Source organism: Carya illinoinensis, chromosome 10 (assembly GCF_018687715.1).
Source record: "Carya illinoinensis cultivar Pawnee chromosome 10, C.illinoinensisPawnee_v1, whole genome shotgun sequence".
NCBI classification, from domain to species: domain Eukaryota; kingdom Viridiplantae; phylum Streptophyta; class Magnoliopsida; order Fagales; family Juglandaceae; genus Carya; species Carya illinoinensis.
This window is the reverse complement of record NC_056761.1, coordinates 5,595,273-5,667,361: the sequence shown is the minus strand read 5'-3', so window position 1 is coordinate 5,667,361 and position 72,089 is coordinate 5,595,273. Positions and strand designations below refer to the sequence as shown.

Here is a 72,089-nt window from a genome sequence, read left to right as displayed (position 1 = left end):
TGGCACAAGTATGACTGGCCATATGCTATAAGGTTTGCTCATATTATTGAACAAGTTAAACCCATTACTAGCTAGCCCCAGTCTAACATTGTGAGAATCCTAGGCGAACCAAGTGTGGTGTTTATCAAATTGTCTCCACATCTTAGAATCAGCAGGATGCCTTAAGGTACTATGGTCATCAACTCATTCTTCTTTATGCCATTTCATGGACTTTGCTATATTCTTAGACATAAAAAGTCTTTGTAACCTCGGCTTAAGAGGAAAGTATCGCAAAACCTTCTTAGGAATCTTCCCTTTTTTTCCTCTAGTTGACACCCACCTTGGCACCTCGCATTTAGAACAAACCTCTTTATCTGCATCATGTTTCCAAAATAGCATGCAGTCATTTGGGCAGGCATCTATCTTCATATAACTAAAACCCAAATCACGCTCTAAGTGTTGAGCCTCGTGGTATCAGTTAGGTATTTGGATGTCTGGAAATGCAGCTTTTAACAATTCTAAAACCATGTTAAATGACTTGATAGTCCACCCACCAACAGTTTTGATATGAAGCAACTTGACTATAAATGAGAGCTTAGAAAACTTCTCACAATTTGGATAAAGAGGAAGTCTCGCATCCTCAAACAACTGGTCAAATGTTTTCGATTATCAATCACTCATGGGTGGCTCTGAAGCAATACCCCTTTCACCGAACGCAAGGTCAATGAATGATGCAGCCCGGGTGTCCTCTATCATCTCATCCATATCATCAATAAAATTATGAGATTGAACATCTGTATCATCATCAGACGATGACAAATTGACACTCCAATTTTCACCCTCCCATGAAATATCAAATATGTATAACTTGGATCAATACCTATCATAAATAGATGATCTTCGACTTTATTGAATGGTAGGAATAGGTTATTACGACATCTCCTACATGGACACCTTATGGTAGTTCTTCCAGGTGCATGGGCTTTTGCCATGGTGAGGAGATTATTAATCCCTTCGCCATATTCACGTGAAGTAAACCTGTTTGGCACGTGCATCCAATTCTTTTCCATTTCTTAGGACAATCCCAATTAAGTGAAATCAATAAAACCTTGCACATATCGATAAAATAATTTAGATAGGTTGGTAAAAATGACTAATTAAACAAGGATGTCAATGGTTCCAAACACCTTAACTCATTGGCATTTGGTCATACGTCACTAATAATTTGGTATATTACTAACAAGCAAAAAACATATAAGAAGCATAGAACTTGAGAGGAATTTGTAGCACATCACATAAGACACTTTATGTTAAGAGGATATAAACAATGAACAAATCTCTTGAATGAATCAGACAAGAGAAGTCCTTTTATCTTCATAAGTCACGTGTTAAAATCATGAAATCAGCATCAAAGAAATGACAAATCAAATAGGGATATATATTATATTTTGATATAATGTCATTGCTGGAGTATAGATCTACCATACAATCAATATGCCTCATAAAAAAATATTAATATAACAAATTTCTAAATTATCTAGAATAATGGTTTCTTGGGTGATATGTAATATTTTAGCTAGTTTGATTAGAGCCCTAGGTCACCCAACAAATCATTCAATGTGCTCTAATTAAGCTTTCTACCAATCTTAATCACCAATCTAGATATCAAATATGCATGGATCTCTTTTAGGCAATACAAATGGTGTACTTTAGGTATTATTTACAAGAAAGAGATAATTGCTATAAAAGAGATATATCTACATTCTAATTATGTTATTAGAATATGATTCATTCCATGGCAAAAATGGAACCACCACTAACTGTGTTTGTGAATCGAAATGGCAGAAGCAATATTCTAGATTAAACACAACATTTGCCAACAGTACTATACGATGGGCTGCCGAATCATGGTGGGGCTGCTGAATCACGGTGGGGTGTCGAATCACGGTGGGCAAAATGGATCAGAGGATTAACCCCCCCCCCCCCCCCCCGGACTCAGAGTAGTAGATAGAACTTGATCAATGACCATCAATCACCAGATCAAAGAGGAGAGAAAGGGTCGGAGAGTTAATTAACAAATAGGAGACGAAGACTTTCGCAGAGGCTAACAGGATCAGGACCGGCGGCTGCCTACAGTCTTCAATATGCCCTGTTTCGTCGTCGAAATAGAGTAGTGAAATATTGGGAAAAATAGAATGCAGAGATGCCTTCTTCGTTGAAAGCCTGGGAATTAAAAAAGAAAGTCGCTGCATATAAAAACTGATTTGTTGAAGCGAATGAAAGTGAGAAAGTGACGCAACAACCAGTGATTTTGTTGCGATATTAGTTGCTGCGCCCATTTGCTGCTGTTAAATCTTTTGCTATGCGGAGAACAAGTAATCCGTGGCATATTTTTTCAATTGTTGTAAAAATGCGGTGAACTTCATCTGCCTTAAAAAAAAAAAAAAAAAAAAAAACCACAACAAAAGGCATTATATGTTTAGTGATGATGGGGAAGTTTGATCAGGTTTTATTATTATTATTATTCTTTTTTTAACTTTTGAGGTTCAGAGTAGTTGAATTGTCTTTATGGTTGGATGAATTAGGCTGGATGAACATATGTCATTGAAAGACAGCTACAGCCCACATGATACTTTGTGTCTTTCATTGTATGTTTATAACCAGTAATTGTTAAGATTGCCCCTTCCCCTTGAGTTTGTGATGGTTTGCCGGATTTTAATTACATAAGTTGTTGGTAATTTTTTTATTTATTCATGAATCTGAAAGGGGGTAGAATATTTTTCAACTTTGGCTGCCATGTTGCTTAATATCCCAATAATTCTATTTAAAATGATATTTTGGGCATTTACAGTAAATATTTTGAAATACAAAGTTTTCACTAGTCAACATGTCTTCCTGGTGGATGAGATCAGCGTATTTTTGGTCATGAGTGCTAAACATACCTATGTTGGAAAAAAAGAAAACTTATAGCATGTTTTTTTCTTGTCATGCAGATAACAAATGCTGTTTCACAATCCCTGCATCCTGTTCATCGAATTAGGTTCAATGTCGGTTAATATCCAATCAACAATGAGTGTTGAGAGAAGTGAATATGTGAAGCTGTCCTAAGGCGTTCACGCATGCTACCCCGGGTGTATTGAGATTTTGTATTTGTTGTTTGGTGTTATTTATTGACTTGGTAGTGGTTTATGTTACATCTTAGTTTAATTTGTAGTTTAAGTGTTATAAGTTATTTAGTTATTAGATTTGCATAATTAAGTGTTATAAATTATTTAGAGAATTGATTTATAGTTTAGTCTGTATGAGTAGTGGTTTATGTTACATCTTAGACATATTTGTATAATTAAAATGTTTGTAGAACCAATTTCCAAAGAAATGATGAAATGGGTAGCAAGAATTTCCAAACCCAGTTTTGCACTTTGATATTTAATGGTGACAAAAGGAGAATACACCATGAGAAGACCTTGTTTTTATCTTCAACCCAGCTTGCCATTTTCTTCCTTCTCTATGGTTGTATTGGAGCGATTTGAAGGGCACGTAAATAAACCATGTTATACTCCTGGCAATGCATAAGCATCCTAACTCAAACTGATTCCTCAATACTCCTGCATAATTGCATATACTTTTCATACACATACCACAAAATTGAACCATTTTCCTGCACATACTATGCATATACTTTTCATACACATACCACAAAATTCAACCATAAGTTATAAAGTTTCAACAAATATATTTGCAAAAAATATAACCACCATATCATTGCATCAATTGCAATCCATCCAACCCAGGTTGTACAACTTGTGATCCATCCAACCCAAGTTGCATCTGTAAATAATAAATACGAAATATTAATGTGACATCAATATGACTATTAAAATATCAAAAGTTTAGAATATTACACTTTCTTGACTTTCAACCATATTTTGGGTTCCACTAATGTCAAAAGTTGAGTTGACTGGAACAGTCTAGTGATACATAGAGAACAAAAATATGAGAAACATAAGTCTAACATATTTAAAAATTACTTTTCCAAATAAGTCAGCAATTCAAAAGTAAAACATGTATACCTGCTTGTTTCCAACATTGGAAATATCTATTCTTGATGGCTCAAATAAATTCCTACACATATCCTGGGCTGGCGAATATCCTTTATCTCGCTAATAATCAAGTAACAAGAACAAACTCTATGTCATCACAATATTTACATAAATAAATCAACCAAAATAAACATGTATATGGAAAATATTCTTGTCATTAAAAATATTGAACCTCTTTACGTTTTCCTTTTACATTTGTTTTCTTCATCTTCACTTTAACTTTCTGATGTCTTGCTCCATCTTGGATGCTCTCCTCAGAGATAGGGGTCTGCCTTTTCCTCACACAACTCGTGGACTGAGTACTTGCTACAAACTACCATCTTTGGTTGTGTTATTTGTCGTACAACCAACATTGGAACCCGTTTTGGTCATTGAAGGGGGTTCCTGGGTGTCACCATGTAACTCAATCATTGCATATAACTTTGTAGTTACATCCTGCTCTTTTAAACCTGTTGTACGAGTAATCATCCGATAACAGATATTCAATAGAGTTGAATATTTGTTAGTATCTTCCTATTGAAACACTATGTCATAGGTACTGTGGATTAACATATATCTTAGTTTGATGTCCTTTCTCCGCTGATCTAAAATGTACCTATCTGGCAAAGATTTTATCCCATTACATTTGAATATGGCCAAGACATGCCTACACAGTATCCCTCTCATCTAAAATAACCCACATGAATACTTAACATCGCAATCTTCTTCATTAAAGTCCACATAATATGTAACATGTTTAGTAAACTCCTCAACACAAACTTCATCTTCTACTAGATAGGTCTTCTTCACACCATCCCGTCTAAGTAAAGATGGATCCATATCTACTAGACCCATAACTTGCTTCTGAACTTCCCTGAATTTTGCATTCATGTACAAGTCTTGGAATTTCTTTTCAACTGGGGATCTAGATATGTATGAAATTGTAACGCTAAATGAGTGAAAGTCAGCGCTGATTTCATTCTCAAATTTCTTTCTCAAGGCACTGTCAAACTAGTCGACAAACTCCTTCAAGTTTGTCTTCGCATTAACATATTCGTAAAAAATGCATTCATGCTCTTACTCCGTTGGGTTGCACTCATGTCAGCCCAAAAATACTCATTTAGGAATACCGGTACCCAATGCGTGCGCTCAGCATACAAACTTTGCAATCAGACATTCTCTTGCAAGGTGTACACGCTAATTAACTCTTCCTATGATTTCTCAAACTCTTCAATAGTTTGAGTGTCATACACAGATTTCATCAACTGAGTTTTTAGGCCACTTTTGTAGGTATGATGGGAGTCAAGCTTCTCAGGGACTTTTTAAGTATATGCCAAAGGTAAAATCTATGTTAGCTTTTTGAAAATACAATAGCGATTGCATTTTTCATTGCTCTGTCTTGGTCAGTAATAATAGCTGGCAGGGCTATGCCATCCATACATTGCAGCCAAGTCTGAAATAACCATATAAAAGTGTATGTGTCCTTACTGGAAATTAACCATGCTCCCAAGAGAATTGACTGGTCATGATAGTTTACACCAACAAATGGTGGAAAGGGCATCCCATACCTATTCGTTAGATACGTGGTGTTCAATATTATCACATCACCAAAATCTTGATAAGTTGCCCTACTACGTGTATCTGCCCAAAAGACATTTTTTAACCTCTCATCATCATCTAAATTCATCAAATAAAAGAATCCAAGATTCTTGTAATGCATCCTAGAAAAATAGTCTCGCAGCGCTCCAGCACCACATGCTCTAAGTCGTAGATGTCTTGCCTTATCTATGTAATTGCAACAATAATTTTTCAAAAATGTGAGGTTCTTAAATCCTCTCGCGCCAACAACAAGAGATTCGAAACTCTTGTTTATTCGGATGTCAGCCTAGTCGTTAGTATCTAGTACTTTTTTAACGATCTCACTAACTTTGCAATTACATAGGAACAAGAGAGATTTCCGTAGACTCAGTCCGTGATTATGGGTATTATGAACTGTGGTCAACCGCATATTTCCCTCAACTTTTAAGGCATTAATCATTGCCTTATAGTCAGTCTTTCCTGTCTGGCGTGGTTTGGCAATATGTTAAGGACCCCGGTCTTGTCCCTAACACTAAGGACCACGAGCTCGCCTTGGTGATGTTAATGACCGAGTGATCTTGCCAACTTGCTTGGTGTTCAACAAAGGGTAGGTGTTTGGGTGGAGGAATGATAGTGGTGATGGTGGAATTGGGTAGGCTAAGTGTTGATTTAGTGTGTTTGATGCAATGTGGAACAACTTGATGGTTACCCTAGATGTTGGCGCCACTTGGATGATGCTTAGGGTGGGTGGGTATGGTGAAGTGTAGCTAGGGTTTTGGGTGGTGGCTAAGAGGGATTACGAAATTGGGAAGTAATGGATTAGGGTTGGAGTGTAGGATAGATTGCTCCTTAACTTTAGGGATTGGCTAAGGTAAGATGAGAAATGTAGGATTTGGATAAGGTAAAAGGATGAGGATCTTTGATAGGATTTGAAAAGATAGAGATGATTGAAGGAGAATTCCTTAGTTGTAGGAATCTATCAAGGAAAGAAAGGGTTTTGGTTTTGGCAAGTGGAGAGAGTTTTGCTTGACTAGAGAAATTCTAGGAATGGAATGATTTTGGGGATCGAGTGGTTTGAGGGATTGAGTGATTTGAGTGGATGGAGGATAGGGTTTTGGGTGGATTCCTAAGTGGTAAGAATCCTTGAGAATTTGGTGGGGCTAGTTTGGTAAGTCAAAGTGGACTTGAGAGATTTAAAAGATGAGAAATTTAAAAAATTGAAGATGATTGACAATTCCTTAAATTAAGGGATTGGAATTGGAGGAAGCCAACGCTCCTATAAGAAATGAGTTTCCTTATGGAGCATTGGGGGTGGACTAGGGCAAACACTATAGTGGGCAGCACTAACTGTTTGGATGGATCAAATGAGGCAAATGAAGAATGAACACCAAGAACAAAATAATGAACACTCAAGAACAAAATGGTGGACGCTCAAGAACAAAGTAAAATGCTTAAGAACTTGAATGAACAAAAGGTAACAAATCAACTAATGATTCACAGATTGCACAATAGTTGAAATAAACCTCATGAATTGGTAACTTGATAAAAACAAGGATAACAACAACTTGGATTCATGAATTGCACCAAGTTGCAAGAATAAGATAAATGAATCACACCTATTCACGAATCGCAAGGTGTGATCCTCTCTTTGGGATTCACGAATTGCACCTAAAAAGTCCAAGTGCATAGCACCTATTGTTGATCTCCTAAACAAAATAATCCTCCTCTAGGGAATTTGTCAAAAGATGTAAATGCAAAGACTAAAGATCCTATTTATAAGGATTATAACTTGAAAACCCCCAATAGGTCTCTTAAAAAAGAAATAATTAAATTAAAATAACTAATAAGCAATAACATAGTTGGCATGGGCCAAGTTGACCCATGGCATGCATGAGCCCATGGGTGGGCTAGGTTGGCCCTTCTCTTCATGGGGTCCTACCATTCCCCCCCTCTTCAAGAACATCCTTGCTCTTAAGGATTAAATTTGAAAATGCCCATGATCTCTCCTCATTCTCTTCCTTAGCCATCTCCATGGCAAAACAATGTGCCCCTCCTTTGCCCAACTTTTCTAATATTGAGACATCACCCGACTTGGCCTCCTTGGATGCTAAAGTTACCCATACATTCTTCTTAGACCCTAGCTTGAATTCCATGGTCCTTTTGTTGTAGTCAAGCACTACCCTTCCAAGGCCCTTGAGCCATGGATTGCCCAATACAACATCAAGCTCTACCAAATGAAATATATGTAAATCCGCCACTACTCTCACTCCTTGCACATTCATTTTTACTTCTTTCACTAGCCTTTCACATTTCATCTTGTCCCCACTAGCCATCTTTACCTCAAATAACTCTATAGCAATCGGATTCAACCCAACCTTAGTAACAAGGGTGGAGTTGATGAAGTTGTGTGTGGAGCCACTATCTACCAACAAAGGGACTTCAATTGTTCCTATCCATGCCATTACCCTTATAGAAGTATGTTTTTGAGTCCCCACCAAGGTATTAAGTGACAACTCGGCCTCCTCATAATTTTTATTCACTTTGGTCTCCTCTTGGTTGTACTCTTGGCTAGAGAATTCCACAAAATAACCATCATCCTCTTTCTCGCTTCTATCATCAACCAACATGTACACTTGTCCCGATCTACATTTGTGCCCTATACCCCATTTTTCTCCACACTTAAAACAAATGCCCTTTTTTATTCTATCTTGGACCTCTTCTCTTGAAAGTTTCTTCACTTTAAGTGGCTTAGATTTATAAGCACTCCCCCTTTCCTCCTTGCCTTTCCAAGGAACATTGGTTTGCAAGGGTGTAGTAACATCAATCCCCATTTCCTTAGATTGACGTTTCTCCATATTAGTGCTCTCTTCTAGGATCTCCGCCATCCTCATAGCTTCTTGAATCTTATAGGGTTGCTTCAACTTAATTTCCTTGGCTATCCAAGGCTTCAACTCATCCACAAACGTGCCCACAAGGGTCTCCTCGGACCACCCTCTCACAAGAGTTTGTAGTTGCCTACACTCTTCAATGTAACTATGCACTTTGCCTTTTTGCCTCAACTTGGCAAGTTGGCGACGGTGGTTAATGGTAGGGGATGGCCCAAATTGCATGAGGAACTCTTTTTCAAAAGCTTTCCAACCCAATCTTCTCATCTCCTTCTCATATTGGTCTCGGATCCATCTCCACCACTTACTTGCTTTCCCCTCCAAACAAAAACACGCCATTGACACCCTCTCATGTCTAGGCACCTCATACACATGGAAGTAGTGGTCAACCTTGTCAAGCCATTCATATGGATCTCCCCCATTAAACTTGAGAAAATCCACCTTTGGCCTCTTAGGTCCCCGGTCATAAGCCTGGTTTCCTCTTCTATCTTCATGGTGGTCAACATCATACCCTCTCTCATGATGGTCTCTTCTTCTCTCATAATGGCCTCCACAGCCATAAGGCCTCTCATAACCATGCTCATACTCAAATCCCCCCCTTAAAAACTTCTTCTCTTGGTGGCCTCTCAAGCCTTACATCTTGATACTCTTCTCTCACACTATGGGTTCTAGTGGGTTGGTCAATATTGGGGATCCATCTCTCAACAACAACTCGATTGTTTTCAATTCTATCACCCCTTCTAAACTCATTTTGTGGTAGCTCACGTAAGGATCCCGTGACACTTGTCTCAGCCCCATCCACAAGGACCTCATGCCCTTGCCTATTCGGATTTGGTGGTGGCCTTTCCCCATTAGTTTCCACCATTCTCCTCTCAAGCCTCTCAAGGCTTGCATTAGTCTCCCTCTTTAAGGTCTCCATGTCCCTTCTACTCTCCTCAACCGCACAGTTGGTAGCATTCAAGGACATTTTAAATTCGGCCAAGGTAGTCTTGACCTCATTGAGGAGGTTGTCAAGCCTTAAGCCTTGCCTTTCTACGGCCTCTATGTGTTTCCAGTTGGAACCACCTTGTTCCTCCTCTTGAACCACATGACTCATGCCTAGTAATTTGGTGGGTGGGGCTTGCTCTTAGTTCACAAGTCCAACCTTAGGTCCCCCACCTTCAAAGGTGGTCGACCCCTCTTGCACAAAAGGTCCAACGTTGGGTCTTCCACCAACTTGTGTGGTTGACCCCTACAATCACACTATTCATTTCTCCTCCACAACCCCCAAACTTCGTGCAATCAATAATTCAATCAACAAAAATTTTGGTATCCACAAAGGTCTCCCACAACCAATTCACAAAGTTTGGGTTAACGTGTCGTTTACCTCTTTAGAGAAATGTGAGCTTCTCAAAATTGCCAAGCAAGGTAGAAAGCACTAATTAATGTTAGGGACCCCAGTCTTGTCCCTAACACTAAGGACCACGAGCTCACCTTGGTGGTGTTGGTGACTGAGTGATCTTGCCAACTTGCTTGGTCTTCAACAAAGGGTAGGTGTTTGGGTGGAGGAATGATAGTGGTGATGGTGGAATTGGGTAGGCTAAGTGTTGATTCGGTGTGTTTGATGCAATGTGGAACAACTTGATGGTTACCCTAGATGTTGGTGCCACTTGGATGATGCTTAAGGTGGGTATGGTGAAGTGTAGCTAGGGTTTTGGATGGTGGCTAAGAGGGATTACGAAATTGGGAAGTAATGGATTAGGGTTGGAGTATAGGATAGATTGCTCCTTGACTTTAGGGATTGGCTAAGGTAAGATGAGGAATGTAGGATTTGGATAAGGTAAAAGGATGAGAATCTTTGGTAGGATTTGAAAATATGGAGATGATTAAGGGAGAATTCCGTAGTTGTAGGAATCTATCAAGGAAAGAAAGGGTTTCGGTTTTGGCAAGTGGAGAGGGTTTTGCTTGACTTGAGGAATTCTAGGAATGGAGTGATTTTAGGGATCGGGTGGTTTGAGGGATTGAGTGATTTGAGTGGATGGAGGATAGGGTTTTGAGTGGATTCCTAAGTGGTAGGAATCCTTGAGGATTTGGTGGGGTTAGTTTGATAAGTCAAAGTGGACTTGAGAGATTTAAAGAATTGAAGATAATTGAAAATTCCTTAAATTAAGGGATGAGGGATTTAAGGAATTGGAGAGGATTATCAATTCCTTAAATTAAGGAATTAGAATTGGAGGAAGTCAAGGTTCCTATAAGGAATAAGTTTCCTTATGGAGCATTGGGGGTGGACTAGGGCAAACACTATAGTGGGCGGCACTAAGTGCTTGGATGGATCAAATGAGGTAAATGAAGAATGAACACCAAGAACAAAATGATGAACACTCAAGAAAAAAAATGGTAAACACTCAAGAAGAAACTAAAATGCTTAAGAACTTGAATGAACAAAAGGTAACAAATCAACTAATGATTCACGAATTGCATAATAGTTTAAATAAACCTCATAAATTGGTAACTTGATAAAAACAAGGATAACAACAACTTGGATTCACAAATTGCACCAAGTTGCAAGAACAAGATAAATGAATCACACCTATTCACGAATTGCAATGTGTGATCCTCTCTTTGAGATTCACGAATTGCACCCAAAAAGTCCAAGTGCCTAGCACCGATTATTGATCTCCTAAACAAAATAATCCTCCTCTATGAAATTTGTCAAAAGATATAAATGCAAAGACTAAAGATCCTATTTATAAGGATTACAACTTGGAAACCCCCAATAGGTCCCTTGAAAAATAAATAATTAAATTAAAATAAACAATAAGCAATAACATAGTTGGCATGGGCCAAGTTGACCCATGGCATGCATGAGCTCATGAGTGGGCTAGGTTGGCCCTTCTCTTCATGGGGTCCTACCACAATATTCATCATCTTATTCCAAGCATTTCCCGCTGGCAAAACTAAAGGTGACATATCTGACACTCACATCGTCATCCGTCTCACTCATTTGTGTCATGAATCCAAACCCGCATTTCTTAGCATATAGTTTATAATAGCTCATTAATTCTTCAAATGAATCAAACTTCATCCCAATTTTTGGCTCCTCAATCATATCACCACCATCCATTTGGTCTAACTGAGGTGTCCCAACAGTGTCATCATTGGTTTCCCATGAATCTGGTCTATCATCTTCACCTTGTTCATGAACTCTAGATGAGGAACATGGCGCGTCACCATCCCTACACCCCGGTGTATCCTCTTTACCAAATCTTTCAGTTGTTCCGGAGCTTGTAGCCATGAGAGGAGTCAGAGGTCTCATCCCATAGTGAAATTGGTAACCAGCATTCTGCTAAAAATGACGGCAATTAAACTTCCAATAAAAGGGGAAGAAAATAAAATCAAGTTTCTATCCATTTGAATGTTGCTTTGATATTGGTATGCATCTGGATATGGCATAAAAGCCAGTGAAAATGCAGGCTGTGGTCCATAGTAATCATGCATATAATTTGAAAAGTTTGGAGCAGTTGTTGGGATGTCCTAACATAACAAAAATAATGATAATTAGCAAGTACGAGACTAATGTAACAGCTTTTAAAAATCTAATAACATACCGCAATTAGGAGATTTACACTAGATGGTATTGAGAGAGATGGGTTTTCTTTCCCTTTTTCGATGCTGACAAACTGCATCAAAAGAAATTGTAAGACCATTTTTTGTATGTGCAAAATAGTCCATACATGTTTGAAAAATATGAGCTTTTTAAAACTATATGCAATCATTCAAACATTTAACTTACTTATATACTAATTATTTCATCTAAACAATTCAAACATGGTTGAAAAACAATTGAGCCTAAGACTAGATGGGGAGGCAATAAAACTCTAGTGATAGATAGTTTGTCAAAAGATGTCATGTTTTTTTCCCCCCTTTTCGCTCTTGGAGTACTACAAACTAACGCCTTGTTAAATGATTTTTGACACCTGAAGATTCAAACAAAAGGAAATAGTTTTATGCACAATACAAAATCTTCCTAGTGCAGTCCATAAATGAATACATATTCTATGGAAAGAAACCTCTTGAGATTTGTAGTCCGTTAAGTCCAATGAACTTCATTTATTTATTATTACTTAAAGCATTAATGGAATGTCAACTCTGTCTTAACGCCTAAGTACCAGAAAGATTACATGATCATGGGGATTTAAAGATAGTGCTTTATTTCTCTTTCCAATTCAATTATTTTTATGGGTACGTATTCTCATTATTGACATATCATGTTGGACATCTTTTCTAATAACCCTCACATTTGTATTGATTGACATGTCATGGAGTTCTGCATCTCAAGTAGGCTACCTAATATGTCGCTTAGAACTTATTGTCTAAACTAGGATCAAAATTTTGGCTGAATGAGTTTTAACTTTTATATCCAAATTTTCAGAATGATGGTGGGATGGCTTTTGTGTTTATAGAGATATGGAAGAATCCGAACGTGTGTATGTATTCTTTTAGCATGGAAAGCACATTATGGTGCTTTAGGCAAGTTTGTCATTTACAGATTTTCATTGACAAATATTAATTTAGATACATTTTTTTATTTTATTTTTTGGAAAAATGTAGAAGCCAAGTTTTTTACCATTTGTTTTTACTCTAATTGTATTAGGTACAAGCTTATCTTGCTAAACTTAGGAGACAAATAAGCATGATAGATGAGCAGCATCAACAATTGAAAACAATCTTTGACTCATGAATATTACCTTATTCATGCAGATACTTCAAATTGGTTTTTGCATCATATATGCATGTTGCCCTATTTGCAACAGTGATGTGCATCTCCTTAGCTGTGGAGAATATTTTGACTATCTCACAAATAGATATTTAAAAGAAAAACTATAAATAAATCAGGAGGAAAACATATAAAAACTGTAACTACATTTATGATAAAATCAAGCATTTATCATAAATGCATGAAATAAAAGCATGTGGTCTAGTTGATATTTTTCTCTCTCCAATATAGCATTTGTTATAAGTCATGTTGAGCGAGGCAAATGAAAATGAATGCATTTCCCATATTATTAAGGGGAAATTTATAAAACATAACAAGTATGTTCATGCACAAAAAGTCAAGTATAATTATAGAAAATATAATCTCCTAGTGAAGGAGCCCATCTTCTATATGAGGTTATTCCAAAAGGTACTTTTTCATAATTTGTTGGGCTCAAAGATGCTTGCAAGGAATTTAGCCTTTTCTGTTTAACAAATTAGTCAAGAAGACCAATGTCTAGTTAACCCTGTTTGAATGACTTTGTTTAATAAGGCTTGTCTGCAAGATGGGGCCTGGTGAATGGAAAGGCTGGAAACTGCTTCTTAAAACTCTATATGTTGCTAATATCTTCTTCTAAAGTGTGTATCATTTTTAATATTGTAGCTCTGTAATAATTATGTAATCTATGCTTATTTAAATAAGGTAGGGGCTGGCCTCAAAGCATGGATGTAATTAAAATATGATGTGAAGTATGAGACAATTTTTGCATCATACATAAGCAAATCAATTTTTCAAATACCATGGGGAGCTCAATATATATTCATAAATAAGATATCATCCATCAAATGCATCTCATATCCATTTGCATAAATTTAAAATAAAATAAAATTCTCAAATTGGTATAGGTTCCAATTTTTTTATATTCATCAAATGCATCTCATTTCTCATTCACACAAATTTAAACTAAAATAAAATGTTCAAGCTAGTATAGATTCCAAAGTTATTAGTAAAAAATAATTATTCATTACCAAAACGTTCAAGATTCTAGGAGTTATAACACAATAGGCAGCAGCTCTATACAGTTAAGAAAACTCAAACCCCACCATTCCCCTCAACAAACCAAAGTAAACAGTAAAGTAAGTGCATGTGTAATATCTAGAAAAACTCTTAATGATATATACTCATCAAGGAAAAACAATATTTTCTTCATTTATTTTCTTCTCCCCTTCAAAGAGTCAGGCTGATTAAAGATAATTAAAATGAAATGATCTTCAAACCCAGAGTTGTGATTTTGTAAGTGCCTCACGACAGGCACAAACCTCAAAAATTGGAGCATCAAAGATTAGAAGCTATAGATAAGAAACCAAATCATGATTCCCTTCAAACTCAAAGTCATTCACAACTTTTATTAATATTGTTTTCATCACTATTATTATTAGTAATATTATTTTTCATTTGAATACAGAAAAGAAGATGAGAAAGCTACTGGAACTTGAATTTTTTTTTAACCCAAAACCCATACTTCGATAATATCTTGAATCGTACTATCATTTTAATGGAATAGTTTTGTTAATTCGGATACTCTATTTTTTATGGCTTTGGGTGTAAATTTGTAATGCATTTATCGTGTACATGATTGAGGTACTCAAAACGAATGCTAGAGAAGTGAGACATCTCAAAGTTCTAGTAATTTATATATATATGCAAAGATCCAATGAAATAAAAGAAAACAATTAGAGTTTTCAGTCAAATGATACGCATGCGTACAAGACTAGAGAAATCACAAACACCCACATGCTAGAGAAGAACCACACACTAGAGAAGAACACCCACACGAAGAAGAAGAAGAAGCATGAAGCTCTTACCAGGTTGCTTACAAACGACGACGCCAAAGATTGTGATGCAAACGCATCGTTTTTCCCACTTTGTTTCAAAGCACAATGTGAATCAACTACATGATCTCAGACAACCACGAACACTGTGAACAAAAGCCAAAGTTCGCTTCAAATGCAAGAAGCAACTCAGAAACAGAAAGTGTTTCTCTGAAACTTGAAGAAGAAGCTTTCACAATTTCATCTTTCCCACTTTTTGGTTTTTTATTTTTTAATATAACGGCTGAGGTGGCATAATGCCACATCAGCCGACTGTCCTCCGTTTGCAAGCAACGACTATCCCTAAAAGCAGTGAAATAAAAAAATAGCGAAAGAAAAGTTTGCTTTAAGGTGCATTACAATGTCGCTTTCTTAAGACAATATTCATTACTACTAATAATGGTTTGCACACGATTATAAGTAAATTTACCTCCAAAATACGATGAAACTAAGAATAAGTCTATTTGTTTAATTGCGTTATGTACAAACGAAATTAGACCATGAATACCCTAAGATTTTGCTATTCAATTAAGAAATTAAAAATCTGTTCTCTGTAGAATAAACAAATCCTAATAATAAGTTTTTGAAGAAATGAAATATTTGAGAAAGAGAGAATTTCGAAATTGAATTATGAGATTCTATGATACTACAATTCGTAGGCTAATGGGTCTATTTATAGAGGGTCAAAGAATGTGAATGAAAAGTTGGAACTTTTCATTTTTCTATAATCTAATCTGAATGGGTATATTTATTATGCATGTTACCAAATGACACAAAGGTTGGACCTAATTTAACAGTCATGTTGCTTCCTCTCCAAACGACTTCCCATGCGTAAACCTAGAAACTCAATACCATTAAGCCAAGTAATAACTTATGTCATATAAAATTATAAATAGACCCAAAATTTTATATGCCTCGTAAACTTTCCATAACATCTCTCTTTCCAAAATAAGTCACAATTTCTAAAATCAACCCTAAAATATTATTACTACTAAATATAATATATAATTAATTATTTTGAAAATATTTCCAACTACCTCATCCTTCTCCCTCTCTTTCCCTCCTTTCTCCATCTACCCACTTTATCTATCAAGGTATTTTCTTAGCTTTTTTTTTTTTTTTTCAAGGTCTAAACAGACAAATCTACAATTTTTTGTCAACTCTCATGAAACACGCACAACACAAGAAGATTCTTAGGCCGTAAATCTTTCAAATGATAGTGGCTATTTTGTGAAAATCAACACGCATAATCCTCACGTATTTCTCACAACTACGCGTAGTCCTCATGTGCTACTCCTTCTTACAACGTTTCTCGCGATATGCGCTGGATCGTTGGAATAGCCACCTTTAGATCTTTAGATCTAGCTTTTGTAGTTAAAAATAGACAAGCAATGGTGCCTTCACGCACCGTCATAGATTCTGAAGTCTACCGAAATTGATACAAACTACAATATGTCCTTTCTCGCATCTATCTTACTACCTTCCTTCTTCTTTTCTTATTTGTTTAGAAAAAAAAAAAAAAAAAAAAAAAAAAAAAAAGAGTTCGTCTCTTGTACGTTTATCTGTAGAGGTTAAATCATTTCTTTCTATGAAGGGGAAGGTTGAGTCTCTGTTTAAGCAACTCAAATTTAAGTTTACTTATTTCTACCAACTCAAATTTTTTAGACAAATAATAATTACATATAGTATTATAACAAATGTTTTAAGTTTAAATTTTGACGATACACTTGTTAGACTCATTTAATAAAAATGAGTCTGGTCCACACATAAAATGAGTATTCATATATAAATTAATAAATTAAATAATAAATTTATATCTTTCCATGAAGTAATTTTTGTTTTGTATTTGTCACCGGGTTTTTGGTCAGGAAAAATAATAAATTAACACCAACTTGTCTACAATTTTTCTACAATCACTTAATAACAAATAATTATTTTTTAAATTCTCTTTACTTCTCTTTAATTTTATAAGATTAAATTTTAAATAAATAATATTATATTGAGAAGTGATTGAGGTGTAGATGAGATGGCGGACTATCACTTCGATCTCATTGTTCAATACTCCCATTCCCTCTTTTGTTAAAATTAAAAAAAAAAAAATTAAAAATATAAAAAAAATTAATAAAAAGATGATAAGAAGGTAATAAACATATTATTATTTTTTCACCATGCTTTTGAAAAATAGATGCTTTCCAAAATTTTGATAAACTAAGCATGACGTAAGGCTAGTTATGACAACCATAGTACAAAGTGTCAAACCATGCATGCAACTCGTGACGATCCATTATCACTGGCATCCATTATAACGGGCTTTGACCAAATATTCAAATGGGGACATTGCCTTTTCACTAGAAAATTAAATGTGGATTTCTTTCTTTCTTCTTGAAAATGGGAGGCAGGGGCAGAGGCAACCAGCGTACTAATTTTCTTTAAGTGTAATTATGAAAGCTTTATTAACACAATTAGTTTTAACTTATGTTCTCTCAAATTTTTAATATCAAAATCATAAATATCAGTTCGTACTTATTGGACTACCATTTGAATGGTAGATTTGATCTATATCATATCAAATTTTTAGTATAAGAAAATATTTATCCTAAAAACTTAAATTTAAAAAAATATTTAATTATTTATATTATATCTTGAATAATATTATATCGTTTTAAACGGTCACTTAAAACTCCACTGCAGAAATCATCCTAAGAAGTTGGGCCATGAATAATAATTTTGAATTCCGTTAATTTGATGTTAAGAATATCTCGTATCATACGTAAATAGTAGTAAAATAATTTATAAATAATAATGATTATATAAAGTGGTAGTGAAGTTTGTTTGAGAATATTGAAAAATATTTGTGTTCCCAAACACAGCTTAAAACTATCAATTTTGAACTCTTTGAAGAGAAAGTGATAGAATTATTCAATTTTAAGCATCACAAGAAGCACAGTTCAACACATCTAGAAAAAGTCTCCAGAAACTATCGGTTGTTCCACCAAACAAGAGCTCAGTTAGAAAACACAAATTAGAAACTGGGTTGATTTAAATTAACAACCTCGTGAGAATCATGCTAAAAGTCGTCTACACAAGAAAAAACAAAGAAGTTTGGACATGCAAGATGTAGTAGTCTCCCATTTGATAAAGAAAAACTCATAACGGGTCGGGTGAAAACTACATTTTAACACTAGCAAATAAAAAGTGGCCACATAGGATGTGCAAGAAATTAAAATTTACACCCATATGTAACAAATTATTTTATTTTATTTTCTCTTTCTTCCATCTCTTTTCTCTCTCCCTCCCCCACCTCCCGTCGCCGGCAAGTCCCCTCCTCCCCCCCCCCCCCCTTTTCTGTCTCTATTTTTTTTTACTTGCAACACAAATTTGCAACCAAAATTATCTACCATTGCAAAAGAAATAGACAGTCACAAAGCTCTGCTTCCTAGGCACCACCCACCATTTTGTTCCCTCACCTTTTGTTGAACTTATCAAAAAGAGCCAAAATTCACTTCCCAATTCTAGCAGTGATCAATTGATCAACCTACAATGCAAATCACACGATCACTACATAAAATTATTGAAGAATTCACAAAAAGATGGCGCATCTTCACTTCGAATGCAGGAAAATGTAGATCAAACAAAGAAAATATAACACCAAAACCATAAATTGATTTATTTATCAACAATGCAACTCAAGTTTTACGAAATTTTAATTCCAATAAAATCTTGAAGCTAAATTAATCACTCTAGAACTAAAATAACTAACTCGCTCTCAATTTTTTGCTAATTTTCAACAATCCAAGCTTAATGTACAGAATTTACACTTATAAAACTAAAGCACGACACAACTAAAATCAACCACAAAATTCCTGTAATAGCCACACAAAAATGGCCGCAACTGTCATTTGGATACCATTGAAAACCAATCTTGTTGTAGTGGCTACGCATAGTTAATTTCATTTTGGTCACTCTGCTGCAACAAAAGAAAAGTTATAGGACAAAAACTCAAATGGCAGAAAAGTAATCGCAAAGCGACGGGGTAGGGAGAGAGAGGGGAAGAAGAAAGAAAATAATGTAATCAGCTGAATGTAGGTGTATTGTCTATTTTCTTACAACCCATATGTCGCATCTCCTCATTTACAAGTATAAAAACAATTATTACACCTGACCAGCTGTTTGCATCTCCCTTTTAGTAATTATAAACTGGTAACCACTAAAACTTATAAGGTGACAATAGCATGTCTATCAATACGTAATGTGAATGATATTACCTAAAATTCCTATGCAACTTGTCGAATCATAAAATTTTATATAAAACTAATTTTTATTTGCAAATTTGTATTGAGGATGTGTCATACTATATATTCAAGTAACAGGATTTAAATATTTATTTAAAATTCTCTTATAAACCAATTAATACCAGAACACATTTTCGATCCATACAATATTAACAATATCTAATTAAATTTGGAGAAATGATATTACTGCAACGCATTCTTTTTAAAAATAATGAGTAAATTATATAAGACACATATAAAAAATAATAATTTTTAATTTTAGATCCTACTCTTTTTCCAAATGAGTACTTGGAGGAAACTTATACAATTCATGACTGTATCTAGTGTTATTCTTAAATATTTTTATAAATCAAATATCTCACCAATCAAACCATATCATAATGAGTCCAGAGACTCTGGACAATGTGTCCTACACACTTGCTAACAAATTAACGTCGGACAAAATAACGATTATTCTATAAATTATTTTTAACAAATAATTCACAGTGAAGAGCACAAGCGAATCACCTAAAAAAGTAGAAAAACACTTCTGATGTTCAATTCAAAATTATAAAATCAAAAAATGTTGAAAACCAGCCTACAAGCCGAGTTTTATAGCTTAAAATTGTCCTTATAAGAATTTTATCAAAAATAGTAAAATCTCAATAATCATGTCAAAATTAAATACGTAATAAAAAAAGTAATTTCTCGAAAATCTAACCCAAATTGAGTTCAAAATAACTTTCTAAACAATAAATGAAATGTTACCATAAAAGAAAAAAAAAAAACTAAAAATGGATATTTGAAAAGAAAAATAGTAGATTTTGACCTCGAAAAAGATGTACGTGCACTGAATAAAGCTCGACAGCCATGACGTGCACACTGAAAAGAGTTTTCTGAATGGGAATCATATATGCAGTTCTAATACTTATAACTAAAGTTATGGCCAAAATACCAATCCAAAATTATTCCAATTAAAAAAAAATCACAATTATTTATTATCTTTACGCCGATCTACCTACTCAAGATATCTCAACACCATCAACATACTATCTGACACCTCAATATTATCTAACTAAAATCCTCCTCATCACAAATTAATTTTTCAATCCACGTAAACAAAAAAGAAAAGAGTGAAATAAAAGATTGTCATTAAGTTTTCAATCACATGTACAGTAGGACTACAAACCTGATGGGCTGCGTGGGGCACATGCATTAATGCATACACTTTTGAGGGCTGGTCAGCTTAATTTCGAGATTTCAAACACTAATGTGTACTAATAACGGTGCAATATTGGATAGTTCAACAGAATCGATTTCAAGTTTGAGAGAATGAAGGGGTCCCAACTCCATTAAACCATTTGCCTGGCTGCCAGGGAACTTCAAGTGAGATATAATTAAGACCATAAATGTTTGAGTTTTGACACCCAAAAACGCTACACACAAGATCATTTCCTTTCCTATCAGAGTATGGGCCATGGTTTCTGCCTGCAGGTTGGTCAGGGGTTGCAGTGAAGGCCGTGCTGATCATCTTGGAATCATGTCAATAAGAACACACATCCACAGAGAGAGAGAGAGAGAGAGAGAGAGAGAGAGAGAGAGAAGGTAGGTTTGGAAAATATAAATGTATGGTCCATTGTGCGTGACTCTCCGACCGAAAGACTCGAGAAACGAAGCGTGCATTAAATGGTATTATAGAGAGTCTGAAGGGTGAAGCTGTCGATTGCCTGTGAAGATGACATCTCAACATGTTCTCCCAGAGAGAGAGAGACATGTATAACGAGAAAACAGCTCAGAAACTCAACACACTTGTTTACCAGGAAGGTTCGGGCCAGGACCCGCTCTAAGGTTTAGGCACGCCTCAAACCTAAAATAATAAAAATATATATATATCCACAAATACATCTAATAAAAAAAAATTATAAATTGATATAATTGTGGACAATAAATTATGAAATTATTTTTATTATGAACTACATCTAATATATTATATAAAATGATATTAATTTATAAGTTTATTTTTATAAAATTTTTTTATACGAAAATAAAATATGCAATTCAAAATAAAATAAAATACGCAATTTAAAATTTTATCTTCTTACCTACTAAGTTTGATATAGTATTATATTAATTAATCTATAAATATAGAATTATCAATATAGAAATAATTTTTAATCATTCAATTATGATTGATCTACACCAATTCACTATGTATACGAGTGCTCATAGCTATAACATTTCTCTAATATAAAAAAATCAAAAAAATTTAGTTGTGAGCATAGTTGCGCATAATATATACATCAATCTAATGTGATTAGTCAAAAAATAGATTTTATAAAAAATAATATTAATTTAAATTTTGAATATCAAAAAATTAGTATTGATATGCAGATTAGTACGTAACTTTATTTATACGTAGCAAAACTCAAAAACACCAGTCATATAAAAAAATACCATTAATTTTAACGATGGAATTGATTTTATGATGAGTGGTATTTAACAAATAGTATAACCCTATTCCAACATTAGGAAATAAATTTAGGTGGTAATATATTTGTGACTGTTAAATAAGTTTGACAATGTTTTTCAGAAACTATTTTTGATATTTCATTCTTGATATAAGATTTATTTTATTTTTACATATGATTTTAAATATGCCTTATTTTTTAAAATTTTGCCAACCCTCAATTAATTCAAAGAGGCAAGTAAGGTGGGCCAACACGGCAACCTGCTCAGGCTTCTTTAGAGCAATGGGTGTGAGGCTGTGAGCCACTGGATTGGGCCACTAATTTGATGTGGCCGCAGATTTTCTTTTAAGATTAGTTTTACACCAGGTTATAGAAGTTTTTACTTTTTACAGCGAGCAAAGTCGAAATCGCAGCAATGGGAAAGTTGCATAAAGAGAACTAAACCCAAGTAAGAAGCATTCCCTTGGGGCTTCCCACTTCCCACTTACTACATTATTTATACCAAACAGAAGCCGTTAGTTGGTGAAAATAGTATCAGTAGAGTAATTTGATTTCAATTTTAATGGAGGCAATTCTGTCTGGAATCTGCATCAAATTTTGAACCGTTCAAAAGTAAGTTATCAAGATAACAAGGAACCCCCACCAACAAAAACGGCTTTAATATGGCTAGGAGCAGCTGTAAATTACTACTATTAAGATGTCCTAGTCATTTCCAAAAAGACATAATATCTCTACTTGATGAGAATGGCTATGAGGGGACAAAGAGGATGGCCTTCCCATATCAACCAGACAGTTAACAGCAGCTAAAACCACTGCAAATTTCTCAGGGGATAGAGTAATCAAATATTCAGAAGGCCAAAGAATTTAACAAGGAACACCACACCATGACATTATGAGATTCACGTTATATGTAGGGATCTTTGTTATGATAGCAAGTAGAATTGAGTAATGGGTTGTTGATAATAATGCCAGTGAGTAGTACCATCGAGAAACAGTGTCAACATCATTCTCAAGAGGTAGTATTAATGCAGGCATCTACTCGAACTTGGAGAAACCCATCAAGGAAAGTCTACTTTTTAAACCAAAAACAACCCCACTCTGTAACTCCCCTTCCTTTTTATCTCTTTTAATTTTCCCCACTCTTTGAAGCAATACCAAGTGGGTCTAATAATAATGTGAAGTTAGCTTAAGAAAAAGTAGAAGATACATTATCACTCACCATCCCCGGATATTTTTTGTGAAGCGGCAAAATCTTGAAGACAAGCTGATAGGAAGCTCTTAAGCCGCACTTCCATGATCTGAGGTATCTTCGTAGTAATAAGGAGACAATTTTCCATCTTTCTTGGCCGTCTTGGAGTGGTTAACAGGACTCACTTCTTGCAACATTTTCACCACCCGTCTCATGGAGGGGCGATTGATAGGGAGAGGGCTGGTGCAGAGAAGACCAATGTTAAGCACCTTGCACATGTCTTCCTTGTAACAAGGATCAAGTTTGGGCTCAAGTACATGGTCCACGCCTTTTTGATCCAAAGTGGTGCAGACCCACTTCACCAAATCCTTCTCCCCAAACTCTGGGTCAACCGGCAGTCTCCCTGTGACTAACTCAAGCACAACCACGCCAAAGCTGTATATGTCGCTCTTCTCGTTCACTCTAAGCGTGTATGCATATTCTGGAATAAATTTAAGCAAAAGGGTCACTTCAATTTGAGCTAAAAACAGTTGTATCATACGTGGAAACTATATTTTTAGTGCAAACAGATGCCCGAAATAATGCAACGACTTTAACTTGCAACCAGTGCATAATTGAAATTTAGCAGTAAGAGGAACTGTGTGAATTATCATATGCTAAACAAAGCCTATGGCCAGAAGTTAAGAAATCGCTAACCTGGTGCAATGTATCCACAGGATCCGGCAATGACAGACATAGACTTAGGTCCCTTTCCGGTAGAATCAAGCACCTTAGCCAGTCCAAAATCTGCCACTCGTGCTCTAAAATCTCCATCCAACAAAATATTGTTCGACTTCACATCTCTATGGACAATAGGAGGAACACAATCGTGATGCAAATAAGAAAGCCCCTCAGCCGCATCCAAAGCAATCTTATACCTCGTTGGCCAATCCAACAACCCACCTTTACTGCTATGCAGTAAATCGCCCAAACTACCATTAGGCATGTACTCATAAACCAGAAGCTTGCAGTCCCTGGTAGTACAGCAACACCAGAGCTTAACGATGTTCTTGTGCCTAATCTTTCCCAATGTCTCAACTTCTGCATCAAAAACATTATCCCGAACCTGACCTTTCTCAACATCGGCACTCTCGGAATCTTTCTTCACCCCTCCTGCCCAAAGCTTCTTCACCGCAACAACCTCGCCATTCCTTAGCACAACCTTGTAAACCTTCCCGGAAGATCCACTACCAATCACACTATCTTCATCAAGGCAATCCAAGATCTCATATTCACTAAAGCCCAGTTTATGAAACGACATCAACGTCCATTTCGATTTATCAATTACTCTCTTTGCCTTCTCGAAGTTCCTGTACTTGAAGTAGAACCAAACCACGCCAACAATAAACACTAGCCCAGCAAGCACAAAAATAGTCCGGAGCAACCAAACATAACCCATGCTCTTAGCTTCGCTTTTCCCATCACACAAACCTTCCAAATCCACACATAAACCAGGATTACCCACAAAGCTACTCATATACGTTTCTTTGGCAAACAACGGCGGAAGCTCACCCGATAAACGATTGTATGACAAATTGAGCTGATTGAGCTTCAGATTCTGCAATCCAAGTGGGATGTTCCCCGAAAATTCATTTCTTGAAAGATCAAGGCTATTAAGCATAGACAAGCTCCCAATCTTCTCAGGTATCTTACCTGAAAACTTGTTATTCGCTAGATTCAGCTCGTTGAGCTTCTTCCAAGATTTAATTCCACTTGGAAGCTCCCCAGAAACCTCATTGTTGTGAAGATCAAGAATCCCAAGCTGCTCAAGGTTCTCCATACTCTCCGGCAGTGACCCGCTGAGACTGTTATCGCTACCAGAAAAATCGTACAGGTTTTCCAACCATCCGATCTCTTCAGGTATCGAACCCGAAAAATTATTCTTTGACACGATTAAAATGGAAAGATTTGCCGCTCCAGCAATTGTTTTCTCGATTCGACCCGAGAACGAGTTTTCGGCGAGTTCGAGCAGATACACATGTGGGAGTCCCCAAAATCCAGCCGGGACTTCGCCCGTAAAGCGATTGAAACCCAAACGTACACGGCTCAAACTCTGGCACTCGCCAAGACTCGCCGGGATTGGACCCGAAAATTGATTATATATCATCAAAAGCTCTTCCAGCCCTCCCTTTTCACACAAACTAGCCGGAAGTTCCCCGGAAAACTGGTTGTTCGAAATATCGAGCCACTTTAGCGGCGAGTTTCTGCCAATATTTTTGGGTAACTCGCCGGTGAGTCCATTCCGGAACAGTCTGAGTTCGTATAAGCCCGTCGAGTTGGCAATACTCTCAGGCAAGCTTCCCACCAATCGGTTTTCGTAAAGATTGAGGCTTTCGAGAGGTAACCGACACAACTCGTCCGGAATCTTCCCTGACAACTCGTTCATCGACGCGTCGAACAGTCGCAATGCGGTCAAGTTAGACATCCCGGGAGGAAAGCCGCCGGACAAAGAGTTGTTGTAGAGTTCAATCTGAACCACGCTACTCAACTCTGCGAGCGACCTTGGGATCGGACCGTCTAAAGCATTCAGCGCAAGGTCCAAGTCGGTGAGTTTCTTTAGTCGACCCAGTGAATCAGGAATCTCCCCCACCAAGTTACAGTCCGTGAGCCACAGAACCTCGAGATTCGTCAAGTTCCCGAGTTCCGGCGGCAGCCGACTAGGGAAAAACGGGTTGTAAGAGAGGTTTAGCATTTTCAGGGTACTGATGTTTCCCAAGAATGCCGGAATGGTCCCGTCCAAGAGATTGTAAACGAGGGAGAGAACCTCCAGCTCTCGAAACTTCCCAAAGGTATCTGGTATACCTCCCGAGAAATTATTACCGGTTAAGTCCAGGTACCGGAGGTTGGGTAGGTCGGCTAGGGTGTGTGGGAGGGCACCGGTGAGGAGGTTCTGGGCGAGGTCGAGGTGATGGAGACTTCCACAAGTGGAGACGTCGGGAGGGAGGGTGGAGTTCATGGAGTTGTTAAAGAAGGAAAGGAAAGTGAGGTTGGGGAGGCGGCAGAGGAGGGAAGGGAAAGGGCCGGCGAGGTTGGTGTTGGAGAGGTCGACGGAGACGACGGAGTGAGAGTCGGGGTCGCAAGTAACGGCAGGCCAGTTGCATGGCGTGTCGTCGCGTTCGTTCCATGCAGAGAGGGCAGAGTCTGGGTCGTCGAGGGAGTGTTTTAGGCTCTGAAGGTAGACGCCCTCTTGGTTGAGAGAGACGATGAGAGGTGGAGTTGAAAGAAGGAAGAGGAGGAGGAGGAGGAGGAGGAGGTGCTGCGGCATTGTTGGATTGATTCTGGAAAGAAATTGAGTGAATTGTCACGAAGATAAACGGTGTGGTTTGGCGTGAATTTATGTGGAACAAAGAGACAGGGAAGGAGAGACATACATTTGAGTGCGTTAATGAAGACTGTAGGGAGAGAGTTACAGGGGAGGGAGACACTGAGACAGGAGAAACATGGACGTGGGAAGTAATTATAGGATGTGGGGAATTGTAGTAATTAAAACATACTTAACAATAATTTTGTTTTCCTTTTCGAGGAAACGACAATAATTTGCAGAAGAGAGATTTCAGTATTTACAGCTATTACAAAGAGAGGGAGACGAAAGGAGATGATGAATACGATAGCTTATAAAAAACAAAAAAACAAAAAAATACGGGAGCTAGATACTCTGTACTTTTAGAAGCCTAGCTTAGCTACCTATATATATTCTTCAAAATGATATTATGGAGCTAAGTATGGCATTTGTACCCTTGAGATGCTCAAAAAAATAAATAAAAAAAGAAGTTGTTCAGAAGCTAGTTAACACTTAACAGAGCTTGGGAGGATGCACTTTAATATAATATGGACAATAAATTTAAATGAAATTTAAAAATTAAATAAAATATTAATATAATATTATTTTTTTATATTATTATTTTAAAATTTTAAAAAAATTATAAAATAAAATAAGATGAATCGATGTCTCTCGATCAAAATGGGGCCAGGCCTAGTAATAGATTCGATTCGTATAGGATTTGGTCTTGTCTCGTGTCCCTGATTCGATGGGACCGTAGGTACCTCTAAAACCCGTGTAGATGGCAGAGCAGTTCCTAATTCACAATCCGATAAAATGGACCGCAGAGACAAATCCAACCGTGTCGTAACCTGTCCGAGCTGATGGGGAACCTGCGTGCTGACGTGGAACAATTTAGGACCAAATCTTGGATAATGAAATAAATTGGTTTTTAAACTTATCAAAAAAACTTAAAATATTTTTCAAAAAATATTATTTAAATATAAATAGTTTGTAATTTTAAATTTTTTTATTTAATCATTACCTATTTATTATCATTTTTATAAACTTCAAAACAGAATATAAAAATTAATATAATTTTTTTAAATTTTAAAATAAAAATATTATTAAAAAATTATATTTTAACAATTTTTTAATTTTATAATATTTTTATTTAATTTTTTCTCTCTCATTTATTAAACTCAATAAAAATACCTTTATTCAAACTATTTTAATATTATTTACAAACTATTTCATTACTATTTATAGAATAGAATTTTAAAATTATTCAAAATATTCAAACGAGTTCTTAAACTTCCTTTTTTTATAAATGATATGGTCAATAAAAGTAATTTTACGTTTTTACAAATTGAATTGTAGACTCAAAATCTTATAAAATTGATATTTAAATTTTAGAACATTTTTAATTAAATAGTTGCACCAATCTATGTTAAAAAAACATATACAGTGTTTCCATGTGGATAATATTATTATTTATTTAAATTTCATCTTTCTAAATCATATTTATTCATGTGATGCAGTTTAAATAGTTATTTTGTGTAAACTGCTTAAATAACACTTCCTTAAAATGTATCGTGTAACATTTGTGATTGGCAACAATAAAATCTTAAAAGAAGAATACCAACTATATATATTCGAAAATTGTATTCAATGAAATGTTATAATCATTTGTTAATCATCAATTAACGTGACATCTAATAATCCTATCATAACTCCATCAATAGAAGAATAATAAATAAATGCATACACCTATATATTATAGTTGAGAAAAGATATTTGTTGTCTTTAAGGTATACAAGACTTATATATTCTCTTTGAAAATAATTGATAAATCTCGAATTCATATAAAAAAATATTTTTTGATGATGCATTTCACTTGTTTTTTTAAATGAGTGCACGAGGCTTGTACCCTTAGAACTTTATCTGGCATTACTTATTTTGTATCTAACTTTACTCATTTTGTATCTAGCACTATTGATTTTAGTCACTTCATTGACCTAAAACATGGCTGTGGTTTTAGGTCGAAAATCCCTACACTCAGATAGTATCCACAAAAAGCTTGTTTGGAGTATTTAGATAAAGTAAGCTCTTTAGATAATTCTTTGGAGTTCTAAGAGATTACTCTGTGTGGATAAAATTAGGGGAGGGAATTTAGATGGGGCAACCCTACCCCTTTTTAATGTTAATGTGTATTACTGTCTAAATAAATGAAAATCTACATTCACATATATCTTGAAATTAGGGATTGCAATATGTGACACAATCCATGAATCCAACATTAGAACAATATGAAATTTTTGGGTTTGAGCTTAATATAAATGAATTTAGATCAATACGGGTTAACCCGTTAAAATACAATTAATAAACGGGAATCAATTACGGGTCAACTCACTTAATCTAACTCAATTCTCAATAACATGTTTATATTTTATTTTAAAATTAAAATTTTATTATTGTTAAATTGTAATATTAATATTTTCCAATATGCTTATATTTTTATTATTGAGATTATAAATTTGGACATATGCTTATATTTATTATTGTAGGGTTTGTAATATTGGTTTAATTATAAGTTAGAATTTGTAAATTTTTTTTAGTAAATAGTTTTATTAATATTGTTTTTTAGATATTATGACTACTAATAAATATAAATTTTAAATTTTATGTAAAATTATATTAATTAGATCAAATGAAATACATGAGCAATGAAAATAAAGGAATAAAAACATGGGACAAGATAGCATTTTCCTCTGTTAAATTCATAAGAAGATAAAAACACACCAGCATCTTGCCAAATGTGAGTGACCAGATGAGATCAAATCATCCAATTTCTTGAAAATTTTTGATTGGACAATGTAAGTACCACTTCAGGAGAGCCTCCTTCCGCAATGGCATGGCAAAATCCTTGAGCCTTAACCTCAGACGACATAGCTAAGGAACCCTCTCGCAAGGATTAATGCAAATTAAAATCACTGCCTCGGGGTAAACAGCTCATGCATAGAAACGTACCAACACCTTAAAAAAAATAACAATAAAAAAACCCGGCCATTTTTGCAACGATTCTTGTAGAGTTCAATTTTCAATACTTTGAAGTTTGAAGGTTTTAAATTTCTTTTCGTTTTACTAAATTTGTACCCTCGGTTATTCATGCAGAACAGCATGCCAGAGTTTGGCTTGGTTTGGCCATTAGGATTTTTTATTTCAAACACAAAATTTTTATTTTATTATTATAATTTTTTTAAATTTTTATATAAAATATAATAAATAATTTAATTTTTTCTTAACTTTTTTAAATTCTAAAATAATAATATTAAAATATAATATTTTAATATTTAATCTTAAAATTTAAAATTCTATCTAAAAAAACTCATTAGCCAAACAGAACCTACTCAAAATGAATAGTGGGAACACGTTCTAAATTAAACTGCCATGGAAAATATCTAGGCGTCAAAACATACAATTTGGTACGATTTTAAACCTATTTTAGAATTCAATCGGTATTTATGGATTTTAAAATTTGAAAAATCAATATCCTACCAATTATATCTCTAAATCTGTACTTTTAATTTTATTGATTCAGTCCAATTTTTCCTGTATATTATAATATATTGTAATATATTAGACTATAGCAATATATAATTTTAAAATTTAATATTATATTAATTAATAATTTATCATATAGTATAAAATTATTTTATATATAATTATATATTATATATAAAAATCATATATAATATAAAAATCATATCAAAATATTTTATACAATATATATATGAACTGGTCCAGTCTAATGTAAAAAAAATGAAAATTAGAATCGAATCGATTTTAATCGAGTTTAAAAAAAATGAAACCAGTACTGAACCAGCCCACCAGTTCAGTTCGGCCTAATCCAGTTCATTGGATTTTTCTTTTATTCCTAAGAATATCAGATAAAATTTAATTCAGAATAATGTTAGGCTTCCCATTAAGGGCTCCTCCATTGAGTTAAAAATAATAATAATAATAATAATAATAATAATAATAATAATAATGAGTGATTAAAGAAATATTTTTAATGATGTTCTGATTTTTTTAAAAAAATTAAAAATACATAAAATTGTATTAAGGAAATTTGGAGCAGTGGAAGTAGCACCACCCATTTGACATGTACTCAAAACTTTTTTTTTTTTTTACTTTTTTCTCACAAAATATAATAGGATGAGGCTATTATGCCGTCTGAGTTATAACGCTGGCGTACTGCCTAGTTGGTTTATTTTTTAAAATTTTTTTATATTGTTTTAATTATTTTCTTAATTATTAAGTGAAAAAAAAAATATTAATATATTTAAAATCACCTTTTCTAATTATTAAATTAAAAAAAAAAATCCAACAATATATTGTAGCGGTACAGCGCAGCAGCATCTGCTAAAATAATAACAGTCAGCATGATCTCAGCTGATGTGAGCACTCCGAAAGTTATAATAATTATGAGATCAAAGGGTCCATGATTATGAAGCGGCTTTAAGCCTTTAAGACGCGAAATTCATCTAGCTACCAACATGATCAGAGGAACCTACGCGCAGGATTTCATTAGGTTCGGACACTCAATGCATGGGTATTGCAAAATGATTGATCCAAATGGGGCTGCTGGTACGTACAAGCACATGATTAGATATTAATCACTTTGGATGAGTACTTTTAGGGCATACTTTTTAATTTGAATAAAGAGCTTGCTCAAGTACGTACCGCATTAACATTATACAGATATATATAAATGCCGATGGATCTGTATTGATGGAAGACCACCAACTTTCCCACTAATCTGTGTGTATCTTTAAAGCCAAGTTTGTGATCATCAAATGCATCAAATACCAGCTTGAAGGCGATTCATTCAAGTCCAAATATAATGATTTCTGAAAATAATTAATGGATGGAAACAGCCATTCACCCAACTCTTTTGTTTTTCAAGTCAGAGAATTCATGCTGCATGTTTGACGAGTTTGTGTGGGTAGTGGAGACAAGTTTTTTAAAAATCATCATGTACAATATAATAACGTTTTACCTTCCAATATGTAATCTGTGTGCGTGATTTATTATAATTTGGTCAGAAAAATAAATTTAGATACTTATGTAATTAACAAAAGTGTCGGCCATGTACGCCTCATTAACTCGTTGAAATTGCATGACGCTGTTGGCATTCCCATGCCAGAGCCTCCTTAATTAATAGCTGTGGCATTTGATTTGGTTTCTACGTTAATATGCCAACTAACAGATTTTATAGCACGTACTAGCTATCTACCATCATTTACTTCTCATATCTGACTCGATTCAGATGCATTAATCAGCACAAAAAAACATTAATTTATCATGCATACCCAGATCTTTAATTCACATGTAGAAACATGCCTTTTGAAAAAGAAAAGAAAAAAAATCATAATTAAAACAGATTCGGTGTAAAAAAAAATTATAAATTGATGTAATTTTTTTTTAATGTGATATATATCAGTTCATGAATTTATTTAATTTTTTTTATAACTCTAATACTTTTCAAAAATAATAAAAATAAAATATTTTGATTATGTGCAGATGAAATATATGTACGGTTCATTAATATTTTACATGAACCGAATAATTAATAGCAATATATAAATCTAGGATTATTCGAAGAAAGTTATATCTAATTACATCCACCCTTCATCCACTTTATACCTTATATTTATTAAAATGCAATTAATTACAACTTTAAGGTACTGGTTGTACTTATACGCGCCTGTCCCGATTAACCTCTTTAATTCTTGACTTTTCACCGTTTCGATTTAGCTGGTCAATCGACATTATATATAGATACTGTGTATTATTTAAAGAGCAGATCGAGAAGAGCATTAATCGAAGAACGGTTCAGACGGGGTGGGTGTTTCAATTTAAGATGGAATTCAGTATTCACGCATGATCACACTGCTCCAGTACTAGATCATCGAGTACGTACAGGTCCTCCCACCCGAGAAGATTTGAACTTTGAAGTCTTTAAACATCGTTAATTAGACGTCAGACGTGCGCATGCAGAGGGAACTAAAAGATAAGGGTTAGGTGTGACTTCTGAGTGAGTATTAAGCGTGAAGAAGCAAGGTCATCTGAGTGAAATTGGCATGATATTAATACCTAGAACCCCATGCACACTGACAACTTATAACTAGGGATGTTGATTTTCTCGATCGAACATGGCCGTATGGACTTTCCCAGCTTGTAATTGGCTCGATGTCTAAGATACAGTCAAAATAACTTAAATTGTCTGTCTATGGCTATGAATGAGTGCTGCTGCGCTTTAGGAGGATGCAATGCGTGTGTTACATTAATTGGGCGTAATTTTTTTGAGTTGTTTTTTGAAACAGTAGGTACACGGTGATTCATATTAATCACTACAAAAGTCAAAAAGTTCTTTTAAGACGTGCATGGAAACCAGTAAGCACTTACGACTGAATTTCCGCGATTCCAAACCCAAATCAAATCAACTGTGCCGTGTCTTGAATACATTGAATATGAACTGCATGGCTACCTAGCTAGCCAGCTAGATGCCTGTTAAAGTGATATATAAATTAAACAGTAATTTAATATGGAAAATGATAAAATGACATCTATATTACAATTTAATTACAGCTGAGAGTGAAAAGTTAATAATTTTTATGTGATTTGAGGTACTAATTTGTTGGTAATTTTGATTTATAGTGAAGAAAATTAGTTTTTTAATGTGAAATGGTGTTTGAATTGTCAAATATTAGTTGTTATTATATAATTTTTCACTTTAAAGTGTATAAATTTTAAGACTTTTTTTTTAAATAATAAGACCTATTATTAAGAAGTAAGTGTTAATTTGTGCATAGATCTCAAATTTATCTCTTTTAAAAAATATATATATGAAACTTGTATATTTTAAAATTTTACAATTATTTTTTAATAGAGAAATACTTTAATCATAAAGAAATTATATAAAAACGATCTTACAAACTGATATGATTTGTCATATTATAAAATATATCTAATATATCAGATAAAATCATATCAACTTATAAAATTACCTTTATCTAATTCCTTTATAAATATAACAATACTCATAATATAGATGGTAGGATCTCATTTATAATAATATAATATTAAGAAAAGTACACGACAATCAATTAAAATATTCTGAAATATATAAATTCATAATAAAATGGCAGCAAACTTTTAAATCAGCAATTAAGGGAGCTATGTAGTTAACTCATTTGCCATTCTATTGCCTTCTTTTCCGCGAATTAAAGAAGCATCTAGGAAAGCAAACAATTTAAAAAACCAAATATTGGTTATGGATGGAAAAAAATTGAATTAATAGAATCATATCCTCGTCCGTGATAGATTTGATTTTGTTGTTAGTTGCTATATATATCCTAAACATGACAAATAACCAAAATTGACTTTTGTGACTTTATTTCTGTAGCATGCTAGCACGAAAGAACAACATAAAAGAAAGATGAAGATGATTAGGTGAAGAAAAGCATAAAAGAAAGAGACGATTAGGTAAAGAGATATATAATTAGGAGTAGTTTAGACATGAGATAATTTTAAATAAAAATAAAAATTTAAATAAAATATTATTAAAAATTTTTTTAATATTATTATTATTTTAAAATTTAAAAAAATTAAATTAAAATTTAAAAATTTTGAATTTTGTTTTATATTTTATTTAAGAATTTTAAAAAATTATAATTATGAGATCGATGAGATAAAACAATTTCAGTACTTAAAAATATTAAGTTCTTTTTGTGTTTTTTTAATCCAAAACGTGTGTGCCTCGTTACGAGACACAAAAGACGTGTCCGATATTTAGAGGGTCCAATTTTAATATAAATTAAACCGATGGAAACCTTGCTCAAATGAGTAGAAGGCTCCTTTTGGTTAAAAAAATTCTTAAATACTTTTGTATGATCAAACGCATGCTATAACTTGTAATTTTGTAGTCTAATAGATTAATGATATATATAAAGATATATCATTAAAACCCATATTTCTGGTCTATTTAAAAATACATCAGAGCAAGAGCTTTTCTTACTCTTAAGATCAGCCCACGATTCTTTCAAGATTGGGTGCTATATGTGGGGTCGTAGTCAAGGCTTTTTCCTACAAACTTTGGGGCATATATATGATGTATATTGCCCGGCCTGACCAATATAATAACACGTTCATAAAGATTCAAAGCTTCAGTACGTAGAGGGAACGATGGCTCCAACCCATTCAGAGTGACCTTCTATTCCCAACCAGAAAAAAATCATGATTGTGAGAGTAGTACGCTTCAACTCTCTGACGAGCTAGCTTTCTCCTACGCCACTGACTTTCACTTTTCTCAGACCTTTTTTCATGTGAACAAGAAAGTTTGCAATGCATGGTTGTTGTTTTCCTTTGTGGATGTTACTTTCTCTTAATATTATTATTATTATTAGTTCTTAATTTTATATATTAATTAAGAAAAATGTCAAAAGAGCCAATGGACACGAGTGATTGATGATGGATGCATGGCTACATGTTCACTTTGTTGTGGCGAACTTATCCTCTCGAATCAGGAGAAGAATCATGTGAGGTGGAATCTGCATGGGGAATGAGCACTAATCTCATGGCTAAACAACGAGTTATATATATTAATATATGCTTGTTTTTCCTAAGCTATTGGCATGCATATAGCTATAGATTATTTTCAAGAGCATGTTGGATTCTTCTAGGTCGGATTTTTAATGCGGCGGGAAGAGATCAGAAAGACAACAATGTTCTGAAAACATCATATGTTGCGCGCCCATCATGCAAGCGTGATCGTGGATATATGTGAAATCATTAGCATTTTCCCTACCTGTCTTTAGATTGAGGGAAACTTGACCAACAAATCAATTGGAACCGGAAACAATGGAAACCGATTGATCATCAATATATATATAAATTAAGGTTCAGGTTCTCAATTATTAGTGAAAAAGTGTAAAAAGATCTCACTCGTATCCAGTCAACGTCCATGCTTGTCTGTGCAGATCATGAGCTCTGAATGAGCTGTATGCAAAAGCTTGGCTTCTCCTTATTGCAATTGAGGCCATTCATCATCACCCTCACCATGCTCTCTCTCTCTCTCTCATGATTGGTAATTGAATTAAAAGTAAACAGCTTTTGTGATGTAAGAAATGTAATTTGTAGATCATGTGGGTAAGTAACTATTATTACCTAATCGCCGAAAATAAACAAAAACCATTTTGATGGTTTTGCAATCTATCTGCCTATATTTTAGCTATTCTCGAAAACATAATTTTGAAGTAACTACTACGATTTGCAGTCATAATTACACTCGAAATTCAGTGTCAAATTAACATAAGAAAACAAAACAGCATCAATCAACAACACGACAGAACATGATTATTATTATTACTGTTCTTGTTATAGGTGACTTAGGAAAATAACATGACACCAGCACGACAGCACCAACATCGACCAAGTCAGATCTCCAACAACATTAATGGCGTCAAGGTTCTCTCGATCGTTTGTGGAATATTGTAGAAGAACGCGTTCAAGATTTTGGGTGGTATTTTTTTACCCGTGCAAGTTGGAGGAGGCCAGGCGGCTGATGCTAGATTAACGAATGAGAAATTATTTGTATAAATTTTAAATTGGTAAGTTTTGCATGTTTTTCTTCTAAAAAAAAAAAAAAAAGGAGATTTCATATTAAAAAATGTATTCTTTTTACATATTCTTTTTAGCTTAAATATTCTTGTCCATTTTTATCCACAAACCTTAATATATTTTGACGATTCAGTTCGTGGATCCCATGTATGGAAGGACAATATTAAGGTGCATACTAAATGTCCATCCTAATTAATATGCACATAAGTGCAAATGGATTTATTTATTTTCTTTTAAACATTATTAACTATTAAGAATATATATATATATATATAAATTCACTAATAATTACTTTTTTAACCATTTAAAAAAATTAAAAAAAAATTGAATTACGCAAGTGAGCATATGCAATATCTTTAAAGCTGTACAAATTACTTTTCCAAAAAAGAAAAAGGGAGAAGCTAGCAAAAGCATGTTTACAACAGTCACTTAAATATATGCTTGAACCTTATAAGACTTGAGGATTTAATAAGTTGATAAGCCCAAAACGTCACCGGATTAATAAAATTGATGGATTTGGGAATGTGTGTTGCAGCGGTTAATTGCGTGGGAGGGTTTTAGGCTTTAGCTGGAGACTTTTGATGGGTTTGGACTGGACGTCGAAGTTGTTTTACAAACAGCTGCTCTATGGCCCAATTTGATAAGCCCGTTGAAACTTATTGAGGCGTAGGGCCTCGTTTTGGAATTGTCTCGCGGGTCATGGGGTCAGTGTTTTTTCCAAGGCACTGCGAATCATTAAATGATTATTTTATCGAAATGAGTAAAAAAAATAACGATATTCTGAAATCGCCACCACATCAAATTATTTAGAAATATATTATTACTTCTTTCTCATCCAATAAAAATAATTGAGTTATTTTATTAAATAATACTATATAAAATTATGAATAGTATAAGTGTCGCATACTCTTTTTAAAAAAAAATGAAATTTATTATTAAAAAATTCATTTTTCGATCTCATGACTGTTTAGAGAATACACCATCTTATCATTAATGCGGCATGACTTATTTGCAATAGTCAAATTTGTTAGGTTTTTTTCTTTTTTTTTTTTTAATATAGATTAAATCATGCTATATCGATGGGATTTGAATGTAAGAAGTGCGTTTTCTCCTCAAAAGTAATATTCTTCTTACAAACATTTTTTTTTCCCTAAGTTTATATAAAATGATATGATTGCACAAGAATGATGCAATAAAACCTTCCACATTTTTTTTAGTAACCTATATTTTTGAATTTTGAACTATCATTTTTTTCTTAAATTTTAACCCTAAAGTAATTAAGATTGACAGCAGACATCCTAGGCTATCAAATTTTGATAACTTAGATATTTGATTAAGATGTAAATGTTTAAAGAGACTAAAAAAGAACACGTGGTATAATCTCAACAGTCCAGTTTCAATCGGGAAGTAAATTGTCAATTTTCGAAGTTTGGGACACAAATTGTAAAATTGGTGATAATTCAAGGCTATAAAATTGTGTGTGTGTATACATGATCTCATTTCCTTTATTTTATTTTAGACAACGTTCATATCTGTTCATAAAATTCTGGCGTACAAGAGATGTCAATGACCGATGATACCATTCCATAAAAATATACCGACTCTATGTTTCTCATTAAGGAAGTGGACAATGTCACAGGCTCTTCCCTATACGATTCATGAAACCAATCGCGTAGTATACACTACACAGCCAAACTGCTTTAATTTGGCAACTAAAGAAAGCGAAAAAGAAAATGCCGCCTCCCCAAGTCCCAATGTGTAGACTATTATCTGGATAATTAAGAACTTTGGTCGATCATGACTTGTTCATATCCGTTTGCTCTGATAAACTTTGAATTAGCTCGATCTTTTAAAAATTCTGTCTACTCTAGTCAATGAAGAACATGTGATTATCCATGAGATTACTTCCGAGAAAAATCTTCCTTAGGGAGTGAAGGTTTCCTTTCTCCAACCCACCGAACCACCAGACTTTGCCACCCTCATGGTGGACAAACATAGGTCACTCCCCCCTAAACATTGGTGGGTGAATGGGGTCTCACTACATGGTGGTCTCAGCTCAGCTACTAGCATGGGATGGCAAAATTTGATGGTTGACCACAAATTCCTAGTCGAAGCACAGCTGGGGTGGTTGACAAAAATCTCTAAAAACTACTTACAAAGCAAAGTTCTTCCGAAAAGCAAGGTTCTATTCATTGCGTGAAAGCAAAACAAATGACCTGAAACAGCAACAAAACTCCCTGGATAACTGGAACCGACCCTTGGGAAGCTTACAAGTTTGATAACGGTAACTAAAACTTTGTAGACATTAGGTAGCCTCCAAACTACAAACTCTGCATTTCACATGAAAGAAAACTTTACCTCTCAGAAATCTGGGGAGAGCTTTCTTTATCCTAATCTCAGTTTGCTGTATTGGTTTCTCTTTCTTGCAAGGCATGCCAAACCAACCTTCCCAGCATTTGCCTCCCCTCAGTTTCCCTTTCTTTCAACTCTTATAAAGCTGTGCCTCACAAGAGGCATGCTGAATCAATGCTGATACAAATCCATAATGAGATCAAAACAAAGGGAAAAGAGAAGTGAAAGATTCGATGCTATGGAGATTAAGGTACAATCTGATTCCAAGAATCATGATGAATCAAAACATCCGCTCTTGCAAGATGGATCTGAAAAAGAGGAGAAAACACCGATACAGAAAGCCATTAGCCAGACATTTCAGAGCACAGCTCATTTGGCCAATCTTTTACCGACTGGATCAGTCCTGGCTTTCCAACTTCTATCACCAATTTTCACAAATGAAGGCAATTGTGACTCAGTCGGCCGGTTCATGACTGCTGCACTCGTGACTCTCTGTGGGGTCTCATGTTTCCTACTATGCTTCACTGACAGCTTCAAGGACAAAAAGGGGAATGTTTGTTATGGGTTTGCCACTTTCCAGGGGCCTGTGGATCATTGATGGAACAGCCAAACTTTCACCTGAACTTGCTGCAAAGTACCGGCTGCGCTTCATAGATTTCATGCACGCCTTCATGTCAATACTGGTATTCATAGCTGTAGCGCTCTTTGATAAGAATGTGGTGAGATGCTTCTTCCCAATGCCGTCATATGTGACCCAGGAGATTCTTACAAGACTGCCAGTAGGAATAGGTGTCATTTGCAGTATGATGTTTGTTGTGTTTCCTACCAAGCGCCATGGAATTGGCTTCCCCCTCTCTGTAAATTAACAAAAGTTTACGAATTATAGGCCTTCTATCTCCATGAACATTGCTCAAGGAATAGAATACTGATTGTGAATTGCAACACAAGCACTGTTGTATTAGAAATTTTGGGGTTTAATACAACTTCCATGCCTTTAAAGTACATTCCTAATGTTTCCCTGCAATTGAACCATCATTAAGGAAATGTCCTGTTCATGCTTGTCAATGCTAATATTGACAGTGCAAGGTGATCAAAACTCCCCATAAAAATCAAACATGCATTTGAGCATACTGAAACTAAAAGGATTGCGATAGGATTTTAGAATATAATTACTATTCCAATGCAAATAATGAGATGTCAATGTGTGCAGTGCAAGTTTGAACATAAATAATTTTTTAGTCATAGATAATTGCAATTAATAAAAATCTTAAGAGTAAAACAACAACTCAATACTGAAGGATATACCAAATTTTAGTTCAAATAGTAAGATGACGGAATATCAGTAGCATAAATCAAGATTCACATGCACACGCATACGCATATGCAAAAACTCATGAAAGCCAGTGGAATTATTTTTCTTGAATTTGATATTACATCTTATGGTTGGGAAAATTGTGTGCTCACAATTGCTCCAATAGAGACCTTCATATTGCAATTTTCAAAAAGAAAGGAAAAAACAAGTGTTTACAAAATGATAAATTTGGCTGTGTCAATACTTGAGACAAAGCCATAAGCACAGACTAGGACACTGAAAATTATTTCACCACATTCATCCATGGAACTCTATACAATCAGAGTAAAGTACGTTTTAAAATTCAAACATATCAAAGTGATAATCTGGATTATCAAAGACAAAATATAGCAGTTAAAAGAGTAGGTACAAAGGCAAGATTAACAACATGCCAGATACATCACACTAAAGATTGGTTTTCAGAAAAAAGGAGCAAAAAGCCAGCTCTCAGCTCAGAGCGGAAAAGACAGATTTGAATTTCAGAATTCGATATACACAAATACATATGAATATCATTCCCATGGATCAACAACGGATGCCATCACTATTTACTAAATAAGGCTGGGAATATCCCAACTACCTTTTTAAGACTTCATGGAGAACCAACACTATAGCCTCCCTTAAAACTCTGTGGGCTATAGTGATCCCTTGAGGCACGTGCCCTGAATTCTTTGAGGCACAGCTAACCTGTCCCACCATCCTTCCTGAAACCTGAAAAAGCTTGCTTATTTCCATACACTGAGTTTTTGGGAGATTTAGGCACATTCCCAGCATCAGGATGAATCGAAACATAAACCCTTGAGAACCATGACTGAAACAGGAGAGAAAAAACTGATAAACCCTAACACATCCTTACACAATTCTAAGTCCTTGATCAACTAATTTTCCAAAACCTTAAGCCCACCAAAGAAGGAATGAAGAGATTCTCTAAATTTGTCCTGCTTCATGTAACTTCTTGTATACAGATCCTACAATGCATTCGGCATTTAAACTTCAGAAGTTTATTCATCAACCGAATGAACGATACAATTTAACTTAGTCAGAAAATTCAAAGTTCAGAAGAAGACACAATATCCTGAGCCAGAGAATTTACACTTTAATTAAAAAAATAAAAAAATAAAAAAAAAAACAAAACAAAAACAAAAAACAAAAAAAAACAAAAAAAAAAAACAAAAAACAAAAAATTAGTGATTAGAAAGAAAAAAGTCCATAGACCAAGAGCACTTACTAACCTATAAACTAAAGCTCAGAATTGTAATTCTGGCTCAACAAATTCACTCATTAGCTTGTCCTGCAAAAACTCAGCATCTTCCCGCACCTTCCTTCGATCCCAAAATCCACCAAAAACTGCACTCCACGTTCCCTCAGTTGGAAGACACCCATCGATCACCATTTCATCGATGATGCGAGCAGCCTTATGTAAGTCTCCTCTCTTAGAAAAACACTTAATCAGAAAATCAAATGTTCCAGTATCAATTGAGATACCCCTAGTTCGCATACTAAGGTATAACTGAAAAGCTCGATTTGGATCACCATTAGTACAAAGGCCTTGGACCACCATGTTATAAATCTTAACGTGAAGGCTCCAAGTTAATCGGTTCGGTGAGATTCCCCCAAGGACCATTTCATCAAGGAAGTTTGCAGCTTCCTGGAACTTGCAGATGTCACAGAAGCCACTAATGATTTTACCATACAACCCTGCATCTGGTTTCAGTCCATGAAGTTTCATCCTGTCAAGAATCTCCAAAGCTTCTCGAAGCTTTCCATCTTTACAGAGTCCATGAATTAAAGTGCTATAAGTTATCATATTGGGCCTATGCCGTTTGCTAATCATCATCTCCAGGAGCTCCATGGCTTGTGAAGAACGCCCACCCTTGCAAAGACCATCCATTAAAGCACTATAGGTAAACACATTTGGCTCAATTTCTCTGATCTTCATCTCTTCGAGCAATCCAACAGCTTCATCCAAACTTCCAGACTGGCACAAACCATGAATCAAAGAAGTATACGTCACAACACTGGGCAAACAACCCTTTGTCTCCATCTCTTTTAATAACTCCTTTGCTTCTCCAACCTTTCCCAATCGACACAACCCATTAATCAGGGTACCATACGTATATGAATCTGGAGTACAACCACGATTGGGCATCTCTCGAAATATTCGAAAAGCAGCTTCCATTGTCCCGCTGTTCTTGCAAAGGGCTTTAATCAAAACATTAAGGGAAGCAACACAAGGAGGTATACCCACACCTCTCATATGCCTATAAAATTTTATAGCCATCTTTAACTGGTTTTCTTCAACAAGAATTGCAAAAACTGTAATGTAAGATTTCTCACTGGGTTTGCACTGGAATTCCTCCATCTTGTTAAAGACCCTAATGGCATCCAGGGGCCTGTGAACCCGACCGAAGGCTCTGCACAGGGAGAGGAATATATCTTCGGTAATACTACACTTTTCCTCCTTCATTCTATTAAGGAGCTCCTCCGCCGGTCTGAACTGGTTTGCGGAAACTAATTTGGAGATCATTGCACCAAAGGTATTATGATCATGCCGAAACCCATTAACATACTCAGCTGTCCCCGAATCAAATATTAGAGTAGCTTTCTGTACGTCCTTTTCTGCCCGTATCAACTTCTCAACTAGGGAAGGCGTTATTTGTTTAGGCCATTTAAACATACTTTTACCACCCATTACCGGGAATTCTCGCTTGCTAATATCACCAAACTACAAAATGACGCAAGCTTTAATATTTCCACACTCAGAATGGAGTAATCTTCCCAATCTTCAAGAAATTCTCGCCTAAACCAGCCAAACAGTCTGTATACAAACTAATCAAACTGTCAGCAATAGTTTTTTGCAGTGCTAAGATCCAGATTAGAAAACAAATGTGTTCGTGTGTGTCCATGTGATCTGTTGCCCATTCCATCAAGCAGATGGCGGCTGCAGTGAAAAGGTAGCCTGATACGTAATAAAGGCAATGTGAGACTCAATTTCAAGAGGAAAACTTAATAACAAAGAGAAGTAGTTGTGCATATATCAGATCAATGTGACATAGGCAAGAAAAATGACGTGAAAGTACCACTTCACTTAAAACGGCAGCCAATAATACAATGCCAAAAAGCAGGGCCAATCCGAGTCCTAGGCTATTGACAATCATGGATTCTAGACAGTGTCTGGATAGGTTTCTCTTGGTCTGCAAGACTGTCAACTTCTCTAGCAGACCAGTTTCCATTGTGACCACGGCCAAACCATAATTGTAGAGCCCCACAATCATGTTCCATTTCCTGTATGAAAATGGGAAAGGTTTTTCTTAGACAAACAATGGAATTCAGATCAGAATCATCACAAAATACCATGATACGTGCAATGAGCTTGCAGTGAGTTTTCAGCATCATGATATGTCCAGGCCTGCAACAAACATAACACTACTAAAAAAAAAAGAATGAAAAGGAAGCTTTGAAAAAAACTAGCAAGTCTTCTTGCAACGGGCTAAAAACTCCTTCAGGAAGGCTTAAATATTCAGTACTTTCTTTGAAGCAACCAACCAAGTTTCACATTTCTTTCTTACTATTCAGTACTTTAACCTTTTGTTTCAGAAAAGTCTATTTAAACATCCAATCTACAGAAGGGAGATGTTTAAATAATTGTAATTCATGGAAAAGATCTGGCAAAACTTATCCATATTATAGCTCACCCAAAATGCATCCTTTTTTTTAATTTCTTTTTTCTTTCTAGAGAAAGAAATGCACGATTCGGCAGAGGTTTTCTCACAAAAAATCTAGGTTAATTTCTGGGGGTGATTAGAAAAAAATGATAATGGATCCTAAATAAGATGGCTATCGAATTTAAATGGGAAATAAGTAAAACTTGCAAAGTCACAGCAAGAATCCGCTACCAATCGATAACGAACAAGACGTAAAACCAGAACGATTTCAAAATCCAATCGATATAGCTCCGGATTCCGAAAACAGAAAAACTAAGAAAAATCGAAAGCGTCAAGGAAAATTGCGAGGAAATACAAATAAACAAATAAAAAAAAGCTGGAGAAGAAAAATTACCAGAAGATGCACGACCAGGCACTGAACTAATTCCAAATGCATTTCCATTTCCTGAAATCATGTTCAATTCCATTTCCTGAGAGACTGAGAGAGCAACGGAGTTCGAACTTGGGAGACACAGAGAAGAATCGAAGATGGGGAATGGGAGACAGAGACCCAATTCTGAGAGAGTGAAGTTCAAACAAAAATGTGAAACGGCGCCTATGCAAAGAGACTTTTTCTAATACTTACATTCACGTCACATTTCCCATAAAATCTCTTATAATTTAGTTAAAAAATATATTTTTTAAAATTTTTTAAATTTTATTTCTTTTTAAAAAATCTCCTACATCTTATTTTCTATTCTTTTCTATTCTATTAAAATAATATTTCTCGATTATTTCTTTATTTCTTTTTTTTTCTCACTTCCATTTACAAACTTAACTATTCAATATTTTTCTTATATTTTCAACTATTACTCTAGTAAATATTTTAAACAAAAATTTAAATTATTTTTTTGTGAATATGATAATATTTTTAAAATTAATTTTTTTATATTTTCATAATTAATTAAATTATTTTAAAAATTATTATTTAAAACTATAATAAATATGAGTATGAGAGAAAGTGTAGATGATTAAAAAATTATTTATTTTATATATTAGAATAAAATATTGATAAAAATTATTTAGAGAATGAATAGTGAGTCCCCAAATATGGAGACTTACTGTTCATTTCTTAAACTTTTTTCCTAAAATAGGGATCTGGATGTGGGGGGCATTTTGATCAAAACCCCATAATAAATCTCAAATTATGGGGAATCCGGTGCTTTGGGGCACCGGATATGAATGCTCTTAGAGCATTCGATCCGGTTCCCCACATCTCCCCTATCCTCAAAATTTAGGAAAATTTTTATGATTTAATCCAAAAACCCCACTCCATCTGAGTCCCCATTATGCGGTTGCCGTTTACGATATATACAGAGTTTTCTCATATTTGCGATTGTACTATACGTCCGCATCCCTAATAAACCCTATTCGGTTTTCCCTTCCCTCGCATCTTCTTCTCTGTTGGTTGGCCCCCTTTCTCGAAGCATCTCCGTCGGTTGTAGCTCTCTATCGGTTGCATGTTTCTCTTCAAAATCTTTGTGGTTTCATGATTTTGTGTTCCTCTGGTTCTCTATTTCTGACTTTCTGTTAAGATTGGTCCCAACGCCATGACCCATTTCTCTTCCTCAAGTCTGTGAGGGATCTTTGAGAAGAGAAAAATTATATTGAATTAGATCTTGGAATTTGGATCTTTCACAATGATACGATTCTCGATTTTTAGTTGAAGATATGGGATTTTTTCGATTTGGCCAAATTGCTCAATCCTTGCTCCAAATCCTTGCATCAGGAAATTGATGATATTTTTTTTATTTATTTGATATTCATCTTTATGCTTTCTATTTGAATCATATCGTTATTGGTTTATTGAGTTTGAATCCTTGCTACATCTATTCAGTTGTTGTTTTTATTCTTAGTGCATTTTCAATTGTTTGGATTTTGGTATCTTTGTAAATATTATAAAACATATATAGAAATTGTGAGAACACTGTTTTGTTTTGGAATATAAGAAGTCATTTTCCTTTACAATTAAATTTTATCATCAATACATGACTACTGATTCTCATTAGAGAAATTGATAAAGAGTCATCTTTTAAAAAAATTTGTCATCACGTTAGAAAATGCATTAATTAAAATAAAATACTATTTTTATAATACGAATTTTGGTTTGAAAAAATATTGTATTGGATAGTCAAAATCATATAAATATTTAGTAGAAAGTGATATTTGAAAAAATAATAATAAGACAAAAGAGTTAGTAGTTAAGATTGTAAATGGAAGATAGAGAAAAAAGTAATAAAAAGATTTAATATAATAGAGATAGAGATGAGGAATGAGATGTACGAAATTTTTAGAAGATGAATAAAATTTAAAGATAAATTTGAGAAAATATGATTTTAAGTTAAATTATAGGGATGAAGATGAGGAACCGGATGAGGATGCTCTTATGGGTATTACCGTGTTACTATTACCAGATACCGAAGCATTTTAAACGGAATAAAACGGAAGCATAATCAATTACTTGTTTTGTGCTTCCAGGTTGGTTCATTGGGGTAGGGTCAGCTCGAAAAGATAGCCGGGTCGGTTAAGCGACTTAAGGTTCGGTTTGGCCATTGGAATTTTTTATCTCAAACGCAAAATTCTCATGTCATCATTACAACTTTCCCAAATCTCCATATAAAATATAATAAACAATTCAACTTTTTCTTAACTTTTTCAAATCTCAAAAATAATAATATTATTAAAATATAATATTTTAATATTTAATCTTAAAACTCAAAATTCTCATCTGAGAAATTTCAGTGGCCAAGCAAAATCTAATTTTGGATAAAATTTAAGACTGAACTAATATGTACCAGTTTTATATTTTTAAAAATTGATTACGTACCGTTTATCTCATCTCATTTAATTATTACAATTTTTTAAACTTTTATATAAAATATAATAAATAATTCTATTTTTTAAAATGTTAAAATAAAATTAATATTAAAATTAATATTTTAATAATATTTTATTTAAATTTTAATTTTTACCACCACCTGATTAACTAACCAAGCTCTTAGCATCTCTAAAAATTGTGGTTCTCATCAATCGGATTGATGATCAGTGAGCGAGATGAAGACAAAAGACATTGAGAGGTCTAATAAAATGTTCATCTCAACAAAAACTGAGAGATGACTCAACATATATACGTATTTAAATACAAGTCAAGGTGCAACATGCGATGCACGTTTGCTTCGTTGGGTTGTTTACTTGTTTAGTTAAGTTTTAAAAATTTGACAGTGAGAATATTACATAAATATAAACAACAAAATAACTTCTAAATTTTTTTTTTTCTTTTAGTGTCATTCTAGCTCAGGAGCTAGGGCCATATTGGACAGGACCAATGGAAATAACATTAAAGTTTTTGTGTTTTTGTTGGTTGAATATTTTTGGGTCTGCAGCAAGTTAAATCATCCATTATTTTTCTGAAGCTTCTGATGCCATTTTTTTTATGAATGATAAATGTTACTATGTGTTAAATATTTAGTGAAATTAGATGATTAATAAATGTATAAATAATTTATTTTTTTGTTAATGATTTAAAAAAAATTCCTAAATTACATACACAACTTTCATTTTTTTGTCAATTAGTGTATATAAAAAGATATTTTCGCATTAGACGATCACAACGTAACATAACATTCTAACTTGTAGTCTGCTGAAAAAACCTTAAACTTTCATGTACAATATGAAAAATTGTTTAACACAATTGTTATGTTTGTATTAAATCCGAAATTTGTGTTATGTAAAACATAAAATTTTCTTTACAAGATTTAGGAGATTAATATTTTTTGATAATTTTTAAATAATAAAACTAAAATTTAACGGTGCAATAAAAATGACAAAACTATCGTTTAAAATTACTAAGAAAAGTGAAAATGTAATATAAAGAGTTGCGCTGGGTTACAAATAGCGTTAACAACATTTTTTTAATGTCCTTTTTGTTAAATTATCTTAAATTGTTGTAAGTATTTTAAAAAATATATCAAATTTCTATTTAAAAACTATATCAAATTTCTAATAATAAAAAACAGTATTTTTGCAAGTAATAAAAAACACTTTTTTAAAAAACACAAGTGATAGATGCTTAGTTTTTTAATCTGAACTCAATATAATTGAATAAAAAAGACACCGAGAACATTCATTCATTATAAGACATTTAAAATTAAAACAGTTCAAATTGATATTCACATATATTAAAACAGTTCAAATTGATATTTATTTTTTATTCTTAAAACAAAAGAATGTTCTAAATGATTTATATATTTACTTTATAATTTAACTCTTATGATTATAAAAGTAACTTTCTTACCGTAAAGAGTACAATGATAACAAAATGGTTTTCATATGAATATTTATTTTCTTGTAACGGAGGAATGTTCTCAGTGTCTTTTGTTATCCAATTATAATTGTACATGTATATTAAAACTGTTAAAAATGATATTTATTTAATTTTCTTATAACGGAAGAATGCTCTAAATGTTTTATGTATTTACATTATAATTTAACTTTTTTGATTATAAAGTAAATTTTCTTATACTCAAAAATTTGAAATTTGTTTTACGACCAAAAAAAAGAGTGATCTTTTATTACAAGATAATTGAATTTATTGATCATTAGTTTTAAAAATTCACAAAAAGAGATAGTCAATTTATGAATTAACAACATATAATAAAAACTAAGGTATCAAATCATAGGCAACAAAATAATTATAGAACAAAAATCACAAAAATATTTACACAAAGGTAATGTTACAAAAACTAATTTAACAAAATGTTACTAAAATTACAACACTTTCACCAAGGTGTACAAAATAATGTCTAAAATAATTATTCTCTATGTAAACAATTAGGAGATGAACAACAGAGCAAATAGAAAATTTGAACACATGACTTCCATGAATAATATACATAAAAAGGAAAAACAATAAAAAATGCATCACTATATTTTTTAGTTTTATGTGCAGATCTCTCATTGAGATCAACATCTTAGCGAAAGCTTTAAAATTCATATTGCAATAAAAAATTAGAGAAATATATGCAGACTTTAAAATGCATGTTAAGAAATTAAAGTTCCAAAAAGAAAATCTTATTAGCTGAAAGAAGAATCTTAACTTTTAAAAAACTAAAGCATATAACTTTTTTTTATTGTTATTTTTTTGGATACGAGCAAATCTAATCCCTATTTTTATTGCTATGTTTTCATATATTTTTTCTTCATTTAAATTAATATTTTTATTGTTATGTTTTCATTTATTCTAGGTATTTTTTTTAAATTTTTTTAAAAATATAAAGTAAAAATGATAAATAACAACATTCAATTAATATAATAAAAAAGAGATTTTATGCATCATTTTACGTTATATCAAATATAAATTTTTATTTTATTTTATTTTTATTAAATTAATTTAACTAATGAATAAGATAATAAGTAAAAATATTTAAAATAAATAAATAAATCATATTTGACCCTAGATGACGTGTAGCAAAAGCATCTTTCATTACACCTACCCGTAGAGTCTAATCTACTTTCCATCATTTCAATCTATAAAAAAAAAATAGCCGTATTTTCAGTAAAAAAATATAGTGATCAACAGTCATAAAATAGTGTAAAAAGTGATAGTAATCGACAGTCATAAAATAGTATAAAATAGTGATTGACAGTCTGGTTCCACTCATGACTTGCACGCAGTATTTTTTTTTCTAAAAAGTTTCTTTCTTTTAGTTAAAAGAACCTTAAACACCCCCCTCTTCGAGAGTCTTCTTCCCAACCCCCTTATCTGTGTCTCCATTTCTCTCACTCTCTCTCTCTCTCCTCTGGCCCCCTTGATGTTCTCTCCCCCCTCCAAGAGTCTACTTTCCCGCCCCCCTTCTATTCCCTCTCTCTGTTTCTTCTTCCCCGCCCCCCTTCTTCTCCTCTTACATCATTTTTGTTCGTTTTTTCTTTTTTACCACCGACCATCGCTGCGTTCATCGTGCCTGGCCGGTGACAACCACTCTTCCCTCACAGCCTCTCTGTCATTGCCTTTGAAGAAAATGATAAATTTCTAAAATTTTATTTTTGAATGAGTTTTTTTTTTTTTTGGTTTCTCGGTTGCATGTTAAATCTGGTTTTCTTTCTTGCTGGGGTGTTTTTTGAATTTTTTTTTTTTTGGTTCATCCCCTTTCTTTTCTGTCATGGGATCTTAATGTTAAGAGTAGTTTCAGGTTTGTTTCACCATCTCATGTGTATTAAGACACTCTGTTTGTTTGTTTTTTTTTTTTTTTATGGATATTTTTGAGTTTTTGGGTTGGATCTGTTGTTTGTTGGGTCTCTGTTTGCCTCTAGGATCTGTTTCTTTTGTTGGGTCGTGACACTGGGACTGTCAAGCCGTGTGGTAGGGAGGTATTGTGGTTGGGTGTATTTCGTGTGTATTTTTTTTTGTGTATTTCGTCTACGTGCATTTTTTGGGTGTATTTTTCTTTTTTCTTTTGCAATTGATGTATATTAGGTTTCTATTTTTCACATCTACATAGCAATTTTTTTCAATCCGATAGTTATTTTTTTCAAAAATTTTGGAACAACTTGGTTTTCTTTTTTCACTCTAATTGCGTTTTTGTTTTTATGTACTCAGCACATACAAACAAATCAAAAGATGGAATTTGTATGATGGGTTTGATTTTTTTGTTAGGTTTACTCTCCTGTAAAAACATATGTGAATACGCAAATATAATTTTTATCTTCTTTCCATTTTTTTTTTAGCTATGATCTATATGCATATCATCTAATTAGATACCGAAACAAATTCATTCATATAATACAATTAATTCTTACAATACTGAGAAAAACAATAAGAACGTACCTACAACTGCTGAGTATCGAGTGACTTCGTTCAGATTTTTTTTTTTTTTTTTTTTTTTTTTAAGTTAGAATACAGAGAGTAGTGAGCAGAAGTGAGTAGAGAGTAGGGGTGTACAACAAACCGGCGAACCGACCTCCACCGACGGCAACCGACCGCTGGACGTCGAAATCGGCGAAGAACCGGTCGGCCGGCGGTAGAAATAAGTAGGAACCGAGCACGGTCGGTTTGGTCCCAATTCGACCGACCGTATATATATTTTAAATATATATCTTATATAAAAACGACGCCGTTTCATATGAAACGGCGTCGTTTTATTTAAGTGAGTAACAAAAAAAATTAAATAGGACGACGCCTTTTGGTCTCAACCAAACGGCGTCGTTTGGTTGGGAACAGGTTAGGTTTATTACCCTTCCCGTTCCCAGTTCCCCCCTTCCCTCTCCCTATTCTCTTCTGCTGCCCTCCCCCGCGATTCTCTCTCTCTCTCTCTCTCTCTCTGCGATTCTCTCACTCCGGCCGCAGGCTCAACCGGTGAACCGCCGCAGCAGTCCGTGACTCCCTCGCAAGCCGGCCTCTGTGACTGTGAGTATTCTTGTGATGTTTTTTCTTATATATTTATTATTTATATAATCTGTTATATATGATTATAATTACAAATTTTAATCTGTAGAATGTTATATATATTATATATTATATCTGTTTTATAGATATAAGTGTATATAATATTTAAATATGTTATATATATATATTATATATATAATGTATATATATTATTATATTATATATATATAAATCTGTTATATTGAATCTGTTATAATGTATATATATATCGTATCTAATATTGAATTTGTTATAATGTATATATATATCGTATCTAATATTGAATCTATTATAATGTATATATATATCGTATCTAATATTGAATCTATTATAATGTATATATATATCGTATAATGTATATATATAATCTGTTATAATGCGTATAAACAGTTATATATATTATATATATAATCTGTTTTATATATATAATTATAAATTTTAATCTGTTATATATATTATATATATAATGTATATATATTATATATATAAATCATATCTATTTTGTTATATATATATATATATACTTTGTTATATATTAACTTATATAACTTATACAGATTATATATATAATCTGTATTCTGTTTTATAGATGTTGATTATAAATTTTAATATGTTATATAGATTATATATTTAATGTATATATATTATATATATAAGTCGTATATATTTTGTTATATATATATATATATACTTTGTTATATATTAACTTATATAATTTGTTGTGTAATGTGTATATATATAACTTGTTAATTATTTATATAAATTGAGAGAAGATGAGTGAACAACTTAGATTAGAGTCTTAGACTTGTGATGTTTGCCATGTTGCAAACTAGCTGCTGGGATATTGAGTGTTATGTTTGCCTAACATTTATATTTTGTTTTATAATTTAGATGGATTTTTCTTCATCTCCTATTGATGTTGATATAAATGAAACTCAACCAACCATTAATTTGGAAGAAGATGTGAGAGAGACCAATGTCCCAAAACCCCTTAGTGCCCCTACTAGTAGTACTTGTCCATTGCCTAAGAAACGGAAAGGGACGGACAAATCGATTGTATGGGATCATTTTACCAAGGTGGATGGTTGTCCTGTAGATGATCCAAAAGCTAAATGTAATTATTGTGGCAAGATGTATGCTTGCCATTCAAAGAGGAATGGAACTTCAACGATGCAAAATCATTTGCCTTCTTGTCGTAAAAATCCTCATAAACGTGGACCTTTGGATATGTATCAAAAAACATTGACAGGTGAGGCATCACCTGAGGAGGGGGTTGGAGAGAGTGATGGTAGTACATTAAGGACTCTTGTAACCCACAAATTTAGTGAAGAGATTGTGAGGTTGGCTATTGCAGAAATGGTAATTGTTGATGAAATGCCATTTAGGGTTGTTGAAGGACAGAGATTTAGAAAATTTGCTTGGTCTCTTGAACCCCGGTTTAAAGTTCCATGTCGTGTCACAATTGCAAGAGATTGTATGAAGTTGTATGAAGTAGAAAAGGGGAAGCTTAAAAAAGTGTTTAGAGATGGTGGCATGATGATTTCCTTGACGACAGATACATGGACATCAGTACAGAATTTGAATTATATGTGTCTGACTGCACATTTCATTGATAAGAATTGGAAATTGCAGAAAAAAATAATTAATTTTTGTTTAATCCCTAATCATCGAGGGGATACCATTGGAAGATATGTTGAGTCGTGCTTGCTTGATTGGGGTATTGATAGAATATTTACTGTAACTATTAATAATGCAAGTTCGAATGATATTGCAATTTTCTATTTGAAACAGTTTTTGACAGGGAATTTGTTGGGGGGTAAGTATATACACATGAGATGTTGTGCTCACATATTGAATCTTATTGTGAGTGAGGGTTTGAAGGAGCGCAATGATGCAATTACAATGGTTAGAAATGCAGTGAGATATGTGCGTTTATCCCCAGCAAGATTAGAGAAGTTTAAGAGATGTGCAGAAAAAGAAAAAATTGATTGTAAGAAAATGTTGTGTCTTGGTGTACAGACACGATGGAACTCAACCTATTTGATGTTGGAGGCAGCTGAGAAGTTTGAAAAGGCTTTCAGGCGGATGGATAGTGAGGATTATAATTTCCTCTCTTACTTTGATGATGGGCACATGGGACCTCCTAAAGCTGCAGAATGGGAGACAGTGCAGGTGTTTGTCAAGTTTTTGGAGATGTTTTATGAAGCCACTACTGGATTTTCTGGATCTTTATATGTGACAGCTAACACCAATTTTTTAGAGATTTGTGATCTCCAAACAGAATTGATTATGCTGAGTGAGAGTACTAATACTTGTTTGAGGAGTATGACCATAAACATGAGAACCAAATATGATAAGTATTGAGGGTCATTAGATAGGATAAACTTGTTCATGTTAATTGCTGTTGTGCTTGATCCACGAAGCAAGTTAGGACTTCTTTCTTTTCATTTGAAGAAAATCCATGATGAGTTTCGTGCTGAGGAGTTGGTTTCGAATGTGAAGCAGGTATTAACAAATTTGTATGCAGAGTATAATGCTACATTTGGTTCCACCATGAGTACTCCAGTTTCTCAACCCCCTCCAATATCTAGATCCATGAATGTTAGTGATGGCAAACATGAGACCAAATGGTTCAAGGAGTGGTATAGGGCATCTTTCGCTATGGGATCTAATATTACCAAAACTGAAGTGGATCGATATTTATCAGATGGTTGTGAGACACTCAGCGAATCATTTGACTTGTTGACTTGGTGGAAAATAAATGAGGCTAACTATCCTATATTTGCGAGGATTGCACGAGACTTATTAGCCATGTATGTTTTCACAGTTGCATCCGAGTCAGCATTTAGTGCGGGAAGTCGTGTGCTTGATCCTTTTCGGAGTTCGTTGGCTCCGAGAACTGTTGAGACACTTATTTGCACTCAAAATTGGTTAAGGCATCTGGCAATACATATTGATATCCGAGAGGCTATGGATAATGTCGAGAGCTTTGTAGTAGAATCGGGTAATGTTTTCAAATTTTCATTGTAATTTAATTTTGCATATTTTTCATAATATGAATTCACTAACATTTGATATTTTATTCTTATTTATTCTTATAGAGTTGACCGCACAATCGAACGTGACAAGTATTGAAGATTGAAGACTTGAAGCAATATTTTTCATTTATTTATGTTATTTGTTGTGCTTGTATTTTTGCTATGCTTAAGACAATTTGGTTTGTTTTTCAAATTTGTAATATATAATACTAAATATCTAGTGAAGTTGTTTTTATTTATTTTTAATTATGTAGTAAGTAATATAGTAATTAGTTAGTTAATATGATGAATGCTTTGGTTATTTATAATTTTTATTTATTTATAATATGAATTATGATGAATGATGAATTATTAGTTAATAACAAAAAATTACAAAAATGTTGGATGATGAATTCAGAACAAATATATATATAACAAAAAAAAAAGCCCAAATATATTAGATAAAAGGGCCAAAACAGGGCCTAAAATCGGGCCCAAAACCCACGACCCAAACAGGGGGAACCGACCGAAACCGACTGGAACCAGCCGGCAAAGGAACCGGCCAGTTTTCTTCCCCCAGCACGGTCGGTTTTGGCCGGTTGGTGTATTGTTTTTCTAAGGATCGGTCGGTTTCGGTTTAGGCCTAAAACCGAAACCGACCGGTCGGTTTTCACTCCTAGTAGAGAGTAGAGCACAACACACAGAATGAAAGAAATATCAACATTTATATTTCAGTTTGATTCAATTTGTCAGACAAAGTGATAAGCATTAACCGTAAAAAGACATTAATATCGAGTCGGCAAAGCAAAACGACACCAAGGACGACGAGCTTAACAATAAAATTAAGGGGTAAAATTGGAAATAAAATAAGAAAAAGCAAATCAGTCAGCAAGAAGGCAGAAAGACTGAAATATCTGTTGGTAAAACAAAAGTAAAATGCAAACTACTGTAATTGCCAAATAAAACTAAGGATAAAATGGAAAATAAAATATTTATTGTTCCTAATACTGTAGCTTGCGGATTGCCGCTTATATTATCACTATAGATATATGCTCAAAACAAAAATAAAAATTACAGTAATAAAATGTATAAATATAGTGTTTTTTTTAAAATTAAATAAATATAAATTTTATATAAAAAATTAATATTTTAATTATAAATTTTATTATTTTTAAAAAAAAATACTGAATAACATTTTAGGATTATTGACTTATTTAAAATTACTCTACAACTTTTTATATCAATTATTTAAGTTAAAAAATTATTTAAAAGAGTACATCATCCACTTACTTAAATAGTAAGATCTTATTTGTAATATTTAAAATTTAAAATTTATCTTTTAAAATTAAATTATAATATGTAAATATTTTATCAAGTGTGTTCTATATATTGGCTTTATAATAGAACGTTTCTATATTTATTGGGTGAAATATTTATTAATGTATTTTTTTTATTCTTATATTTAATTACAATACGATTTGCTGATTGAAATAAATTTCAAAATTTTTAAGAAATCAAACTTGAAATGGTTATTAAAAAAATAAAAAACTTGTAAGTTATACTTTTTAAATTTTTTTCTGAATTTTTTACATAAAAAATCTAAAACTATTAAAAAAGACAAAAAAACAAAACAGCATGGCCTTACCAGAATTTATGTGGTCGTCATGAAGACATCACCCGGCAGTTAAAACGACGCCGTCGTCATCCCAGTAACGGGCATCACTAGTGTCCGCGAGTAGAGTAGACTCAGAGAGGGGTAGAGGTCAGCGCAGAGGGAACGGCCTACATCGGATTTCCGCAAAGCTGAGCAAGGCGGACAACTATGGCGGTTCATTCACTTCCATTTCTTTTCCTAATTTCCGGCTTATTCCCCTCTCTCTTTGCTCTCTCCGATACCACCACTTGTTCAGCATCAGCCCCACCCTCCCACCAGTTGATGTGCGAATTGCGCGACCTCAAACTCAAGGTCTCCCAATTAGGTATCGAATTAACTTCGTTTTGCTTTCTACTTGAAGATCATCATTATTTTCATATTTTCTTAATGTTTCTTATACGGTCTTAAGTTGTTTCATACGGAGGCACTTGCATTACTTGTAATCTTACTTACTCTGATTATGACCATTGAAATCGAATAAAACAGAATTGATTCTTGAAGACTCCATGCAAAACCTAAATCAGAAGAGCCTTTACATTGAGAACCGCGAGAACGCGATTGAAGACTTGTCACGTAGGATCCATTCTCTGCAGTCTACTCTCGACGGTTTAAAGGTTAATTTTCCGTCATGAAAATAAATCTTATGTCTTTTTAATGTTATACTTCGCATATTTATGGGCCGAATTTAAATTTCAGGGGGAATCATCACGGACTGATGAGAGACTCAGTGCTCTAGAAAACGAGGTTTAATTTATTTTTGTTTGACTTGCATTTTCCTTTATATTTTAATTATGTTCAAGAAAAAAAATATTGTAATAGAAAGCCGAGTCTGTCGTTTGCTCATGTGAAAATTCAACTGATTCGAGAAGTAGATTTGGGGATTCAATTAGGTACGGCGTCTTTGGGCTGTGTCAAGAAAGAACAACTTTGATATTCATGATTTAGAGTCTAAAGCACGGGATGCTGAGGAGAGGCTGGAAAAGATTACCTCACAAGTTGAAAATGTCAGTACGTCAACTTGTTCCATTTATTTATTTTTTCTTGTTTTCATAACTGAATGAGTTGAACTCATCGATCTGTTCTTCTTTGAATGGCTATGCTGATGCTTTTAATCCAGCTATGCTCATGTTTTGGGGTGTGATGAATAACTGTGTTTACTTGAAAATGATTCCACACTATTAGTGCTTCAAAAAGGTATAATGTCTATCTTGATTAGAGGCCTTTCAGTGGAAAGGAGTAGTGCTTGTAAATCATATGTGTTAACGTCGTGTTTTGTACGCCTTTAGGCAGGGTCACTTAGCCGGACCGGGTCTTCACTCGAGCCAAATCCTGAGGTAAGAAAGGGGTGACCCTGTGGTGGCCTAGGAAACCTCCTATACCAAAGTTAGTATAGTGATCAAAATGCTTTAAAGAAGAAGACAACAATGAAGTATATTTCACAACAGATTTGGGTTCAACCTCCTTTACCTCGCAGTTCTGGGCCACCTTTATTCTTGGTCCTTTACGTCAGGTGGGCCATGCCCTGTGTTCTGCGGTAGAGGGATGCCTCCCCGCGGAGTCCCCACCGCCATGCTGCATTTAATACGGCGTAATTTTCTTGGTGTCAGTCATTTAATGTGGCGTGGGTCACTAGTAGAGTTGTCTGGTGCTGTCTATTCGCCTTTTCCCCGATTATGGTTTCCTGCGTCCTTCTGCAATGTCCCATCTCAATGTTGATGATTACTTCCAATTTGCACGGGTTTGGAGCCCACTCGACTCGCATGGGTTTAGGACCCGCCCCGGGCTACCAGAGGGGACCTTTCTGGGCTTGGGTCGACGTTCCCACGGTTCATGGGACCTGACGAAGTAATGGGCCCCAGGCAGTATTATGGGCTATGGGCCCTGACAAAAATATCCCTTAACAATATGAATGGGCTAGCCAGCTTGTGATAGGAGAAAGAGAGTTCCTTGAGGACACAGTGATCATTAAAGCAAGTAACGAATTGTTACTGTTGTATATTACTAGCATTTGTTAAAAAAAAGTTTCTACTGCATAACTGGTTTCGGGAAGCGAAAGAAAAATTGATCAAATTAGAAACAAAAGGCAACTCTGCAATCATGTCATTTTGGCTAACTGACATTTGTTTCCACAAGTTGAGTGTGGGCGTTGAAATTGCAAATCGGCAATACTGCATAAATATAGGAAGATTGAGGATTTCGTTATTGATCGTATAAGATGTTTATGTTGCAGTGATACGTCGTGTGCTAAATAATAAATGAACCAACTCAAAGAAGCATGGGTGAGAAGTGTGGTGAACTGATTTCCTAGTTCCTGAAGATAGCAAACCCTTCATTTGTTTTCTTATTTTTATCAGGCGTTCTGCTGAAAGGTAATATGTTAAGTAACTTCTGTAGGTCCATTGAAGAAGAAAAAAATACGTGCTTGTCTGTGAAATTTGTCAGGTCTCTTTTGCTTGTTCTTTCTGAATATTTTTGGCTTATTATTTCATTTGCAATTGCTCTAGATGGCTGACATTGTTACAGAGCAATGGATTCAAATTCAGCGGCTTGAGCAGGCTCTTCAAATCATGGAGGTATATTCCACCAAAAGTGACTTTATTTGTAGGATAAAGTCATGAGTTTTTCAAAAAGCCTAATTTACATGGAAACGTTTTGTTCATCCCTGAGTTTTTTTTTTTTGGGGGTTTGGGTGGGGGGGGGGGGGGTTAAAAGAGGACTCGAAGGCAAGTTCGCGCTACAAGATGCACATTCTTGAAGGTAAAGTTGAACATTTCTAAGTGGTAGTTTACATTTTGCTCTTTGTCAGTGGATTCATATCCTGAAATTGCTTGAGATTTGACCGAAACTTCAAATACAACTCATACAATAATGCGTCAAGTATTTTCAGCAACCTGAAGTGCTTCTTATATTTGCTTGTATCTTTGCTCATCTTGGTCTTAATTAAGGTTTTTATGTGTTTTGTAGTTCATCAAGAACATTTTTGGTAATCATCATCAAAAGGTTTTTGGAGTGCTTGATCCTTACTTATTTGGTGAGGGGCCTACCGTGACTTCCTATATCTCTCAAGCTAAGCGCCAGCTGAAAAGACTATTCTTAGCAGCTAAAAAGCATCACCATCAGGTCTGTACTAAGTTTTATATTTCATAATGTTCACAAAAGAGATTTTAGTTTATAATAAGATATGCAGTCCATAAGATGAAATGTGTTAGTGTTTACCATATATGAGCTCAAAGTCCTGCATTATTCTTGTCATTGAAGCAAAGTATGAAGAAAAATTATCCATACTCTCAAGGCCCAAACTACTTGACTTTAGCAGTAATAGGAAGGTCTCATTCCAATCAATGCTAAGTGGAACAGCTCTGTGAAACTGTGACCATAAGATTGCTAAGTTTGTCCTATATTTTCCCTTAAGCCATGGGCTTTCATGGCACAAGGTCATAGAGAGAGCCTGTGATGAAGGTATTTTCCAATAGGACTTCAGATCTAATCTGCAACACAATCAGGCCAAAAGCTAAAATCATGTATTGCTAAGCCTTGTACTGTGCTGTGCTATTTGATCTCATCTGCTGGCTCACACACACCATGATTTCATAAACTGATGTATTAGGCATGCCTCATTGTTTGAGATTCCCACGCCTCAGAGTGGACGCAGGCTTGTTTGCTTGTCATTTAGTTAAACTTATTCCCTTTACCTCATCTTATTTGGACTCTTCCTTTTTTTTCCCTCAGGTCATCTTATTCAGGGTCAGGTCTTAATATCTGGTTGTCAATAATAATCATAATCTAGCTGCATGAGGCAAATGAAAGGCACGAATATAGTATGTGAAAAAAGGAAGAAATATTTTGCTCTATAGATGAATCAGCAAATGAACTATGAGGACCTGTATGGCATAACATTTTCCTGGCATTTCAAACCCTTATACACCTGACAAAATTGTACCCATTTGATTTCATTCTTTCACAATGCATCCATTGTTTGTACAAGTATATACAGACATATATATATATATAAATATATATTTATAAATAATCGATTGATTGCACAAATATTAAATATATTTGATGACATATTAATAAATATTAGACATATATGATGTTAAATCCATAAGAATACTCTGTTTGCCAACAAGGCAGGCATTGTGCCATCTGTATACAGGTTATCATTGCTTAAGCAAATATATAATCGTGGAGATGGATTATGAATTCATAATTTCCTCTTGCAGTTGCAAGGATTCATCAAGCAAGAAATGGAAAGAAATGAATTCACTGCAGCTCTTGCCAACAGTGAAGTGGTTTTCATTTTGGTGTGTTTTTATTGCTTTCTCAATCTTGAAAATTTTCTTCGCGTGAAACTTTATGGAAGTCGAGTCATATTCTTAGTTTTTGCATGTGATTTACCTTAATCAAATTTGCAAATTTTCAGGCTTCTGCTCTAATTACTTTCCCAATAATGGGGGCTTGGGTTTTGCTGTCATCACAGTTCAGTTAGTTGGGGAACTCCATGCCTTGAAGAGGAGAATGTGGCTAATCCCTGTTTTACTACTACTCTTGGAGATATCTGGTTTCTGTTTTGACTAGTGCCGACTGAAGTGAAAGCTACGTTGATGAGGACGGATGATGTAACTGTCTGAATCTCGATAGCAGCTGCAGATTTATGATTCTGAAATACGAGTACAGCAGCCAGAAATGGTATCAAGGATATTCAATGAAGCTCTCTTTTTTTGAGCTCAATAAACATGTACCCTGCACTTCATTAGTGGGTTTACAGCTATGCCATTACCTACTGGCCGTACAAACTTTAACGTTTTGTGGGCAGTAAATTCAGACCTGAGATGGTCTGAATTTAGCTGCATTTTTGCAGAATTACTGTTTAAAAAATTAAGTAAAATGCTACGCTGTGATCTAGCATTTTTCTTTTTCTTTTTTTTTTTTTGTGATTAAGTAAAAATTATTTAATATTATTATAAATTTTTTATATTTTTTTAAATATTTAAAAACATTAAAAAAATAATGTGAAAAAAAAAACAAAAATAGAAAAAAAAATTTTGACCTAGCGGGGAGCCCCCCCATTGGTGGCCGTAGCACTCTCCTTACTGCTTTGCTGCATTTTTGCAGAATTACTGTTAAATTCAGTAGAAAAGATACCCTTGTGCTTTAGGATTGCCGAAGCAAAATTGATCGTTCTCAACAAAAGGAAAAGGAGTAAAACTGATGGGATAAGTTTGATCTCTGTGTTTCAGAAAAAATAAATTGTAAAACCCTAAAAGTTGGATGTCATCGTTGTCATGCAATCTGAAAATGCCTAGGTAAAACTTTTGACATTTATATATGAAACGAATCCATGCCCGCCGCTTTCGACTGGCTCAAAAGAGGAAAAATGTTTAAGATAAAGAACGAGCTTATGCAATTCTACTGTGGATAATCGGCAAAAATATTCGACTTTCGGCCCTTACAGCAATTTATCTTATCCCGACGGCTCGACCATTTCTCAACCCCATCTTGTTGCAATCTCAGTTAGCCATCCATATCAATGGAAGAAGACACAACATGGGAGCAAAGACTCCAAGCCTTGACCCATATCCTAACCAGCCCCACAACCACACCATCTCTCTACTCTCAGTTCTTTGTTTCTTCCCAAATCCCTTGCTACCTCAACTGGGACTATCCTCCAATTCTCTGCACGAAGTTCTCCTCGACCTTCCCTCCTCTTCATTTAAGGTGGGCTTTCGCTCTTTTCCTCAAAAGGGTCTCCAGATTTGGGCTCCCTGAGACCTCATGGAGATCCAAGTGCCCATTCCAACAGCCTCCACCATTGATTCTTGCCAAGGGACTGGAGGAAGCTCAGTGGGGAGAAGAACAAAGGAGGAATTACGTCAGGAAGAGGATGGCAAGGAAACTTAAGGGAAATAATGTTCACCCATTGATTCCTATTTTGGTTCCAAATCTTTTGCTATGTTCTCTCTTGATTTGGAAACCTTTTCCCGATGTATATTCCTGAGAATTTTGAAGCAAAATATTAACATGGGTTTTTGTAAATGTAGAATCTTCATTGATTATTTGCATTAACAGCCACATATGGTTGCTTCGAATTTCCATAATTTTGTTCACAAATTCTTCTGTTAAATCCAAATCTGATAGCGAGATGCCGTGAGAATGGGGGAGGGTCCATTCTCTCGAATGGTGGCGAACGCGATGGTGGGGAAGGGAAACTTGAGTTTTATAAGAATTCAAGCCGGAAAGCAAGAATTTATAACCAAATATCCAGATAATATGTTGTCGTCAATGAAGAAGTGAGATTTAGCAAGCCAAAAATGTTGTGGAGCAGAACGGGGAAGGATATACGTTTTCTATCCTGGGAAAACGAAAAGGCTGCTCTTATTTACAGGATGAAGAAAAACAAAAAGAAGAGACCCACAAAAAAGAAAAAATCGTAAGCCAGCTGGAAACTCTTTAAAGCCCTTATAATTTTGAACAGGAACACAAGACAATCGAAGAAAAAGAAAAAGAAGACTGGTAATTGGTAAAATAATATGGAGTTCACAAATAAAGACTTTGGATGCCATGAAACAAACAACTTTGTCTTGGTTCTTTGCCTTCTTTATCTTCTTTTCCTTTGCCCCTTTCCCTTTCACTGTGTTTGTTTCTAGACAGAAGTACAGAACCAAAACTCATACCTCAAAATACAAAATGAAAGACTGAACTACAGAAAGAAAAAAGGATAAAGAAAAAGCAAAAAAAAAAAAAAAAAAAGGGTTTTAGGTTGAATATTGCTGATTGGTAGGAAACAAACGCTGACAATTAAGGATTGCCACTTGGTTTTATCTTTTCTTTCTTTTTTTCCCCCTTCTTTAGGTTCAAACAACTAATGATCTGCACAATGGTTATGTAATTCATTAAGTTCCAAATGAGGAATATTTTGTGTATTTGTAACTTTCTTAAAAAATAGTCCAACATTTAGGTGCCTAGCTCATCTATACGGAAGGTGAATATAACATATAATTACATTATTTAAAACAGATTCTTTGTCCAGAAAATCACTGAATACATATAAACACACTCACCACAGAGAGTGGATTGTCAAAATTCGGAATGATTAAAATGGTAGAATTTTCTCTTAGTTTTTTTTTTTTTTTATGAACTTTATTCAACATAATTTTCCAGTTGCTATTATCATTTGTTCCAGTTTTTTCTGACCAAGGATCAAGTTAAAGTGATCGTGAACTTCAGCTAGTCCAGATCAATTAAATGTAGCACACAACTCTCCATTGTGCCTTCTAGCCATAGTTTTATAGTCTGTTTATTAGACTATATAAAATTTGCTTCACGTAGCTTCCTCTTGCAAGAAATAGGTGGTGTGATGCCCCTAAATTCCGTTTGAGATCGGACGGACATTTGAAGTGTCGAGACATGCAACACAAGGTTACCTGCTCCCGTTCATGACATATAAGATGCAATATTCCTAACATGCATCTAACATTATGCAATATTTGCAGCGGATAATTTTTTTATTTTTTAACAATACTATGCATCAAACTGAAAATATCCCAAATACTTAAAACATACTTCATATATAAAGATCCATTGAATAACTAAGATCACAGCACTAATCCAAAATAGTTATGATCCAAAAGTATTGGAGATGCAACTCTATTGTACAAGTAGTAATTTAACTACTATATTAACATTAACGACGCACCGTCGTTCAGTCGACTGTGTCTAGTTGGTCAGCTCCTGATCCTCCTTCAGGTCCTGTAATAAGATCTACCATTTGGGGGAATGGTAGTTGGGACTACCACAGTGAGATTTGATTACAAATCTCAGCAAGTTAACAAAAAAAAAAACTTCCACACAGGCTAATGATGCATGGACGACAGTAAAAGTATAAATGCATAATCAAATTCATAAGTAATTAAAACATAACTTAGCGTACAACATAGCATAATTGACATATCTTAAATTGAAACATGAACTGAACTTGACTTGACATGAACTTGATCTGAAACTTGACTTAGCATGAACTTGCTCTGAAACTTGAATTAATATGAAAAATACATACTCCACAGTTGTTGTGGCCCCATGTATTCTACGTGAAAATACATACTCCACAGTTGTTGTGGCCCCATGTATTCTACGCAAACTTGACTTAACATGAAAAATACATACTCCACAGTTGTTGTGACCCATGTATTCTACGTGTAAATACATACTCCACAGTTATTGTGGCCCCATGTATTTTACGTGTCACAATTGCTGTGTCTCACGTAGTGTATGCATCACAATTGCTGTGACCCCATACATAAGTAATTAAGATGAAACGTGACTGGAATACGAAAGGACTGAAGCCCTGACGTAACATAACGTGACTTGAACATAACTTGAAATACATGACTAACTTGAGATAGAAATATTTCGTAACATGGCATAACATATAATAAACAACATATTTAACATGACATACTTGCAACAGTGAATATTACATAACTTGACATACATGTAATAGATGACATACTTAGCATGATGTACTTGTAATGTATAACAATACATGACAGAATATATTATGTAACAGATAAAAACTGATGACAGAATAAATTCTATATAACAAACAATTACGTGATGACTTGGCATGACATGACATATATTATAACACACATACATACACTATAGTTCCTTTACTTAGCACACATACACAGTAGACTGCTAGTAAGTTAAAAGCTAACTTATCTCGATCTCCGCGTTTTTTATAAAACTTCAAGTGCGATAATGAGGAACTGTAATTAGTGATTCTAAAAGTTAGAATTAAATCACTAATAATTTGAAATATGGAAAATACTAACTTAAAGAGTAAAATTTTTCATTTTACTCTTTACATGTGGAAAAATGACCGTTTTACCCATAACTTAAGGATTTTGCATACTAACTCCAAAAGTTTCCAAAATTTACATTCCTCATGTAAATTTTGTCCTAAACTTAAATATCAACTCAGAAAAATTTAAAACAAAACACAACTATGAAAAACACACTATGGCCGAAACATCCATAGGCCATTTCCCTTGATTTTTGTTGCAATTCCTTCCAACTTCAAAACTCATACTTAAACCAAAATTTTGCAACAAACATCTTCCAATGCTAAGTTCAAAACCATATTTAAAACATCCATTTAGAAAAAGTTAATAATTAACACCAAACTTTTTTGTAAAAAGATCCAAGCACTTGAATCACAAGTTTTGACCTTAAATCAAAACATCTCCAAGAATTTCAAAAATCAAATCTTACTTCTAACATATTCATAATATCATCCTAACATCAACCATGCTTTAAATCATCAAACTAAAGTCACCAAAATCACAAAATAATATTTGGAATTTTTAGTTTTACACTTAGTCCAAAAACAGAAACTTTTTCCCCAACTAGTTTTGATAAATCTCTTGATCTATGACTTATAATTATATGATCTTCAAACCAAACTATCACATGGTTTAAAAAGATGTCCTAAAACATATATAAACTTCTAATTCAAGATCACATGGTTAGAAATTAACCAAAACATAAATTTAATCAAGAATATCCACACTTTGGCTTATCTGAATATCTCTTTGTATAAAATTTCATATCTTTGAAACTAACATCAAATATCTTCAAAATAATAATATAACATGTATATAAGATGCTTAGGATCCTCCAATAAAATTATTAAAGTCATTAGAATAGGTTTAGACCACCAAAGAGTTAAACTTTCTCAAAACAGAAACTGTTTTTTCTTCTTCCAGTTTCTAAGTTTCTAAATCTAAAAAAATATTTCATCAAAACCTTTAATCATGCAAAAATCATCAACCAATAGTCACATATACATGTTAACAATATTCCATAAAAATTTCAGACCAATATCTATCCATTAGCTTGGTCAAAAACTCCAAACTATAACATATTCTCCAGTTTATCTCCCAGAATGACCTTTCTATAGTTTATATAATATTTTACTGATCAAATGATCTTCAAATGGGGCAAATAAGATATCCATGTAAACTAAACTAAAAAAGGAACAACTTATATGAAGGAGATTTTATGATAAAATACTTACAAAAGTTTCGAAATGGGCGTGCAAAAGAACTCCTAAAAGCTGTCCGAGAGAAAGTATTTGATATTCTTTTAAAGGAACGTGTAAATGAAGATAAGTTTGTAGGTGATAGCTGGAGCTACTTATGGACGAAATAAGGAAGATGATAAGGCTGGAGTTGAGAGTTGAGTGTAGTTTTCTCCTACCCAAAATATCTATAAAAGATTATCTCATAATATTCTATCCAATAATATCTACAAAAATCAACTTAAGATATTTTTATCTAATAATCTCTATAAAAATCAACTCAAAATATTTTTACCCAATAATATTCACGAAAATTATCTCAAGATATTTCTTTTTATTTTTATTTTTATCCAATAATATCCACAAAATCAGCTTAGGCTATTTTCCAAAAGTGGAGAGTATACTTGGAAGAGTAAGGTGGCTAAAATCTTTCTATGTATCTTATTAAAACTTTCTAACTATCTCCAATAATCAAAAACGTACTTCTGATACCATAGTGAGTAATAACATCAACTATACGATTAATAGATTAGTGAAAACTTATCGGGTCTTCACGAGATTCCTAAAACCAATAGAAATTTCACCGTTAAATTTCTAGCAGGCTGTTACAGGTGGGAGCCAAATTTTTTGCTCCAGATCCCTCCTTTTTTTTTTTTTTTTTTTTTTCTCTTTTGTTGTATTTGTTAGTTTTAGAAAGATTAAATGGGCTTTAGGCCTCGTTTGTTTTTTGAGATGAAATAAGTTGAATAAAATATTATTAAAATATATTATTTTTATATTAAGATTTGAAAAAGTCTTAGTCAAATCCTACTTGTCTAACGATAAAATTAAAGCAAAATTGCATGTTTTCTTTTGGGGAGCCACTCTCATTACCTTCGTTTGTTTATTTATTTTTTATTATTTTTTTAAGGGTTCTACTGCCCTGGACTAGTACTCATGATGTATGATGTACGTAGTGAAAAGCTTAATTTTGCTTGAGGATTTAGGAAAACCAAAGCTCAATCCGTTTGAAATTGTTCCTATTTACTTTCTGTTCCATCCCTGTTCATGGGTGCGCGCAATTGGCAGTTAAGTTTTAGGTGGACAGTTGGTAAATGCACTAGGGCATCCTTGGAAGTTTCTTTTGCACCTTTCAACGGTTCAACAGTAGTCAGGCCCTCATGTAATTATTCTGAATAAGCCTAACTTTAATTCTCTGTTTCCTCTTTACTTTTTCTTTTTTTAGCTCACCAATGATCAATTTCGTAGTTTTTCTAGCTAGCTAGCTTTTGAGGCTTTTGACTGACTTTGTTTGTTTGAGTCTTGAGATAGAGTAGTAGAGGATATTTTGACAACATTTTTATTAATTATTTTTAAAAAAATAGAAGATGCTCTCTCAAATCTTCTTGTTGATCAGAAATCGACATGGAAATATTGTTCGATCGTTTATAGGGGGGCAAAATGCATGCCACCAGAGAGCAATATCTCATCGATCGATCGACCGACAAGTTGAGCATGCATGCATGCCAAGTCATGATCAGCAATTAAATGAGCTACTACATTCTCATCTCCATCTTTTCCTTTTCTTTTTCTTTTTTTGCTTGTTTTATCTTTTCATGAATGATTACAAACGAAATATTATCCATGCATCGTGCCCAATCCCAAACATAAATGCAAAACCAGAACAGTAGCGTACTACAACCAAATGAGCAAGCAGGCGCCAAGAAATAGGCCTGTGGGTTTGGGTCCCATACAATTAAGAATTCATGTGTTTTATGTGAGGGTGGGAGTGGGGGAGCCATCGTTCCTAAGGATTAGGCGAGTCCTTTGCACCATGCTATTATATTTCTACACATATAGACAGACGGCCACATGCTCATGTGTGCACTAAATACCATTATTTGCATGTCCCACCCACTCCACAATCTACCCATTATTACTCTCTGCCTAATTGCCATTGTTTTCTCTGTAAATTTATCTGTCACTTAAGGCCTCTAGCTAAGAGTAATCAATCTGATTAATCACAGTTTTTTCTTTCTTGAGAGTTTTTCGAATAAAATAATGGGATACAGTCTATATAATCTGCATCTTATAATCAGTGCATGAGTAGATGTACCATGTCTGTCTGTGTGTGCTTCTCATTGAAGTCTGCATAAATTGCAGTCCATACAGATACAGCAACTGCGCGCATTGATTGATATTTGCTTCTCCATTATTAATTCATAACAACGACTATCCAAGTCAATTAAGTAACATAAAAAGTGAGAGTAATGAGACGTTGTTTTAACTCTTTTAATGTTTGTTTGCTCGGAAGAAACCAAATAAATATATCAAGAAGAAACCGATTAAATAGTTATAGCTGTGCCTATTAAGTTATTCAGTGTTACACATGAGCGAATCTATCTCTGGGTAAAAAGATTTTGCACATAATTATGTTGATGCCATAATGGAGTACATACATAGGTTCAGAACAGTTAAAAAAATAATGCAATACATTAAAGTTCTGCCAAAAGAAATGTTATTTTTATTTTTTTTAATCTGATGTTCTGAGACAGTCGGTAGAAAGGAAAGAGCTCTTTGTTAATGCTCACCCATTCAAGGGACCATAGGTCCATAATCATCGCAATCCTTACAGCCATTTGCACCTAACTAGTGGAAAAAACTGGATAGGGAGAGAGAGAGAGAGGGGGGGGGGGGGGGGGGGGAGAGAGAGAGAGAGAGAGAGAGTACTTCTCTATATATTGGACCTTCACAAGCCTCACTAGCTCACTATACAATCCTTAATCAATAGATACAACAATATCTTTATCTTCCTCTAGCTTGCTATCTATGGCTCCTGCAAAAAACATCTCTCTTCTCTTCCTCCTAAGCCTCTTCTTCTCCATGCAAATTCATGCCAGAGAAAGCCAGTTTTTCAGCAAAGTCCCAAGTGTCAACACCAATGGCGCCCAAGAGACAACAGTCATACCCAACAAAGAAGAAACTCTGAACAAACAAGAGCAAGAGCCAACATTCATTCCAGAGAGCAGTACCCAAGGCAGCTACGGACTGTACGGCCACGAGTCCAACCGGCTTCCTCCCGCCACCACCCTAACCAATGTCAATGGCGCACCCTACACCTCCAACCCCACCAATGTCCCATTCCAAACGGTGTTTGAAGATGACGAGTCCTTAAACAAGTACCTCGACACCAACGACAACAATTACGACAACAACCAGAGGAGCTATAATAATTACTACAACAGCAAGAACAGCTACGAGGCCAACCAAAATGGTCTGGTTGACACAAGGTTTACAGAGAGAGGGTACCCCTCCACGGCCAACCAGAACAACTACTACAATGGTGCCAACCAGTACTACAATGTTGAGAAGCAAGGCATGAGCGACACGAGGTTTCTGGAGAATGGCAAGTATTATTACGACATCAACAGTGAGAATTACAATCCAAATCAGTATGGGAACTCAAGAGGTGTGAACTCGAGGATTTGGTACGGTAATAAGGGTTATTATCATGGCAACAACGAGAACTCCTTCGAACACAATAAGCACTCCATGGAAGGGTACCAAAATGAGGAAGAGTTCCAGCAGGAACAAGACGAGTTCGAGCCTTGATCAATATGCTTGCCGTGACAATATTAAGAGAGTGCAAAGAACGAGATTGGTTCAAAGCATCTTCAGTGGTCATGTGTTTGATACTAGCTACTTAATTCAGTGCTGTTTGTTTGGGGAACTTAAGTAGAAAAATACGAAATATAGGTTAATTTCTGCAGTGTTTGGATCTTATTGTTATCTTGTTTCTGAGTTTGCATAGTCTTCATGCTTTGAAAAGCTAAAAGTATGAAAGCATAATTTTGCTTTTGTTTGTGAAGACACTAATCAATAAAAATGTATATTAATTGCAATAGTTGCCTCTCTCGCTGCATGCACGTTCCTCTCCATCCTACAGCTTATGTATCAATCCACACAAATTAAGAGTTCAAGTTCAGGAAATGTGAGCGAAATTATGAGGGTTGCTAGTTTCTTAAGACTTTGTGGGGGCCCTACAATGCAAATTAAATCAAATGTTACCTATCTAAAGGACAGGAATTCAAGCATGCTGATGAAGCCAATTACCATTGTGGTCACGAGGCATCCATACATGGAGATAGATCGTACATGCTCTGTGCGGCCTGTTTGGATCCTCAACTTACTTCAGCTTATCTCAATTTATCTCATCTAATCATTACAACTTTTTTAAATTTCAACACAAAATATAATTAAAAATTCAACTTTTCTAAATTTTATAATAATAATAATATTATTAAAAAATAATATTCTAATAATATTTTATTCAATTTTCAACTTTTAATTCAACTCAACTCAATTTAATATTCAAACACTGACTAGTAATTCCATGGTCGATTGAGGAGACAGTAATAAGGCGAGAGTGCATTCATAAACTTAACTACATGCAGCACATGCAATTATATATGGGATTTCCTTAATCCAGATTAATCATCCTTAATTAGCATAATGCATGTCATGACCCATTGCTGTCGATTATCCCGTTAGTCACGAAATAATCAAAGATGAAGTAAATGGCACATTAAGAACGAGAAAAAGAAAAGAAGAGGAGAAGAGAAGAGATAAACAGACCGAAGGGTATAAAAAAGGAAACAGTATCATCTGCTGCATTAAAAGGATAGAGGAGGAAACTAGTCCTAAATTATATATTTTATTTCTCGAAATAGTCTTTTAGTTTCTTAACTACATACATTACAAAACGAGTGATAATTTTTCAAAAGAGAAAAATCAGATTAATGGAAAGAGGTGTAATTTAGAATTATATTAAGAAAGAGGCGAAGGGTTGAACCCCGAGATAAGTGTTTTTTTTTTTTTTTTTTTTTTACCTCTTTTGGCTTTTTGGATATATATATATATATATGGGCTTTGCTACATACAGTCGGTAAATGCAGTCGGCGTGCAGTCGGCTGTACGGAATGAATAAAAAAAATTATAAAATTTTTTTTTTATATTCAGGGGGACCTACATGAATAAAAAAAAGTTATAAAAATAATTTTTTTTTTCATGTAGGTCTCGTATTAATTCATTTTTTTTATAATTGACTGCACACCAACTACATCTACCTACTGCAAAAAATATTTCTCCATCGATAAAACATCACAAAGGACGTCTCAATGACATAAGAAGACAACGTATTTATTATGTCGCTGGCCCATTTGAGGTAGCTTCCGCCGCTTGACATGAGGTCGAAAAAGCTCATAGCTTCTGCCGCTTGACATGAGCGACATCATATCTGGAGTCAAAGATTTTTGAAGTGTTTGTTTCAATTATATAACTCAGATCGAGCTAGCTAGCTCAAGGAAAATGACTCTTATCTATATTATTAATTCTTATAAGAAGAATTTACATAAATAATAATATCATGTAACCATTTATATATCTAGGGCTTATTTGAAAACATAAATTATCTCATCTCATTTTATTTAATCAAATTAAATTTCTTATAATTTTATTTTCAAATACTTTTTAATTTTATAAGATTTTCAACCTTTTCATCTAAGTATTACTTAATCATTACAATTTTTTTAAACTTTTAAACAAAATATAAAAAACAATACACATTTTTCAATTTTCAAATTAAAAATTATATTCTAATAATATTTTGATTTTATAATATTTTTTTATTCAATTTTTTCTCTCTTCATTCTTAAAACTCAATACAACATCTTAACTCAAATTATTTCATTATTATTCATAAATTATTTAGCTACTATTCAAAAATAATTTTACTATTATTCACAAATTTATCATATCAATATCTTATTCTCCGAACATTCCTTAATTTTAAATTTTGGTTATAATTTTTAAAAAATAGTTATTTTCTTTATATTTAGAGTTGAACGTTCCCCAAACCATTAATAAAGATTTACATTATGTTAAATTAGTACCATAGTTGTATTTCTTTTTTCTTTTTAATATAAAGTGGAAAAATTGATAAACCTTGATTAGAACCCATCTTAATCTCCACGATGATCAATTGATCTCCTTATTTCTCTTTCAACCTAGATTTGAATTTTAGTAGGCCAGGAGATAGTCAGACATATATAATGAATTTTATAATATTTATTAAAAATTTAATATTGTCCAAAAGATTCTTGCATGCGGTAGTAAAAGTTGTGGAATAAGATCATCTATACACCACTTGAATTTGATAGCATCGATTTTAGTGTAAAAACATGAAATATCTCAATCATTTCATAAAAATAAAAAATAAAATAAAATGATAAAAATACACTATATTTTATACTAGATAAATACAACTAAAATCCTTATCCAAATATCGGAAATCTTTATGTATATATATTTATCTCAATGACACCTAGTTTTAAAGTTTGATCAATTGATATTGATTCCTTTGCATGATAGCATTAATTTACAGCTTACACCCATTTAAAACCCTATTCCCACTTGTTGACATATACGTACCTATA

General features: G+C 34.0%; 5 protein-coding genes and 1 pseudogene across 15 annotated transcripts; 4 read left to right on the top strand and 2 right to left on the bottom strand.

Annotated features, from left to right (window-relative positions):
* Nucleotides 1–22,856: 22,856 nt before the first annotated feature.
* On the bottom strand, nucleotides 22,857–26,658 carry LOC122279499 (receptor-like protein kinase HSL1). Its single transcript, XM_043090183.1, has 2 exons — nucleotides 23,752–26,658; nucleotides 22,857–23,536 (listed from the first exon to the last, which is right to left on the bottom strand). The coding sequence occupies exons 1-2, from the start codon at nucleotides 26,357–26,359 to the stop codon at nucleotides 23,145–23,147; spliced, it is 3,000 nt and encodes a 999-aa protein (XP_042946117.1). The 5' UTR covers nucleotides 26,360–26,658; the 3' UTR covers nucleotides 22,857–23,144.
* An 11,924-nt stretch (nucleotides 26,659–38,582) lies between these two features.
* On the top strand, nucleotides 38,583–39,393 carry LOC122279308 (annotated as a pseudogene).
* LOC122279307 (pentatricopeptide repeat-containing protein At5g46100) lies at nucleotides 38,597–44,016 on the bottom strand. Of its 7 annotated transcripts, XR_006229559.1 has the most exons (6): nucleotides 43,800–44,016; nucleotides 42,821–43,025; nucleotides 40,973–42,699; nucleotides 40,645–40,708; nucleotides 40,321–40,551; nucleotides 38,597–39,244 (listed from the first exon to the last, which is right to left on the bottom strand). XR_006229559.1 is itself a non-coding variant. In XM_043089860.1 (4 exons), exon 3 carries the CDS (start codon nucleotides 42,430–42,432, stop codon nucleotides 40,987–40,989), a length of 1,446 nt encoding a protein of 481 aa, XP_042945794.1. In that variant the 5' UTR covers nucleotides 42,433–42,699; nucleotides 42,821–43,025; nucleotides 43,800–44,016; the 3' UTR covers nucleotides 38,597–39,407; nucleotides 40,973–40,986. The 7 variants fall into 7 exon arrangements, 2 of the variants coding, with proteins under 2 accessions (XP_042945794.1, XP_042945793.1); XR_006229556.1 differs by having other exon boundaries at nucleotides 40,321–40,708; XR_006229560.1 differs by lacking the exon at nucleotides 40,645–40,708.
* Nucleotides 44,017–55,591: 11,575 nt separating this feature from the next.
* On the top strand, nucleotides 55,592–60,443 carry LOC122279883. Of its 5 annotated transcripts, none has more exons than XM_043090770.1 (9): nucleotides 55,595–55,860; nucleotides 56,022–56,149; nucleotides 56,232–56,279; nucleotides 56,426–56,539; nucleotides 58,040–58,108; nucleotides 58,248–58,292; nucleotides 58,500–58,655; nucleotides 59,759–59,839; nucleotides 60,016–60,443. In XM_043090770.1, exons 1-9 carry the CDS (start codon nucleotides 55,704–55,706, stop codon nucleotides 60,022–60,024), a joined length of 807 nt encoding a protein of 268 aa, XP_042946704.1. In that variant the 5' UTR covers nucleotides 55,595–55,703; the 3' UTR covers nucleotides 60,025–60,443. The 5 variants fall into 5 exon arrangements, with proteins under 5 accessions (XP_042946706.1, XP_042946705.1, XP_042946703.1 ...); XM_043090768.1 differs by having other exon boundaries at nucleotides 59,959–60,443; XM_043090771.1 differs by lacking the exon at nucleotides 56,426–56,539 and having other exon boundaries at nucleotides 55,593–55,860; nucleotides 59,959–60,443.
* A 425-nt stretch (nucleotides 60,444–60,868) lies between these two features.
* On the top strand, nucleotides 60,869–61,571 carry LOC122279623. The gene has a single exon (XM_043090358.1). It carries the CDS (start codon nucleotides 61,066–61,068, stop codon nucleotides 61,531–61,533), a length of 468 nt encoding a protein of 155 aa, XP_042946292.1. The 5' UTR covers nucleotides 60,869–61,065; the 3' UTR covers nucleotides 61,534–61,571.
* Nucleotides 61,572–68,340: 6,769 nt separating this feature from the next.
* LOC122278146 (protein E6) lies at nucleotides 68,341–69,497 on the top strand. Its single transcript, XM_043088248.1, has one exon. It carries the CDS (start codon nucleotides 68,425–68,427, stop codon nucleotides 69,205–69,207), a length of 783 nt encoding a protein of 260 aa, XP_042944182.1. The 5' UTR covers nucleotides 68,341–68,424; the 3' UTR covers nucleotides 69,208–69,497.
* The last annotated feature ends 2,592 nt before the right edge of the window (nucleotides 69,498–72,089 follow it).

Bases quoted from the DNA above. Each gene is read 5' to 3' on its own strand.
- LOC122279499 (XM_043090183.1), bottom strand. From the start codon at position 26,359: ATGCCGCAGCACCTCCTCCTCCTCCTCCTCCTCCTCTTCCTTCTTTCA. The intron at 23,537-23,751 runs GTTAGCGATTTC...AATTTATTCCAG, and splicing joins CTGTGGATACATTGCACCAG to AATATGCATACACGCTTAGA.
- LOC122279307 (XM_043089860.1), bottom strand. From the start codon at position 42,432: ATGGGTGGTAAAAGTATGTTTAAATGGCCTAAACAAATAACGCCTTCC.
- LOC122279883 (XM_043090768.1), top strand. From the start codon at position 55,704: ATGGCGGTTCATTCACTTCCATTTCTTTTCCTAATTTCCGGCTTATTC. The intron at 55,861-56,021 runs GTATCGAATTAA...CGAATAAAACAG, and splicing joins ACTCAAGGTCTCCCAATTAG to AATTGATTCTTGAAGACTCC. The intron at 58,109-58,247 runs GTATATTCCACC...GGGGGTTAAAAG, and splicing joins AGGCTCTTCAAATCATGGAG to AGGACTCGAAGGCAAGTTCG.
- LOC122279623 (XM_043090358.1), top strand. From the start codon at position 61,066: ATGGAAGAAGACACAACATGGGAGCAAAGACTCCAAGCCTTGACCCAT.
- LOC122278146 (XM_043088248.1), top strand. From the start codon at position 68,425: ATGGCTCCTGCAAAAAACATCTCTCTTCTCTTCCTCCTAAGCCTCTTC.